This window comes from Alligator mississippiensis, chromosome 1 (genome assembly GCF_030867095.1).
Source record: "Alligator mississippiensis isolate rAllMis1 chromosome 1, rAllMis1, whole genome shotgun sequence".
NCBI lineage: Eukaryota > Metazoa > Chordata > Crocodylia > Alligatoridae > Alligator > Alligator mississippiensis.
This window is the reverse complement of record NC_081824.1, coordinates 408,963,434-409,035,522: the sequence shown is the minus strand read 5'-3', so window position 1 is coordinate 409,035,522 and position 72,089 is coordinate 408,963,434. Positions and strand designations below refer to the sequence as shown.

Below are 72,089 nucleotides of genomic sequence, written 5' to 3'. Positions count from 1 at the left end.
GAGAGATTGAAGATAGGTCCTAAAAAAACCTAGATGAACTGGGGGAAATGCTGATATCTTATACAAGAAGCAAAGCATTTTGGTGAGGGGGTTGGCTTTTTGGTTTTCATGGTGCCCTTTATTTGGATCAACGATAAAGTTGAGATAGATGTTGGACAAGTTTTCAGGCAGAAAGCAGTTGGCCATCATCTCTTCTAACTGTACAATTATTCCAGTAAAACTTATCCCCCAAATCACTTGCCACTCAGACATTTCATGAACCATCATGGCTACAACACACTAACCATACTATAACATTTTATGCTGCATTTTGGGCATAGAATTTGTTATTACATAAACTGATGTTATTTAACCCGCAGGTCTGTGTTTTCTGTGTCCTTCATAAAAGTGAGAAGTTTGAACTTTTGACATTTCCCTCCTCTCTGACCATGATACAAGTGCTTTAGCTCCCAAAGACATGCATACATGCATACATACACACACACACACTGAAGCTATCTTGCTCTGAGTTATACCAGTGGAAGTCTGGACAGCAAGCTGGAACACTTTGAAAAGAGCAAGACCCTAGACCCAGAAAAAAGCAGATATGAGGCAGAGAGGAAGCCCTGGAGGAAGACACTTTGCCAATCCCAGGCAGTCCCAGTACAAAACTGAAGTAATTTCTACTGCAGTCGCTGTAGCCCAGATTGTGAAAGATATTTGGGCACCTAACTCCCATTAAAGTCAGTGGGAGTCAGACACCTAAGCATCTCTAAGGATCTCAATCACAGCTACTGCAGAGCACTGGAGCCCTAAGGAACAAAAGATTCATGTCTGAGAAATAAAGGGGGAGGGGGTGCGTGTGCACATGTACGCACACATGCATTTTACAGATGTAGCCTCTTCTGGCTTGTCAGATCTCTCAGCACTCTGTCTGTCCCACCGTCTTTTCCACAACAAGGCTCTGAGCTGGCCAGTGAGACTAGGGAGTCACTGCACCCCTACCATCCCAGGCAGTCTCTCCCCACTGGGATTGCCAGGAGGCCCCCACTGCGAGTAAAGATGCCTTATTCTGGGTAAAATATAACTCTTTTCTGCAATGCATCCTCTCACTCGAGCAGATGTTTAGCACTCATGCCTGCGGTCTGACGCCACCTGAGGCAAACCACAAGCCATTGCCTGAGATGTAACCTGAGTAATTCTTCTCCATGCTACCAGTTCTTAGAATTTTTGCAGATTCTGATGGATCCCTAAGCTTCCCTGAGCAATACAAGCAAACCCCTTTTCTTCTTAACTGTCCCTAGTTTTTGAATCTTCTTTTTAAATTTCCTCCACAAGAATCCATAGAGCTTTGAAGCCCATGTGTGCAATCTTTATCCTTTCAAATTGATGCAGTCCTTTTATTTAAACAGAATAATTTGGCAGCAACAAATGAAGCCAAGCTGTGCATGGTACATGCAGCACAGAAATCAGCATGCCAGCATAGAGAAGTCTTTACAGCTCCTAGCAAGCACATCATTTGCTGCTCTGTAAACAATGGAATAAGTCTCACTTGGGTTCAGGTATGCTGTGTTTGCCAACCATGATTCGAGGTCGCTTCAGTCTGATTCAAAACTCCATTAGAATGAATGGTAAATTTGAAAACAGATCATTATCTTTTTCATCAGTAGGCTGCCTGAATACCACATATGCACTGATTCTGTTTGCTACGACTTGTATTTGAACATCTCCTTAATGGCAAACAGTTATGAAGAAAAGGCCTCAGGCTACTTTCCAGGGACAATGAAGTATTATTTAGCATTGTGCTTTTGAGACATGCTTTCACAGTGCTCTATAGAATACTATTTTATTCCTTAACCTGTTAACTATAAAATAGAAAGGATTAAATCAAGCAAGATAAAACAGGACCCAGATTATTGTGATGGACAGGTCTTTCCTGGACCTAAGTGCTTTGACTCCTGGGAATCAGTACAGTGTTTCTCTTCTCTTTCAAAGAGGCTCCTTGAAGGTGTTGTGATGTGCTCTGTGGCTCTTCGCCAGTAATGTATTGATGCCATCCAGATTCATATCTGCCTTGGAGCAGACATGATCAATAACATTACAATGATGTCTTAGCACCAAGGAGAGCAATTAAGACCTGGATGAAAAGGCAGCAGATTCAAACTGAACATGTGAAAAGCTGAAATGAAGCTGACCTGGAAGGATGGAAAAATTCTAGCTTGCACAGAACTCAACAGCCTGCCCCCATGCTGGGAAAACCAGTCAAAAACACACCATTCCTGTCTTCTCCACACCCTGAAGGGTTCTGACGTAACTTCAAAGCCCTGGGCTTGCTCCTCAAAGCCCACAATAGGAGGTGCCTCCTGAGAATCAAAACCCTCTGAGTTATATGCCACTGGGAGAAGGGGAAGAAAGCTTCCCCTGGCTGACTACTGAGCCTTGTATCAGCAATGTGCAGAGGTGATTTCCTGATGGGAAAAAAAAACCTTGAATGTTAAATCAAAACTGTCATGAGAAAATTTTAATTTGGTATGCTCAAAAAATCCCATTTTCCATCAGGAAATCTCAGATGACGGCTCTCTGGCTGCTGACTTGGAGTTGGAGGGCTCTTGTCAGATTCACTTCATGCATGCAAAAGCCAAAGCTGAGGTTGCTGCGGGTGAGTGCCTTGGCTTAGCCTGCTTGATTCTAAGCCTCCTTGTTTCCCTCACGGTGCTGAGCTGGAGATGCTGAGCACCCCAGATCTCTGCCTCCATCTCCCAGGGCTGGATGACCAACTAAGACGCACAGCATACCTGACCAGGCTTTGTGCCACTTCGGTAGAGACAGGTAAGTTTTGATGACATAGGAAGGGAGAGTGAGCATCCTGACTCTGTCCCTCTGTGACTGTAGAGGTGGGGCGGGAGTGGAGGGGAAGGGAAGGGAAAGGAAAGGAAGGAGGGAGAGCATTCAGGATCTCATTCTTTTCAACCCTTGAGGTAGGGAGGGATAAGATAAGGCTGGCTGCTTCTCTGACAAACTGGATCCATAGAAGTCAGTTGGCCTCAGGTTAAACTGATGAGAGACATGAGGCTTCCAGGTTACTAGCCAAGAAACTAAATGGAACTTTGTAGTTTTGACATTTCATAGTAATTCAGTTTGAATTAAGGTGGGGGAAGGGGGAAGGCATGGAAATTTTCATGGGAGGTTATTATTCTTTTCCAAACAGCTCTTGTAATCTGGTACAATTTAGCTATGATAATGGCACAATCTGAGGCCAATAACAGTATCAAAGTGGGCAGAAGAGGCTGCACAGGCAAGTGCACAAATGTAAAGGCTAGATGGTGACGTTTGCTCTGGCCCTACAGGTATAATTATCGCTCCGTGTGCTCCCCTGTTAGCCAGCAAATTCCAGGCACGTTGGCCAAGAAGGCATCTGTAATGCCCCATGAAGTTACTGCAGTGATATGGCAGAGATCATACAATCCATTCTCCTACTGATATATAAAATTAAGTAAAACTCACCTCCATGCAAAGAACCAACATAATACCTTTTATCCTGCTTAGGACTTTCTGAGGCCTGAAGTAGGATTTAAGTGTTGCATACAGATTGGGTTGATTCTCTGCACTTGAGTGACTTTCACATATCTTACATTTGGAAAGCCAAGAACCCTGTTGTCTCACGTGCATGTTATCTAGTCTGGTAGTTATAGGGCTTTATATAGAAGCTGTCACTGGAGTATCTAAGCACTAAGTGTGGAGGCTTCTGAGATTCTAGTATCTACATATGGATTCTTCTGAGCCAGCCTAAGACCTTGCCTATGCCAGCCAGTATTTAGATTGATGGTTATATCTACATTGTTGTGGGTCCAAGAAATGAAAATTCACATCAGAAGGGAGCATTTGATTTGCAAAAAAATAAAACTTAGCCTCATCCCTACTTTCACATTATCTTTTCTGAATGTTGGCTGCCAGCTAAGAGCTGATAATGGCATTTTGGGAAAAAAATGACTACAGACTTTAAGGTGCAATGCACTATGTAAGTCTACTGTACTTTGAGGGGAGTTTTTTTAGTTAATAAGAGATTGTTATAGTGATGTCGTTCCATTTTAGGCAATGGCAGCTGATGAATTTTAGTGTGTGCGCTGGTTCCATTAGATATTAGCATAATTTTAAATTTTGCAGGATAAACAGCTTCCAGTTTCTTTCATAACTGGATTATAGCAATGTTTTTAAAAGAAGAAGGACTTTTCAGGTGTTACCACTGCCCATACATTAAGTGCCATGCCATATGCCATATATGGCCCATTTGTAATGTCCAGTACCATTTAGTGTTGTTGAACTTGGCCTATTATGTTATAATTAGTTTGGGTCCTAAATCAGAAACTTTCCCTGCACCTATGATAGGAACTGGGGCCAAATGTGATATTCCAGATAGCAGTCGCTTCTGGCTGACATTGAAGAAAGGTGCTTCCAGGACATCAGCTGTGGAAGGCCTTCATTTAGGGTCCTATCCAACATGCCAGATTTGGTGGACTTTCTGTATTTTTGGATGGGGTTGGTGAATATAAGCTTGGGGTTGAAAAGGATTTAGGCTTTGGATATTGGGGATATTGGGATATTGAGACAAGGCATAGGAAGTTTATACTAGACATTTTATTAAAAAAGAATGTTTTGCCATAGATAAAGGCTCAGGCTAGGAGTTAAGCTTTCTCCTGTCTCTTCCACTGGTCATTTGTGTGACCTTGGGCAAGGCATTTCGTTTCTACATGCCTCACCTCTCCCATGTATTCACATCAGAAGGGACTTATAAATGACTTATAATCCTCAATCATATTTATGACAGTAGTGCCTAAGGATCAACAAGGAATGGGGCCCTTCTGGGCTAGGTGCTATACAATCAAGGGGTCACAGGCAGAAGCTTAAACTCTAAACAGATACAACAGACACAGGGTACGGGTAGGGTTAGATACATAGACAGAGTGACCAGTGTGATGGTAGTAATTGTTGTTAGGTTCTCAGGGGAGGGGATTTGCTTTTGACAGGACAAACTAAGTGGAAAGAATAAGGCAGGGGATAAGTGGGGATGCTGATGGGAAAGGAGCAAGGGGTCCAGGGCAGGGGATGAGACAGCAGGGAGATGTGGAATGAAGCAATGAATGGTGAGGGAGATGGTTAGGCCAGCCAGCCAGTTAGTACAGAGCAGAGAAATCCCAATCAGAAGCCCAGAAAGTCCTTTGGACTGTCCAGTGGTTCCAGCCCTAGATGCATTTCTAGCTGCTCTGACCAGTTGGTGCCTCCTTGCGGATTTTCCCCCAGTTCCTGTGACATTATAAAGAAAAAGCACATGTGTCATCATCACATAACTCAGAGCAAAATTAGTGTCTTCTGATCTGGGAGGGGAGTCTGCTTTGCCCTGTTCGGTTCTAGGGAGGCAGTCATCCCAGCTGGGCCACATCCTCTCCCTCACCAGTGTAGCTGTTCCTTGTCTGCTTCTGCAGCTGCTCCTCATGGCAGCCATTTGGACACTTACCTTACTGTGTAAAATGCTTTGAAATCAATGGAGAACAGCTGAGATTGGGCTTTTCAAAACCAGTTGGGAGATTTCACCATTGAATTTAATGGAAGTCACATGGCTGAATCCTCAAATTCAGCTTTCAATACCCCAATCTAATTATTTGTTATTATTTTCTATTCAGAACCTTTGGCAGGGCACATTATTCATGAATCTAAATCATTAATGCCCTGGTTATTGTCTGTTATAATAGCTAGGCAGAAAACACTTCAGGAAATTTAAAAGCAATCCTCAAGTATCAGCCATTTATTGCACAACATCAATACTCAACAGGTATCAGAGCAGAGATGTCAAAGTGTCAGAGCATTCGGTTTTGGTCAATTGACTCTGTGGATGCGGTATACATCTGAGGCAACCTTTTCCATTAGCAAGTCTAAAGAATCATTTGAGTATCCTAGTTTCTCTTGAATAATAGTTTGCAGCTGGCATCTGACCTACCTTAGAGGGTGCTGTGAGGATTATTAATATTTCTTAAGTTTATTATAGTTATTGACTTTAGAAGATGAAGGTCTGAATTCTTCTCTAACCCTTGCAAATCCAAGCAAGATTTTTTTCCCCCTACAAGCACTGTAATTTGTAGGAAGACACACAGAAAAGACTGCATTCAATTCCCTGTTCACATAGTGTTAAATGACTTGATAGTTTAAACCACAAGCAACACAGATGTTTGTGCCATCAATTATTTTGAAAGGGAAATACATTTCCATTTTCATGAGACAGAGGAAGATAAAGTGATGTTTTGTCAACTTCCTTTTCTGTGACTAGGTGGCTTTGCAGAGTTTTTGGGTAGCACTTTATCATTGTTGGAGCTTTTCCAGGAAATGAAAATTTATCAGATTTAGAAACATATACTCCCCCTCTTCACTAGTCAGTATGCATGACCTAGTTTAAAATACAGTTTGAAGATGTGACCTAGTTTAAAAAGAAACCTGGGTCCATTTTACTCAGAAATTAATAGTATTTTAAAAATTGGAAATCTCTTGTTCATAACTAGTAGACAGTATTGTTCCCTCAAAGCATCTCTCTCCAACTCAGGCCACCAGAGCTCCTAACCCTGGTTTTCTCTCTATTTCTGCCAACCTGAAAAGTTACTTACACACCACAATAAGAAAGTTCAGGGACATCTATGCCCAGGTATTTAGGTGTATAACTCTGCTTGATTTAAAAAAATTGCCCTCTTCTGTGACTAACAGAAGGAAAGCATTCTGGGGAACAGCCTCTAGGCTACTTCAGCCTTGCTGGTATGCATGTAAAACTGATGGTTCAGAAGCTCTGGTATAATGCCAGGTACTGAAACTAAGCAAGCAGTGTAAAAGAAATACAGGCAAGTGACAGAAAAGTCATGTATGCCATGTTCTAACACATCTAAGCATTGCAGTAGTAGTAGAAGATGGGTCTTGTTTGAACCCTTCCACCCTAGAAGCCCCATGTTGGTCTCACCATGCTTCTTTTAGAGGTATTTTGAGTTCTTGCTCCCCCAGCCCATCTCTGCCATGCTTGGATTACCTGTAGGTGTCACACTTCAGGAAACTAGATACATTTCCTCAGGAAGAATATGCAGTCTCTACAGTGCTAACTGAGCTTACAAGCCTAGAAAAAAAAAAGCAGGACTTAAAGCAAAACCATCTCAAGCAGCAGTCAATTGCTTGCTGAAAAGGTTCAATAGGAATGGTTTACGAGTGTCAGGGATCATGAGTTGATATGCAAGTTATTACTGATAGAACAAAGTGGTTAACATTCAAATGGTAAAGTTCTTCTTTGATTGTTGAAAGCAGAAAGTACATGCATTTTTTCTGCAGGTATCTTCTTTTAATGTGCTTTTAACTACAAATATTACTTACAGCAGGACAGATGTAAGTTGGTGACACTGTAGATACCAGAGGGTCCCACAGTTCATGGCTTCCGTAGGCTAAGGTGACCACCTTTTCCCAACTGGAAGGTGGGACACATGCCTGCCTTCCCCCAACCCACCCACCCTCCCTGCCCACCACCACCACCACCAGAGACATGGTCATACCAGACCAGAGCCAGGTGGGATGGGGCAGGTGCGGGCTGCAGGGTCGGGGCTCCCCGCCTTGTTGCCCTTCTCCTGGGAGACCCAAGCCAGCCCACATGCCCCCCGCGCACCCAGCAGCAGTGGGCAGCACACCTCCAAGCTGCTGCCACCACAGCTGCTGCAGGGCAGGCAGGGGGCACATCACTATGGCGCTACGGGGCTCCAGGTAGACAGGCAGCAGGGCAGGGAGCCCCAACCCTGCAATAGGCATCCCACATCTGCCCCTGCCCCACACACAATTCTGGGGGGCATGTACCCCTCCGGGGGGGTACATGCAGCAGCGGAGAGCCAGGCCCCCACATGCCCCATGCTCCCCAGATGAGCCACCTGTGACTGTCCTGCTCCCACCCCTGGCCCCTGGGCCCCATGCACTCCCCTGGCTGGGCAGCGCTCCCAGCCCCTGCCCCACTCCCTCTCTCACCATGATGGCCTTGATTTGCCCCCCTACCCTGCATAGACTTATCTGCAGCAAACGGCTCTCTAAGCTGCCGGGCTCTTTCCCAGCCATATGCATGTGTGTAGATGTGCACATGCATGCGGCACCCCCTAACATGTTTTGATCTTGCATCCCAAAAACCCCTTGCAGGTTGGATCATTGCCCGCCTGCAAGGGAAAACCCGGATCCCTGCATGATGCTGTGAATCCAGGACAACTGATGTCCCAGAGCCATGCAGCCCAGGGCTCAGAGACTCTTGCCTTTTTACTCCAGCTCACTTGCCAGGAACTCTGTGGCTCACCTGCACCATGGTAGTGGACACCCTAGCTTGTACAGCCATGAGCTGTACCTACCTGTTCCAAACCCAGGCCTACCCTGGTGAAGACACTGGGGTCATCCTGAGGCCAGTCTCATGCATGTGGTGGACTCAGGTCTCAAGAGCAGCTGCAAAGGGATGCCCCAAAGCATCTTCACTGGCATATTTCTTGGTTTGCAGTATGTATGCAGCAGCAGGGTGTGCTCAAGAATGGCTCAGCTTGGGCATATGGTGTAGATTTGTCTTGTACCCCCTTTCCTTGATCTCAAAGACAAAGTGTTTGTACTTGTCTGATCCCTGGACATTCCCTGTATGCCCCCGCCCCTATATGTATGAAATGTAAGCACAAAAGCTTGTACTAATTAAGATTTATTGAACTGCCTCTCTTCTGTCTCTTGGAGACAAGTTGCTTGAAAGGTCCAAGAGCTGATATAATAGGCAGTGCTATGCTGGAAAGTGTTAGCGGCCATTGTTCTTCCATCTGCAGACAATTACAGACTTTGTTAGAGTAGGGGTGTCAAAGATACAACCCGCAGGCTGGATCCAGCCCATGGAGTCCCCTCAGTTAGCCCCCAGTACTGGCCCTGTGTCTTGAGTTGCCAAACTGACCCCAGACTCTGGGCAAGGGACATATACCACACACACAGCACCTGTTCCAGGACTATGCTGCACACAGCACCTCCATGGGACCAGTCCAGGACTCCCCTCCCACATGCTGGATCCAGTACCCATGGCAGCCATTCTGGTCACTCTGGGACACAAGCTACATGCAGCATGGCTTCCAGAGTGGGTGTTGTGTACAGCACAGTCCTGGACTAGCCAGAGTAGACACTGGATTCACTATGTCAGGATTGGGGAGGCTCCATGAGTCCCCCACATGCCAGATCCAGCCCCTGCTCTGGCCAGCCTGTGACCCAGGCTGCACACCGCACCCATCCTGGACTGGCTGGAGTAAGCGCCATGGGATCTGGCATGCCAGGCAGAGGGGTGGGAAGTGGGATCCCTGGGCCAATTTGGCCCAAGGAACTGGTCCCCGCACCATTCATCCAGTCCGTGGACTGGTCCTGGATCCATGGGGAACCGCCTAGTTTAGAGTTAAGGGGAGGATTAACCAGATACCAGGGGCTCTGTTTCCCTTTCATTTTTCTCAATTTTAACTGAAATCAATAACTTGTCTCCCACTGATACCTAGTACATTCTCTGAAATTATGCCATAGATTAGAGGTGGTATTCAAAAGTCATCCTGATAGATCTGGACAGACAGAAGAATGAGCAGAGAAACACCAATGGGTCAAGTATAGGGCTTCCAGCAAAAGTACCATTGCCAAAAGTATAACAAATATGTAACTATTTATTTAAATGGAAGACTACCATACAATAATCAGACTTAGAGGAGTAGTGGCTTTGGAGTAAGGAGATATCCATTTGGATGAACAGAAAGGGCACTTCAGATACATTGTCCAGAGATTCAGGGAAAGGATGCATGTACTTTCCAAAGTAATACATAACCTGGAGGTGTATTAATAATGAAAACAGCCAGAATATACTTCTTAGCAACAGAAAACAGTTGATTAAGAATTGGAAGGATTGGGAAATCATGGGCTAATGGCACATCATCTTTTTTCCACGTACTAAGTGGCAATTCATGGGTTACCTGCACTATTAAAATCTGTGTCACATCAAGAAATTCAGAGAAAAAAAATATCAGAAAACTCAGAAGTTAACAAGTGCAACATTTCCAGGTACATCGTAGTCACATTAATACGAGAAATGGCAGTATTTAATTCAGCATAGTCTTTTTCACTCTAAAACTAGCAGTGTGGTGAACTTTCAAGTAAAGGTTATATAGTAGGAAGCAAGCAAATAGAAAGTGCTTTACTGTAGTCTAATACTGCTGTGAATTATCATGGATGAAACAGCCCTTTGCTTGAGATCACCTCATTTCCATCTTGCTGTCTGTGAGCATCTGGTTGGCATGTGCTAGTTCTGATCTTCATTCCAAGACATGAAAGGACAGACCTTAATACAAGATAGCTCATTTGCAGCAATTGGACAGTTTCAACTATAATTACCTCAAGACGAGAGGCTGGTATTAAACCCATGCTACATTCTTGGTGTTGGTTCTTATTTTAGTGGCTCTTGTACTGTGTTATTTTTTTCTTCCCTCTAATGGCCAAGAGGGATAGGGAAATCCTGAACTGGCATCAATGACTTCCTCCAGCAGACTCTTTGGTAACTGGCCCATTCCCATTGTTGATTCAGACTGTCTCGAGTTGGTAGTAAACCCACATTCATATACTTTTCTTTAAGGACTTAAATTGCTTTAATTTAATGTGTCTCTAAACAATAATGGTCATAAAGTCTATCTGGGCTCTCAGGCTTTTGTCTGAAAGGATGGAGGCAAGGGATGGTGTGTGGGGTCCCCATTGCCTTGCACCATTAACACCTGTGTAAAGTGAATGAAGCCAAAAAAAAAACCCAGGGCCAGTGTGAAGTATGAACTCTTGTTTGATCAATGCAGTCATGTTTTGCATTGACTTTGCAGAGGTGCACATAGGAGAATCACATTCCTCATTTTAATGTCTGCTTTTAATTGACAGTACTTAAATATTTTTGATTTTTCTTATAAAAATGACATAAGAAGACAATGATAGATTTGATGGGTGTCATTTAGAAATGTACCTCATGAGAGATCTTCTAAGAACAACATGTACATATTATCAATTAGCACATTTTGTAGAACATGTCTATTCCAATTTCTTATTATATTTTTACCCCGTATAAATTATATACGGGTAATTAATGCAGCTAGAGTAGAACAATGCCATCCCTTTTTAAGCTGGTTTTCAGAGAAAACAAGAAGCAGCACAAACAACACTATGGTAGATGAATAAAACCGAATGAATGTTTGAACTTGAATGTAGAAATATTCAGGGATTTTTTCTTGTTTTACATCTATCAAGTCTCACAACCAACTTTTAGAAGAGTTGTTTTTTCCTAGGCAAATCAGTTTCATGCTTTAATACATGCAAAAAATCTGCAATATGCAAGTGAAAAACAGAGCAGAGTGCCAGTACTAATGGCCCTTATAAGAATTTGGGTTCAAGTCCTTGCTCCAATAAATATTTAATTCATTACACTAACTGGAATAGCTTCAACCACAGAAACTGTTTCATCACAGAATATACAATACCTGGTCTTTGGAAGGCTCATCTGTGAGGTGTATGTTCATCTCTCTCATCCCAGCTGAATGCGCAGACCACTACGATTTTTTTAAGTGAGGGATACACAAATCTTGGCCAGTTGTCTTTTGTATAGCCTGCATCCAACTTAGGTATGCTCTGAATATACCTGTGAAATTGGGATTTCCAGATGAGATAGGTGAGGGAGTATTGAGTTTGACCATCCTGCTTTGGAGCCCCTGGTACTCAGTAGTTGTAATGTCACCTTAGCTCTGAGTTCATAGGTGACTACGTGCCTACCTACCAAAATAAATTCAAGTGCTATGGGAGTTAGATACAGGATTAGGCAGAAGCTGAATTAGGCAGTAGCTCCAAAGACATCAGTGGTGCCTGAATTGTAGCTTAGCTATTTAAGGAGTCAGACAGGTGTCCACTTGAAGATCTGGGTTTAAGAGAACAGAGCTGAAGAAGAACTTACACAAAGTTCTGGATGAAAGGCAAAAAGTTAAACAATAAGAACAATCCATTGTTCTCTGACTTCCAGCACATATGAGTGCAATGCAGTTGGAATTAGTTGAGTTTTCTTGTCCTGAATTTATGTAACTGATTCAAATTGTGTGATGCATTCCTTGTATGGAGTCCAGACTACAAGGCTAGGACTTACACAATATAAAAAATAAGATAGGAGGTGAATGATTACGGGATTGGCAGACAGTAGGGAAAGGTAGCACCCTAAAGATCAGTTAGTTCAGAGAGCCTTGAGTATTCACAGGCAACAATTTACTTTGTCAGATGTTAGCATCAGAGTTGTTGCCTACAGAAGCTTATGTCTCTCTGAACCAGTTGACCTCTAGGTGTGCCTATACACATTCAGCAAGGCTGTTCTGATGTGCTGTAATTACAGCGTGTCTGAGCATCCTCAATTAATCAAGTCTGCATAGTAATTACTGCACTCCAGCAGACTCCACTGTCACGTGTATCAGCACCCCCACACTGAAAAATGGACGCTGATACACATGATGTTCCAAGTGCTTTAATTAGAACAGCTCTCAGAGATACTTTAATTAAAGTGCCCCCCCATTCGCCCTCCCCTCCCGCCCCCCAGAGCACATGTGTAAATGCCCTAGGGTACCACCCAGCCCTACCTTCTGCCTAACTTCAGACTTATTTTAGGGTAAAACTCCCAATCTTTGCAATAACGGCCTAGGTGCTGAGGATATATTAGGAACCCAAAAAGTTCAAGTGTTAAAGGGGAAAAAATAATATTGACATCAAGTGACAAGCCTCCCATGTTCACCTTTTTCACAGAAAACTTAGACTTGCATATAAGTGTTTACAGAATCAGAGCCTTAATACTAAAATGTGGCATTTTAGATTAAGACTTTTTTCATGTTGTTTAAAACATTCACAGTCTTTGGTCTGGCTACAAGCAACCAGGAAGTATTGGGCAAGAACACAATTGGTAATGTGGGGAAGATGTGGAGGCCAACTGAGATTTGTTTAAAGTTTTTTTAAATCTCTGTAATAAAACCCTTCATACCATTTACTTTATAGCTGCAATGTCTCACTACAAGGAAAAAGGCTAAAAACTGATTTAGAAGGACAAGCATTTACAAATTATTTGGCAACTCTAAAAGTGTTATCTCCAGTCAAGAAGTCCTCTTAATTCATTACCAGGTTCCCAATTCACTGATAGCTAATGTCCGTTTTTACTCCAAACTGGGCATTAGATTTCTACAAGATCATTCCAGTAGATTTCCCTTAAACATATTGAAACATATTCATAGTTTCATGGTTGTTAGGAACCTTACAGATCATCAGGTCCAGCCCTCCTGCATGTGGGCAGGAAAGACCGCTGCATGGATGTAACTCTTCTGGCCCTATTCTCTGGCCTTAGCATGATAGTCACACTCTATTTTTTAAAAGTTTGCTTCCTTAAACTTTCCCCTTCACTGCTGTAATTCATTAAATGCAAATGAGTTATTTTTCTTCCTTTCCATCAAAAGCTGGGGTAGGCTCATCCATCCTAGTGTTCAGCAGTGTTCTTTATTTCAAAGACTGTCTATTAATCAAAGGAATAATAGAAATGTAGGGTTGGTTGGGACCTCAAGATGTCATTTAGTTCTACTATCTGCTCTGGGACCTGGTCTAGTATAACTACACCATCCCCAACAGATGTTAACCTAAGCATTTCTTAAAGAGTCCAGTAGTGGAAATTCCAGAATAGAGTTAAGTTACCTAATTTATTGCTTAATTGTTCTTCTAGTTTGAAAGTTGTTAATATCTACCTTAAATCTCTCTTGCTGCATATTAAACTGATCCCTTTGTGTCCTAACCTCATAAAGAACAATCAACCACAATTCTTTTTTAACAATCATTCATTTACTTTAAGCCTGTTATCATATCATTTCTTCTATCTTTTCTATTTTAGGAAAACACAGTTCTTTCAATAAGCATGTTTTCTAAATCTCTTGTAATCTTTGTTGCTCTGAGCTCTTTAATTTGTCTATATCTTTTGTGAAGAATGGTATCCAAAACTGGACACAGAACACCAGCTGAGTTCTCACTAGTGCCAAGAAGAAGGGAGTAATTACCTCCAGTATCTTACATTCGATGCTCCTGTTACTCCATTCCAGAATTTTTTTCTTTTTGCAGTAGTAGCATATTATTGTCTCTCAATCATTTTGTGATCTACTATAAACCACAGATATTTTTTTCTGTAGTATTGCTGCCTAACCAGTTATTCCCCTTTTTCTATTTATACATTTGATTTTTCCTTCCTAAGCCTGGTACTTTACGTTTGCCTTTATTGAGTTTTATCTTATCGATTTCAGTCCCCTTCTCCAATTTATCAAGATCACTTTGAATTCTAATCCTGTCTTCCAAAGTGCTTACAACTACTTCTAGTTTGATGGCATCCACAAATCTTATAAATGTACTCATCAGAGCCATTAACAAAGATATTGAGGAATACCAGACCCAGGACAAATCTCTGTGGGACCCCATGTGGTAATGTCCTTCCAGTTGGACAACAAACAATTGATAACTACTATTGGATCACTGATTTTTCAACCAGCTGTGCACCTATAGTAATTTCATCTAGACCATATGTCCTTACTTTGCTTAGAAGACAGAAGTTAAAAGCCATAAGAGTCAATTTAGTTGGTCAATAAATGCTATATAATTGGTCCAATAAAAATATCACATTTACCCAAAGAACCTTGTCATAATGAAGTCAAAATGTGTGTGTTTGCTCTTTTCCCCTCTCTAGTAGATCCTGTCAAAGGAAATTAAATTCATTCAATATTATTTATTTTTGACAAATCTGAGTTTGCTGTCTGTTATCAACTTATTATCCTCAAAAAAAAAAGAGTTGGCAACCTACTGCTTGCCAGCTGGATCTTGCCTGCAAAGCTATTTCACCTGGAGTCTTCTGTGACATTTGGCAGTAGGGTAGCTTTGCTCAAGCAGTAGCCATGCAGCAGGGAGAAGCTGTGGCACCAGCACTCCTGTGACTACAGGTGCAGTGGTGGCACAGGCCACATTGTAAATGGCCTGCACTTGTCCCATCCCCCTTGCTCTTGCAAACCTATGTAGTCATTTGTTCCAGTATTTAGTGGTTTGTTCTGCTATCTATTCGGGGATCACATTTAGGCTGATTGTTCCCTAATTCTCCTGGTTCTTCTTTTAGAGGCTATTCTTATTTTTGTCAGTCTTCTCAGATCACACCTCTCCATCAGAAGTGATTACAGGCAGTCCTCAGACTCATGACACAATTGGTTCCTGAAAATCACATCTTAAGTCGAAATGTAGCAACTCAGAACCAATTTTCCCATAGGAAACAATGTTATAAATGGGGGATTGGTTCCTAAACTAAGGTCTGATACCCTATTTTCACCCAAAATAACCCAGAATTTTGTACAGTACTCAATCAATTATATAAAATAAATAAATGTAGCTATATTACTTGTCCATATATATCTATTTATGTATTTATATTGTAAATATACCAGATCTGGGGGTCACACGTCCCTCCCCCACCCCCCTATGCCCTCCTGGACAAGTGGCAGGAGCCGCTGGACAGGCTGTGGCTTCTCCTGTGGCTGCCCAGTGCAGCCCTGGGACTGCCTGCCTTGCCCTGGCAGGGGCAGCCGGGGGAGCAGCCAGACAAGCTGCGGCTTCTCCTGCCACCAATAGCCCCCACTCCCAGAGCCCAGCACAGCCCCATCAAGGCAGTGTTTGCCCCAACCCCCTGTTCCAGCCCCAGCCCCACCCTCCCACACAGGCCCTGATCTGCCGTCCCACAGCCCTTTCCTTCCCCTTCCCCTTCCCCCAACAGACCTGTATCCAGCATTCAGCATGATAAAGTTGAAACCCATGTCGGAACTTCGAAACCCAGGTGTCAATTTACAAACATCATAACTGTAATACATCATCACTCGAACCATCATAAGTCAAGAACTGCCTGTACTTTTCAGCATTTGCTTTGGCTAGTTCCTTAAGCACTCTTGAATATTTCTCACTAGGCCGTGCAAAGTTATTTTAACACTCTGTAATGTGTTTGGCCTCTTTTGTCTTATTTGTTGCTCATTTTAACTGTGTTAAGCATCTGACTATAATTTACCTTTTTGTGAAGATTAGAGCAGATTCCAGTGGCGAGTCCTGGGTTCTTTTCCCTAGATTGCATATTCATTTTACATTAGCAGTTGGGTATGATAACAGAAAGATTCTTATGAACAGAGACTGGAACCCAGGACTCTGGGAAGCTTCTCATTAGCATGCCTTATAGGGCTGTGCAAAGCTTCAGTAGCCGATTCAATTAAAAGCGCCAAATCAATTTGAAGCAGACGAATTGATTCAGAACAAGATTCGTCAATTTGGCCATAGACTAAACAGGCATCTGACACAGCTGCCTCCAGCTGGTATGTCTGTTGGGGCTGGGGAATGGGGGAAGGGAGGAGCATGGATGAAGAACTGGGGCTGGGACAAGCTGCCCAGCTGGGGCAGGGGGTGCAGGACTCAGGGATGGGGGCAGCGGGGCGCAGGATGCAGGTGTGGCAGCACTCAGAGTGGGGGCTATGCACTGCTGCCACTTGCCCGTCTGGGTCAGGGGAGATGTGTGTGCAGCAGCGCTGGGAGCAGGGGCTCTACCCTGCTGCTGCTTGCCCAGCCAGCGTGGGGAGGGGCACGATGCAGGTATGGCTCACTCCAAGCAGGAGAGAAGTGGCACTAAGACATAGCTCCTGGTCCCAGTGCTGCCACGCCCACATCAGCACTAGGAGTGGAGACTGCCCTGCCGCCGGGCACTGTTACCACCAGGTAACAGTTGCTGCTTGCCAACCGGCAGGGGAGAGTGCGGGATGCGGGTGCAGCAGCACTAGAAGCGGGGGCTCTGCTGCCGCTTGCCCCCTTCCCCCAAGACCAAGCTGCGCCCACATCCGCCCCCCGCCCCCCACCCTGGCTGGTCAAGCAGCAGCAGGGCAGAGCCCCCACTCCCAGCAATGATGCATCCACTGCCCCCCCTCCCCAAATCCCTTACCCCCTGCCCCAGCTGGGCAGCTTGTCCCAGCCCTAGCCCCAATCCCTCTCTCCCCTAACCCCAATAGACTTACCAGCTGGAGGCAGCTCTCAGCTGCCTGTTTAGTTTATGGCCGAATCCCCAAAGTGGCGCCAAATCTTTCAGATCTGATTCGACCGAATCAAATTGGGACAGTGATTCAAATCTCCACATCAAATCACTGTCCTCCAAATTGACCAAATCTGAATCTGAAGCGAATACTTGCCGCTTTGCACAGGCCTAATGCCTTATGACAAATATGTTCTGTCCTAGAAGCTCCATAGAGTCAGGCTATTCTATGAAAGAATCTGCTCATGACATCTCTATTGGGATGTCGATGCTAAACCATATAGATTAATTTAGATCCATAGGCAGAACCTATAACCTGGATATGTTCCATAGTGTAAGTACACAGTCATAAGGGAGTCCAATCCTGCTTTGTACTGCTGGTAGTATTCAGCATAACTGAGGCATTTAGCTCTTATTCCACAAGTACTGATTGCTTAATTCTACCATTATTTAGTAAGGTCCCACTCTCTCCCTTTTAAATGGTGCATAGGAACAACGTCTCCATGGCAAACTTACCATATTAACGAGCAGCTCTGTCAATTACACACCACAGCTGAAAGCAACTTAATTGCGTCCAGTAGCACTTCAAGCTGGCTAATTAGCATTGCTGAATGGAAGTGCCAGTTAGCCTGCTCTACTAAGCAAAGCACCTGTGCTGCCATGTGAATACAGTTAGGTTTATGAGGCAGCGGTATGTTTGAGAGCGTTTAGGTTTACCATGTAGACATCACCAGTGAGGGCTTTCTCTTCCTTTGAGGTTAAAAGCCCTCTATTTTCTTCCTTTTCAACTGTTTTTCTGAGGACATCTCCCTCTCCTGGTCTTGAGAGGCTGTTTAACAAGTGAACCATGTGGAGCCTTACTCAGCTGGTTTTGCAGTTTGTTCAGTTTGATTATCCCAAGAGTCCAGGTGCACATCTTGTAGGGTCTTCACAGCTACATCTGTTGCCATTGCCAATTCTATACATTTGAGCCAGGTTCATTTTCTTTTTGCCAGCAATACACTTTGGAGTCTCTCTTTATTAATATCATAAAATAACCCATGTCACAACATGTCCTGTAGGACACTTCTGAATAAGCAATATCCAAGGAGTCCTTTTATCACTGTCCCCCCACACAGTTTCACAATGATAGCTTCACTTTCTCGTTGTACTATATTTTACTGTATGCAGCCTTAAGATCTTTGCAGGCCTTCTAAACCTTTATCCCCTGGTTTCTGAGACCATAATAAATTCCTTAGAGAAGAGAGAGAGAGACAGTGGAAATTGATTTATTTGTCTTTATCTACAATCTCATTTGCAAAGAAAGAATGGTCTGATCTGTCAATATACTGTTGACAATCCTAATTTTCTGCATTCAGCTTCTCAATTTCCCCATAAATTGTCATTCCTATGATTTTCCTCAATGTCAATTTTGTAAAAGGATTGATTAATTCAACAAAAACAAAACTAATCACAACATTGCAGGGAACTTCATTTTTAACTATAACAAAGGAGAGGGGGAAAACCCTCTTACCTGCAAACAGAAAGTGAAGGAGATATGGGGACTAGTTCTTAGCCGTTATATTCAGGACAATACAGTTGAACTCATTATTGCTACAAAGTAGAAGGAAACAATAATCAAAGCAATCAACTAATTCCTTCCTTCATGATTTTTGGGATTGTGACTTCAGGAATTGAGACTCAAAACCCTTCCTTTCTTTGTCATTAGTTCAAAATGAGCTAAGACTTTTAGTGACAAACAGGGATTACTCAGTTGAGAGTGGATGAATATAATGTATAAGCTGCATCTTGCCTGTTTTTAATGCACAAAGCACTACCAAAAACTGGAGCCATTGCACCACTAGAAAGAATCCTATAAAACAATACTGAGGCACAACTGCCTTGGTAGGATATGTGGTGGGGTTTAGAGAAAAATGAATACTGTCAGGGTCAAGAAAAGCCTGGTTTTGTTTTCTCTCTTGGAAAATCCCTCAGCCAACAGCTGTCTCTTCAAGAGTTATGGGTTTCCCCAAATTTTTCAAATTTGTACATCATTTTGAAATTAACTGGAAACCAAATAGGAACATCCAACTCGGACTGAAAATCCATAAATGAAAAGACTATTTAAAAAAAAAAAAGAAGCGAGAAATAGGAAAACATAGCAATGAAAGGCTGTAAGGCTTAATCTGGAACATCCATGTTTACATTTGCTCCAGGGTGAAGTGAGGTGCTTTAAATTAAAGGAACTCTTAGGAGCAGCTCTAATTAAAGCGCCCGCAGCTTCTTGTGTATTCAGCATTCCGCACTTCAAAATGGCTGCGGGGGCGCTTTACCTAAAGCTCATTCAACGAGCTGTAAAGAGCCCCCTCCCCCCCACCATTTTGAAGAGCAAGAATGCTGAAAACATGAGACACCAATGCTGCTGGAGCTTGCTAATTGGCTCAGTTGAGTCTGCTCTGATGCATGCTAATTTGTGTTCATCAGAGCAGATGTTTAGCACCTGTGTAGGTGCTCAATATGAGTAGTGGGTGCCAACCTTTTTGGCAGGTATGTCACAAATTAGTCCCCCACACTCATTTAGCATGGCTCTGATCCCTTTCCTCTGCCCAATCTGCTGCTCTGCTTTTGCTCTGTAGTCTGTGCTCCCTGCCCAACCTCCTGCTCAGTTTTCTGTTCCCTACCCAATCTGCTGCTTTGCCTTTTGCTTCCTGTTCAATCTACTGCTCTGCTGCCTGTCCCCTCCTTGATCTATCGTGTGTCACATGCGGAAGCTGCCAATGCCACTTGTGCCACAGGTTGGCCACCCCTAAGTTTGAGAACTATCTGAAAGTCAGCAGTACAGGCAGTGGTGGTATACCACGATGACCTAGGAAACATACAATAAACAAGAAGATTTGTTCAATGATTTATTTTATTGGACCAGCTGCACAGTTGGGAGAGATGTTAGACAAGCTTTCAGACTCAACGTGCCTAAGCTAAATGCTAGGTAAAACCTAAACACCAGGTATCTGGAATTTAGCTTTATATTGTACATTTGACTGTATCTGCTTCTTTCCTAGAACTGGGGAAGTACTTTGAGCCTGAAAGGTTGCTTAACATCACTCCCCACTATGCAGTTGGTCCAATAAAAGGAACTCTCAAATAAACCTTGCTTCTTGCTAAAAGCTAGTGACATTCATTTGAAGTCAGGAGAATGCAATCTATTTTTATCCAGCTACCATTGACTTCCTGAAGTTTGCAACAAGTACAAAGAAAGACACATCAATATACATCACTGTATATATGTAACTCCAGAAAGAGGCATTAAAGGCAACTGAGATTTCATGTGGATTTAACAGTGTTACAGGTTGACACCACTGTAGCCATCTAAGTAAAAAGTCTGGTTTGATCTAACAAAAGAAATAGAATTACAAAGGAAACAAAAAGATTATTCAAAGAATCCAAGCTATGGAAGCGTTCCACCACTTTGGAAATATGACTGATGATAAATATAAAAGTTTATAAGCTTAGACGAGAATGGAGGGGAAATGAGCATTAAGATGGCTGGTGACCTATAACTCTGAGCTTCCTCTTCTCTTACAACAGGAAATATCAGGCTAGAGGTCTTACTCCAATCTCATTTGCAAAGAAGGGTGGTCTGATCTGTCAATATATTGTTGACAATCTTAATTTTATGCATTCAGGTTTTCAATTTCCCCATAAATTGTCATTCTTATGATTTTCCTCAATGCCAATTTTGTAAAAGGATTGATTAATTCAACAAAAACAAAATAATCACAATATTGCAGGGAACTTCATTTTTAACTATAACAAAGGAGAGGGGGAAAACCCTCTTACCTGCAAACAGAAAGTAAAGGAGGCATGGTGACTAGTTCTTAGCTGTTGTATTCAGGACGATGTAAAAGAAGATATTATCAGTCACATCAAAACTTGTGGAAGGAAAATGATAGAAAGCAGAGGTGCTAAACAGTCTTGAGTTCAGGATATTGTCTTTAAAAACTGGCAGCTGCATACCTGTCCAACCAAATTAATATTAATTGAGTGTGCAATAAAGAAAGATGATAACTCCAATAGGCTGAGTACTGGAAGAAAGCAAATGAGTCAGCAAAAGCACGTGCAAACCTAAGGGCAAATCCAAAAGTGGGGTAGGCCTAGCTGGACAGAGAAATCAAAATGTTCTGCTCTTACACTGAAGAATATAAGCTGATCTTCATGTAATGCCCATATATTGTCTGTACTTCTCCATAAAACCATGGCAGGTTTTGGAATGTGAGGGTTTACTACCCATCCTCTCAAGAAGAGATGGTATTGTTTTTTTCAAGTTGGTAGAGATAATAACCCTACTACTGTCAATGTTTTTAGCATTAGCATTTCATTCTAACATTTCTAATATTCATCCACAGGGTGTCTTAGACTAACACAAAATGCGAGTTTCATCCCCTTTGCCCTAAAAACACTTAAGATTTGCTACTTTAGTTGGTATTTATCCTTACTTGATTTTGTTGCCGATATCCATTCTAAATAGATGAGAGGTTTTGCATTATTTCAGTGTAAGCAAAAGCAGATTTTAATCATTTAATCTCTTTTCCCTTTAAAGTTTATATTTTGATTATTTTTATAGGGGATTCCAGAATTTTCAAGCAAAATCAAAAGCCTATAATATAAACTCCAACAGATACAATCTGTCTCTAAATAATAATAAATTGATATATCTTCCAAAAAATGAGATATGCTATAAGTGGGCTACAAACTCTACTATGGTGAACAAAAGGGTTATACAAGCACAAAAGTGAAAGGAAGTGGGACAAGACAAAGCCACAGTTCTTTTTTGTTTTCTTGGAAATGTATTTTGTAAAAAAAGTTTATTATACAGTATAAAATAACTGCTAGTGAATTCAACTTGGTTTCTTAGTAAATAAGCCTCTGAGGATTTATTTTATAAAAAACAGTTATGATACAATAATTATTTTACAGAATTTACAGTTTGCAGCATCTATTGTAGGAAATAAATGCCCGTTCAATAATTACATACAGCCTACTCTGTTTAAGTGCACAGCTTTGGGACTTCCATATGTACTTACCTGGAATATGTATTTATCTAATCTCAACATAAACAAGGCTGGTTAAGTACACCCTGTTATGGTACCAACCACCCCAAAACTGATGATTTCCCCTCACTGTCAGTACCCAAGTGTCAGGGTTATATTAAAAGCCTTGAAGATAGGGTTGATTAATCAGTTTGGGAGGTTGACAAAGTGCCAACAAGCCTTGCTTACAGCAGTGTCAGCACTTGGCTATTAGCAGCCTTCAAACTCACTAGCTTCTTCAGGGCTTGGATTAGAAATCTTGGATGGGATGAGATCCAGTTGGTTTCTAAGCTGCTAATAGCAGTGCTTTAACAGCTGTTTCCCTGTGTCTGGTGCAGTTAAATGGAGTACAATTAAGTTGAAGAAAGTGGCTGAAAGATGCTATGCACTTAAGCAGATATGCACTTAACTGATATACAGATCATCAGTATTTGTTCAAATATAAGCAACAGGCGACACATTGGGACTGGCATTGTATTATGCAGTTAAGCAAATTATGCACTTGTCTGGCAAGCATATAAGTGGAGTACACTATAAATACTCTTGACAGATTCATGTGGCCCCGTAGGTATCCTTAAGTAATGCCAGCTTTGTAAAGTCATTTACCTTGTATGTTTGAAAGGAACCTGTTGACCAAATTCTGATCCAATTATTTATTATTTTGGTTTTAGCTTTCTTAATACTGACAAGTTTAACAGCAATCTATTAAGTTAAAAAGAACAAAAGAAATATATTACATTTGCTAATTGCAAACAATCTTTTTTAGCTGCAATTTTTCCCATTGGGATCAAAGTGCACCAGTTAAACATGTCTGTATATTAAAAACATTAAAATATACAAACAACAGGAGGTTTTTTAAATATTTTGTATCAAATACTATAGGACAAATATAATTTACATCTGAAATATAACTTTAGATATTACAGAATACAAAAATACATACTTTGCTTTAAAAAGAAGTATTTGCAGATTCTGGCATAATGTAACACTTCAAAGGGATTCAACATATCAGAATTCTGGTTTTGTACACACATGTGCAATGCTACTAAAATAGACTTGCAGTTAGCTCTCTATAACTGTAAACAGAGAACCCCTATACAGCCCTTCTAAAAAGTCCACACGTAGTATCTGTTTAGATCATCACACTGGCATTAACTTAAAATCTAAAGCTCATGCTGCCAAAGCACTGAACAGTCTAGCCTTCATCCAGCCCAGCAAGTCAACATATATTTAATTAACCATCTGAGTGATCCCATTGCCTTCAATAGGGCTAGTTACATACAGAGATAGATCAAGAAGAAAGTGTGTGTTTGTGGGGGGGGGGAGCTGCAATCACACCACCCTTTGACTTTCTACTACACAGACAGTGAACCATCCATTGCAGGCAGTCACACCTGGTGCCAGTGAGCTCTCCACCACATTCCCTTCTTCCCCACCTCCTTTTTTTCAAAATCCAAGATCTGCTTCTGGTCACATGCTTAACTGCTTTGCTGGATCAGGGCCAGAATGCTGAATCCCTTGCGGAACTGAGCCCCTTGCAAATTTGATGGGCCAATTCCTGTCCTCTCTTACATCTGCACTGACATCAACAGAGTAGCATGGGGTGTAAAAGCTGGGGCAGAATTTGCCAATAGCAGTTCAAAACCATAAAAATATCAGGCCTGATTCTGATTTTGCTGTAATATCATCCTAACTCCATTGAAGTCAACGATGTTACAGAGGTGTTAAACTGGTACACACCAGCCTCAGGCCTGCTGTGTAATTTGCTTGCACTGTAACTATTGAGCATGGAAGTTAGGGATACAGCTTCTAAATTTGAACATCCTAGATAGTAAATGCTGAGGGTGGCAAGTGAGAAAGGAACAGCAGGAAAAAACCACAGTCATACCTTTTCAGCATCCATTCTGCCACTGTGACACAGGATGCTGGGCAAGATGGACCTATGGTCCATCCTAGTCAATGGCAATTCTTATCTTATGTATCTGCAGTGACTAGAGTCACTGAAGGTCAAAACCTGATCAGATGAACAATACATTGCCAATGGTTACACAGGAGCAACTGGGCCCCAAAAGATTTTGTTACATCTCCCAGTAGTCTCTGACCAAATTGTGTGTTGTGTCAAGAACCGTTTTTTTTCTTTCTTTCTTTTTTTTTTTTAAGTAAAAAGCCATAGAAAACATACATTGAGACATGAAATCTTGCAACAACTCAATCTATCTCTGTGACTTTGAAGGCACCAAAATAAGTTGCTTCTTGAGATGAATCCAGTAATGATGGGTTTGATACCTGGATACCTATTACTTCGCCAAACTTAAATTTAAAAAATCCTCCTACATTTACAGAATAAAAATGAAATTCTGAATTTCCTGACCAATATTTGGTGCTTCCTCCCTTCATAAGAACATCAGCACGCTTTGTCTTAAAGTTTGCTTTAGTTACGTACACCATCAGTTGAAGCCCTTTTCTAGTTAGGTTTCCTGAAGTTTCATGGTGTCTGAAACAAATGTTGGCATAAACGTAGTAAAACCCGTCTTGATTGACTATTAGCCTTCCATCAATGAATGTCATATTCGATAAGTTTGCCTGGCCTTTGTTATGATGCCAGGATGTAAGGTTCACTTTCCTTGTGCCTAAAGAAAAGAAAAAAAAAGGTTTAGCAGAATAATTACTTTCTATTTACAAACACATCATACAAAGTTAAGCAGGGTCAAATACCTTTATTAGATTTTTAGTATTCATAGCAACTCTATTTATATAGACTAAGATAAGGCCAACCCAGTCTCAAGCTTCAGAGCAGAAGCTTAATTTATTCACTGACAGCATATTCCAAATCATATAGCAGGTGGAGAGCTTTCACTACTATTGGAAATGCTTGGAAATCCAAGGCTGGACATATGCAGAAAGTGGTGTAAGATGCATCCAGGGTTATCACATTCTGCAGCTCATTAGAATGCACACATAAGGAAGACAAAATTTGAGATGTTGAGCTGGAAAACGGGGCAGACAGGCCTGTGTACGTAAATGTTTTTACCAAGTAAAACCAGTAAGATTGTGATGCTAGGTACCATATGAATGATTGAAATAAACAGTATATGAAAAGAGTCCAGACAGTTGAACAGTAATATTTTTCCCCCCAATAAAAAGGCTATAAAGTTGTCATATTTAATTTGTTATGCTCTACAAATTTAACAACAGAAGGCAATAAAAAGGTAAACATGGTTTTAATTTGCAATAAAAAAACCCCTAAAAAATCAATGACTGCATATTTCTACTACAGCAAAATAATGTGCATGGTTCCTGTTGTATACTCTCCTAGTCATTCTGTACACCAAATATGTCATTAAAAAGTCTCTTCATGCAACATTTGTTTAGAGACTTAATCCAATGCTTGAATGAATACCACAAGCCTCAACTTTGACTGTGGTCGATAAGGCCAGGACAAGTTGCAAACCTAGGGTGGTGATAAGGTAACTTGGGTATTGGAAGCAATAAAGCTACATTGCCCCAAGCAGAATATAATGCTAATTAGCTCTAGATAGAGCCACACTAATATTACTACATTGCTTTCACTGCCCAAGTGAACTCAGGCATGTCTGGTGAGTTGGGATGGGATCAGATACCAGACACCGAAGTGGGTATTGTGGCCATGCACATGTAAAACACACAAACGTGGTGAGAAGATGGAAGAAGGTATTTCAGATCCTCACAGACCAATGAGCCTTTCTAGCACATCCAGAGTTTCAAAGTTCTCAAAAAGGATCATAAGAAATTAGGGCTGGAAGGAATCTCATGAGGTCATCTAATCCAGTCTCCTGCTCAAGGCAGGATAACCCCCAACTAATCTACCCCAGCCAAGTGTCTGTCCAACCTGATTTGGAAAGTTTCTAGGGATGGAGGTTCCATAACTTCTCTACATAACTTGTTACAATACAGGCAACCCCCGCTTAACGCAGTTTTACTTAGCACTATTTCGCTATAGCACTCATTCAAAATTCATACCCTATTCCACTGAGCACTCAGCCAGTTTCATTATAACACTCAGTGGAATCAGCTAGTGGGCGGGCACGGGGGTGGCAGCAGCAGCAGCAGCACCAGCACCAGCAGCAGCAACGAGAAGCAGTGAGCAGCGAGTGGGTGGGCAGGCGTGCCCCAGGGCAGGGCAACAGGAGTGCGGGGCCTGCGCTGGCACATGGTGCCAGAGCAGCCAGTCATCAAACGGGGGTGGGGAGAAGTGGCAGCGGCAGCAAGAAGCGGTGAGTGGCAGCGAGTGGGCGGGCGGAGCAGACTTGAGCATGGGGCCCGTGCCAGTGCCCCGGGGCCAGAGCCAGTGGGGGCCCAGGGTGGGGCAGGACAAATTTTATTTATTTACATTAATTTCTATGGGAAATTGGGTTTTGCTTAGTGCGGTCTGCTTAACGCTTGTTTTTTCCAGAACCAATTAAGAGAGTGCTAAGCAGGGGTTGCACGTATTTACTTGAATACAAGACAAGGTTTCTCACTTCAGTCGGCATGGGGGAAAAAACCCCCTTGTCTTGTATTCACACACAGCAAAACCTCACTAAATATACTGTCTATCATTAAACTGCTGCCAAAAGCAGCATATGCTCAGTAATAGAAACTAAGTGTGAAGATGATTAAATGCAGCCAACACTGTGCATGATTATAAAATACCTGGCACAGATTGGGCAAACATATTGATGGGAGTGTGTGTACGTATGCACATAAGTAAACGGGCGGTTGTTCCCCAAGGAGGGAATGGGTGTGGCCTGCAGGTACTGAACTACCAGACGTGTGCATGCTCATGTGTCCCTTACAAAAACAGGTGGTTCCAGTCATGAGTGGGGGCCTAATTAGCACATGGATCCTTTTTTGGCAGGGAGGGAGGGCGGGTGATGGTATTTGGAATACACATGCATACGGAGACGAGCTGAGCTGTGGAGTCACCAGGGTCTGATGCTGTTAACTCTACTGGGGCACAGCCCAATGAACTATATGGTAAATCATGAGCCTTTTGTCTTTGGACTAATATTATACATAGTTTTTACTACATATAAGTAGGTGCTAAAGTGCTGCTTAAAAGTGTGTTTATGGAGTACCTGTGCTAAAATTTGCAACAGTTTCAAAAAAGGTAAAATGCATCAATTCTAGGTAAACTAAGCGTATGGGTACTATATGCCAATTACTACAGCTATGTTTATTTCAAGGTCTTTGTTTCCAGATTTGGTCCTCACTTCCATGTGCTCAGGGAGAGTAGGGTCTGACAGTAAGGAGGAAGGAAATGTACTGCAGGGGGAAGAAGCTGGGGGAGACAGAGGGTACAGAGGCTACGTGACCCCCCCCCCCCCCCAGACTTATTTTCCCTGCTATAGCATTAGGAGGGGGACAAATTCAAGGCAAACCTCCAATAATTAGATTCTATGCCTGGAAAATTGAACAAATTCATAATTTTTCCCATATATAGAATCTAATAGTGGGGGGGTCATCTTATAATCAGGGATATCTTATATTTGAGTAAAATATGGTATTTGACCACCCTCATTGTCAGAAAGTTCCTCCTAATCTCCAACCTAAATTTCCCCTGCTGAAGCTTGAGGCCACTGCTCCTAGTCCTGTTCCCTATGGCCTTCTCCACTCTCTCTATAATCAACCTGCAGGTATTTAAAGACTTTTATCAAATGTTTCCCTCAGTCTTCTTTTCTCAAGGCTAAATAACCTAAGTTCTTTCAACCTTTGATGACAAATCTTACCTCCCAGGCCTCTAATCATTTTTGTTCCTCTCCAATGAACTCTTTCCAAACTGTCTACATCCCTTCTTGAAATGTGGGGCCCAAAACTGGACACACTGCTCCAAACATAGCCTGACCAGTACTGAATAGAGTGCAAGAATCACTTTCTTTGATTTGCAAGTGACACTCCCATTGATATAACCCAATATGCTGTGGGGTGTTTTGCAACAAGAGTACACTCTTGGCTCATATTCAGCTTATGGTCTATTGTAATCCCCAGGTCCCTCTGCAGCATTGCAGCCTTGCCAGTCATTCAGCAGCTTGTATCTGGGCATGCAGTTGTTCTGTCCCAAGTGCATTGTCCATGCTGGATTTAATTTGGTTGACTGTGAACAATTTTTCCATTCCAGTCTATCCAGGTCATTCTGAATCCTAGCCCAACCCTTCAGAGTGTCTGCAATGCCACCCAACTTGGTGCTGTCTGCAAATTTGCTAAACCTGCACTGAATCCCATTGTCTAAATCATTAACGAAGTTCTAAACAATACTGGACATAAACAGACCCCTGGAGAACCTTACTTGATACCTCCACCCAGCTAAACATTGAGCCACTGATGAGTAGCCACTGAATACAATGATACAACCTTACATTACTTTCATCTTGTCTGTATTTCCATAGCTAATTAATGAGGATGTTCTGGAAGATGGTATTATAAGCCATGCTAAAGATAAGGTATATCACATCCACTGTTCTCCCCCAATCCACCCTATAGAAGGAAATCAGGTTGATCAGGAATGACTTGCTCTTGGTCAATCCACACAGACTGATCCTGATCACCTGTAGATACCTCACAATAGGACCTGCTCCTTGATCTTTCCAGGTATCAAGGTCAGGCTGACTGGTCTGTGATTCCCCATATCTTCCTTCTTCTCTTTCTTAAAAGATGAATACTATATTTGCCTTTTCCAGTCATCTAGGATCTCACTCAACCTCCATGAGTTCTCAAAGATAGTCAATGGCTCTTAAATGACCGCAGCCAATTCCTTCTGTTCCTTATAGTTAGGGAATCAATTTTGATTCTGCGGGTTTCACGGAAATTGAAAAATCTGGGATTGTCCACAAAATCAACTTTAAAAAAAAATCATAAAGTTAAAATGCTGGCTCCCCAGTGGGAGCCAGTGGTCCTTGCTGCCACTGAGGCCCAGCCTTACAGCTTGCTGGGACGGAAGACACCAGCTGAAAGGGTGATACAGCTTGTCCCTCCTCCCCCATTAGGACCTCTGCACCAATCAGTGCCAAGGAAGAGGGCTAGCAAAACAGTTCTGAGAAATATCCGCAGAATTTGCTCTTTATGCTGCAACCAACCCACAAAAACTGTTCAGTCTCACTGTGATTTAAGTAGGTCTCTGCTTATGGTGCATCCCATCTGGCCCTGCTGACTTGAATGTATCTATGTTCTCTAAGTAATCCCTTACCTATTCCATCAGTCTATGTTGTTTGCCTCCTTCCCCAGAATGACTCCTTTTGCTGCCAACCCCCAATTTGTGAAGAGTGAAAAAAGAAAGGCATTCAATACTTTAGCCTTCCTTGCATCATCTATAGCTAGATTGCCATCTTCATTCCATAAGGCTGGTTTCTCTGGTATTCCTCTTACTTCTGACATACTTGTAGAATTCCTTTTTATTGCCTTTTATGTCCCTTGCCAGCTGCATCTCCAATCGTGCCTTGGCCTTCCTAATTTTCTCCCTGCATGCTCTTTCCTGGTACTATGACCAAGTCTCCACTCATTGGCAATGTGTAGGGGGTGCATGCAGGTGCATGTGCACCCCCTGAGCATGACATTGCACCCCCTAATCACCCCTGCCTGCAGGCAGTCACCCCTTGCCACCACTGCCCCCTTGCTGCTGACACTGCCAGAGGCATCTGTGGGCAGTCAGCAATTGTTGCTGGCCACCACTGACGCTGTCTGTGGGTGGTCCCAACCCCTGGTCAGCACTTGCCACTGCCTTCCCCCCACTCCCCCCCTGCCGACAGCACCGGCAGCACCTGTGGGAGTTCCATGCTTACCGCTACCGTGCCTCCCCAGCCACTGGGGGCATATGATATTCATGCCTCCACTTCTTGTAGGATTCCTTTTTGAGTTTCAACCGACTGAAAAAACGGTTGTCAAGCCAGGCTGAACTCCTGTTGCACTTCCCGTGCTACTGTCACATTGGGATAGCTTGCTCCTACATCCTTAAAAGGGCCTCCTTAAAGTACAGTCATCTCTCCTGGATTCATTTTCCCCTCAGACTTTCCACCCAAGGGATCCTGCCCACAAGTTCCCTGAGGTTGTCAAAGTCTGCTTTTCAGAAGTCCAATATCCTTATTCTGGTGCTCTCCCTCCTCCCTTCCCTTGATCTTGAACTCTATCATTTCATTGTCACTGTTACCCAAGTTACCTTCCACCTTCACATTCTAAACCAATTCCTCCCTGTTAGTAGTCAAGTCAAGAAGGGCTTCCCCTCCCCTCACCTCCAAGTTGACCTCTCTGCTGCCTGTACCAAAAAGTTATCCCCAACACATTTCAGGAATTGGCTGGACTGCTTGTACACTGCAGAGGTGCCAGTTAATAAAGTCCCCCTAAGCACCACATCCTGCGATTTGGAAGCATCTGTCAGAATTCTAAGATGGGCCAAGTCCCAATGTTTGTACTGAACACACCAAACTGCAAATGTTGTTTATCTGTCTATTCAGCATTCAATGCCTGGCTTTTGTCTTGGCCTCAATGCTTTATGTATTACTTAATATTTTAGACATGTCAGTATTTAATACAGACATAATATTCTTAGATGTATTTGATTAGAAGTGGACTCACCAGTTGGAATGTTCTTATCATCAATAATAAGATGGGCAAAGGGCTGTTTCTCAGGTTTGTTTTTCTTTGAAGGGTCTGACCACGGTGCTTCCATTATAGCTAGAGATAAAAGAAATTGCATTGTTTCAAAGAACACATTAGCAGAATTTCAAATGATTCTTATCATAAGCTAGTGCTTACCCTTTTCTGATACTGGTGACTCTCTTCCAGCAATGATCCTTTGTACCTCCTATAATGAAAAAGAACTATTACTTTATTATACTGTCATGTTTTTTCAATATAGTGTACTGCAGATAACACAACATAAACAACCTATTTTGAAATAACTTTTTTCAGCACTGTGTATCCAAGAGTCAAGAATGCTTATTTTCAAGATTGCAGGATGGGCAATTATTGGGGCAATATTTGAAAATTAAAGATCAGACTAATAGGATAATGTCTGAAACCTTTTATAATTATTACACTTAGAGTTATTTCTGTAAAACTTACTCAACTATTATAATAACAAGATATCAGCTGCAAAATATTTGTTTCACTGAATGATAGAGTTTATGGAACAATTTGGATCTACAGGGGCCAAATAGTCCCATAAAGAGGCAGCTCTGTGTAGGGACCAGCATGTGGTTTCAGTCTAAAAATGTGGAGAGGCTGAGCATGTTGACTGAACTATTCTGTCTGGGCAATCAGGCAGGGACAGGAATCTTTCTCCTTCACGGCCAGCCAATTATGTGGTCTCTTGCAGGAGAACAATAATCCTGCCTCCTTTGAGGTAGTTTGCGTTCCTGTTTGCAGGGAAGGCTGCTTCCTCTCAAATTAATTCAGGACTGCAAATGTGCCTGGCCCCTGATACAGTACACAAGAATAAGATGGGAAAGGCATCTTGCACATCCATACACGAGGCAAGCAGTCTGGACATCTGTGAAAGCAAGTGTTAATTAGAATGTAGGTAAATCTTAATGAAAATAAACTATTACTATTGGCCAAAACTATGCATAGCATGACCTAGAAATATATAAGTTGTGACTATGTACCCACACTCCATTCCTACTCTTCTTTTGAATCAATACAGACTAACTTTATAAGCAAAGTCTTGGAGGTGAGGAAATGACTGACCCAGGAAGTAGAGGTTCCATTCCCATTTCTACCCTAGAATCGTGTACCATATAGCAAGTCCCTTTAATTCATTTTGCCTAAATTCCTCTCTGGAAAAATGGGGATAAGACTCCCTTCTTTTTTTTTTTTAATCAGATTATGCATTGTTTGGGAGAGGCTTGCTAGGCTTGCATAGTGCCTAGCATAACATGAATCCAATTCTGTTGGCCTCCAGGCACCATCAAAAAGCAGTATCATGAGACTTTACAACCTGGACATCATAAATCATTTGCTCATCTTTGAGATTTCTCAATGCCTTCTATGTCTTTACACTTCAGATTAAAATCTTTGTCATAGAGACTGACAAAATAAATTAAAATAACACTTTTTGTTATGCACTATTTCTTTTACCATTTGTTCTCTTGCCAGTTCTCAATATTTGGTGTCTGCAATCAATCCCAGACATTCATCCCAATTAGAAATGTTCCACTGTATTCTGAGTCACTGATTTCTTGCGGTGTTATAAAGATGTTAATTCAGCTTTTAAATATCAATTGAAGTGTGGCTTTTATGTAACTTTGCAACCACAGTGTAAGGTGCAAGAACTTACTTGGTGCATATAGATATGCTCACTTTCTCCTTTCAATTCATTAGTCAGTAGGCGTTTAAATGTTAAACCAAATGGAAAGCCACAGTCACATGAAAGTTGTAGTATGACTACCAAAGTACAGTATTTTAGCCGTGAAACACATGATTTTATAGATAAGATAATTAAGACAATTTCTATCATACAACAAAGCAAATAAGCAGGCAAACTGCAACTTCAACAAAAATGCAAACGTGTTCCCTACTCAGTGTCAGTGGGAAGATGTAATACATTCCCCTCTCTGGTTCTTTTGTTTTCATATCAGTGAAATCATTTCATATTAGAATGTGTAGGTGAAATGCAAGTTATGCATTAGTCACACAAACCCGGACAGAAAACTCTACCTGTGCTAATCTGAATGATGAATACGAGCCTCCACCCACCCACATACGCCACTTAACCTCATTTAAAATGATAGGAGCAGTAACTGTGGGGGTACTGGATACTGCATTGTGTTAATAGGTATAAAGCTTCTAGAAAGAATAGAGTTGTGTGAGGGTGGGCAGTTTTGGAAAGTGCGCTGACGGCCAGACCCTCTGAGAGGATGCCCCCACGATGCTCAGACCACCAGTGAGCAGCAGAGGTCCTTAACCCCTTCCCTAGAAAGATCCCTTCTGAGCTTGTTGTTTTCATACGTCTTTTTTTCCTTATGAGTAATCTGGGGATTTGATGATTTAGTCCAAAATTTGAAGGGATTAAAACCTGTATTTGGTTAGGAAGTACAGTTACTGCAAATCTTGACTGACACACATTAAGACAGAAGATGACTAATTACTTATCTTGTACCAAGAGCTCTAATCAGCCACCCATGAAGTCACACTTGCCTCCAAACCAAGGGTGCCTATGCACGAGCAAGGAGGCTGCTCTGACACTCTGTAATTCCAATTAATTGAGTCTGCTGGAGCGTGACAATTACTGTGCTCCAGCAGCCTCCAGTGTCTCATGTATCACCATCCCTGCACTTCAAAATGGCAGTGGAGGCACTTTATGTAAACCTCATACATGAGATGCTCTGGGTTTTTAATTAGAGTGACTCTCAGAGCCATTCTAATTAACCTGCCCCTCCACCCCAACTCCTGGACCATGTGTATAAATGCCCCAATTGTCTAGATGGAAGATATCTGACACAAAATCCCTTCTTGCTTGCCAACCCGAGATCATCTGCCCTGTCGCAGCTATACTCATATCATTAATAAATAATGATAACCTCACAAATATTTGCAGCACACTAGATACAGCATGTATGAAACAGGCATTGGAACGAGTTAAAACCCAGTGCATGTTAATTTTCAGATCAGATACATATTCAGTCTTTTAGTATGTATACTTAACACCAAGTAAAAAAACCCCACTGATCTTAAGAGATTATTGCAGTTTTCTACCTATTAAAATACAGTACTATAATTTTTTATTATTTTACAGATTCTACACACACACACATGCACTTATTTCAAAATTAAGAGTGCAAGAATTAAATTACCCCCAAGGTTTCAGTTCTAATCAGTATTAAAAGATGTAAGATGCTGTAGTTAGTGCATATTTTTAACATGTGCATTTCACAGAAACAAGGAAAATAGGGCTAGAAAGGACCTCAGAAAATCATCTAGTCCAACCCACAAAACAAAATGGAGGCCCCAGCCAGGTCCATATTTATAAAGCAGAATAATGCCTTTGAGAGTAACCTATCTATGCAGTGAATTTTTTTTTTTTTATAACATTCATATCACTGCTGGGTTATCAGATAGTGTGGCAGTAAATCGCCATTACAGCAGCCTAACAATTTATATATTTTATATAAATGGCCTATTTTATGGAGTTGCATCCCTATTTCATAAACAGCTTCATTTCTTAACTACAAGATAACATTGTACACCAGCTAAGCAATCAAATAGCCACAGAATGTTTATATTTGCTCTTGAAAGAGCTGTCTGACAGTAATGGTATGTCCTGCCGAAAACTCAGGTCCTTATTTACCTTTCACTTGAACATGGTTTTACTTTGAAAATCTGTTAGGAGTTTCCATTGATCATAATGCTTAACAGCTCCATGATAACTGGGGAGGCTGTCTGGTCATGCCCTACATTTAGCCCTTCAATTTGAGATCATAATTTTACAGCAAACAGAGGTTGTCTTGTGGGTTTCATAGAGATTCATGGAACACAAAACTGAGAAAGTAAAGACAGAACAGCGATATTGTTAATAAAGAAAACGTGTTGTCTTGCCCCAGCATTTCTGTTGATGAGAATCTAAAGCTGTTAGCTCCCAAGTTCCATAAATCTGAAGGTATTGATTCAGGCCTCAGCTCTGAAAAGCACTTAAACACACACTAATTGCCATGGACTTCAAAACAGCCGTGGACTTCAAAACAGCTTAAGACTAGATTTTTAAAGGTATTTAGGTACTTCCACAAAATCTGGCCAATGAAACCTCTTCAAATTTACTCTTGTCAGCAGAAGGCTCACTGCCAAGCTGTTAAGCAATTTTTAGAAAACTGTACACAAATACACTCTGCAGCGGTGACCACGTGATAAATTGTATTTGTTCACCTATGGCTGCGTCACTCATTCTCTGCCCACTAATTCATTTCTACTGGTCTGCTTCCAAAATACCACACGTCAGAGCACCTTTGGGCAGCCACTGTTTGAATGACAAGCAAGCAGCTGCTCATAAAAAAAAAATGTTTTTCTTTAGTTCTGCAATGGCCCAGGGGCAGATTTTAAATGTAGAAACTCAAAAAACATTAGGGAATAAATAACTTCATTCTGCTTGTTAGATAGATGATAGCTAGCTAACTAGCTATCAGCCCTAAAAATTACAAATAAATTTTCAAAATACATCTACCCGTTTAAGTAGGCCAGGTCTCATCATAATTTTGAAAAATGTATTGCTATGCCTAGAAAAACAATTTTAGATTAAAGCTATACCAAGTATGAGAACCTACAAATTATTATGTTTGATAGACTTTGTGGGATTTCCTACCCCATAATCTAGATGAAAGGGATTTGAATACATCTGAATAAGCATCCAAGCTTGAGGCCTAGCAAAATGGACCCTTTTAACATTCTCATGTATTATTCTAAAGGTAACCTCAAGCTACCCTTTAAACTACTAGATTTTGTGCTACCATATCTCTGCTTTCAAAACTAACTGGTACCCAGAAAAGCCACATCTGATTATGTTGCAGGAAATTCAGTGCCTTGAAGAATTTTTTAATCAGGAAGGAAATGAAATAGAAAGTACATGAAGCAGTATTTTTCAGAAGCTAGTATAAGGACCTTTAACTCAGATTTACATTCATCTCCCAACTACCTACACCTAAAACACTTGGATACTAAAAGTTCAAGATCAGAATTAAAAATGTTGGACAACTTGTAGTAATTGCCAGGGATCCTGGTTTTGTCTGATAAAAAAAAAATCCCCAATATTTGTAATAATAAAGTAACCCAAAATCCACATTTTTTTATGATTAGAATGAAACCCAACTATATATGCGTCTATATATTAGAGGTGTTTCATTTTAATCATGTGGATTAAAATTGGGGGTTTTTTGATGTTTTTTTTTACCAGAAAAAAACAGGATCCCTGGTAACCATTATTTAAATCTTCAGTCCAGATTAGTTTGTGCATAACTCTATGCACTTAGAATGTTTGTTAAGTATATACAGTCTCTTCATAAGGGCTATCTTGGAGGTCTAGCAATAAAGTGTTTTGTTGCCAAGTGAAAAACTAGTTCAGGCCTGAACTCCCCAAGCTGCCAGGGGCTGGGAGCACTGCCAAAACTGTTACTTCACGAACTGCCCCCAGATATGTTTGTAGTTCTCACTTTACTGCCAAGTTTATTATGAGAGACTTCAGAAAGTGCGGTCAGTGCATCTGGATTGCCAAAGGGCTTTTAGGGTTACATACAAAAATAAAATAAAATAAAGATTAGCCAGACAAGCAAAGCATATAATGTGTCTACAATAGTTTAAATGTGCTGCCACTGAAGTTGCTCTCACCTAGAATATGAGAATTAGTTTAGGCCTAAATACTATATTGTGCAAAATATTAATTGAAGTGTCTTTTATAAAAATAAAGTCTTGGTTCCCACCATTAAACTATTCTCTACAAAGTTCCCACAGCCTACAGGATGAGAACACTTAGATACTTCCAGCATCAGCCCCCATTTTGGATTTAAGCCTGTATCAGCTAGAAAGCACAACCTGATCATAAAGACTAGTTAAACTCACTTGCCCAAACTGCATTGCAAGGAGGAAACAATCATGAATGGCAAAAAGTAAATTTGATTTTAAAATGTTCCATTTCCATAACGTAGGGTGTAAGCAACATAAATTAAGAAATGTTAAGAGTACTTGGGACTATGTTCCCACTTGGAAAACTAAGCACAAAGAATTCAGGAAAATGCCCCCTCCTTATATAAGGGGCTACTTTCACCTGACAGAAGATTCCATCAGTTTTCAGCTGACTGGTGTATGAGAGTACTGTAAAAGAAGGTAGCGCAGGCCAAAGAAATCTGAACCATGATTTTAACTTGCCAATGGCCCTTTAGCATTTACATTATCAGCTGATTCAGCTGGAGTGATGTTCATTTATGGTTACCATATTTCCAGGTCCAAAAAAGAGGACACCTGTGGCGGGGGGACGAGGGGGGGGGGGCAGGAGGAATGTGATGGGGGGGGGCAGGACACACAGGTGCCCTGCCCCTGCCCATTCGGCTGTCCCTCACTGACAAGCCACAGCCCCACCCCCCCAGCCCTGCCAGTGCATCTCACTCCCAAAAGGCAGTACCCTGCCCCATCCTCCCTGCTGATGCCCCTCACTCCCAACCCGCAGCCCCCTGGCACTACCAGTGCACCACGCATCCAACCCATGGCCACCTGCCCCACCCCACCTCCCCCATGCCCCTCAGTCTTGATCTGCAGCCCCCTGCCCCCTTTCCCCAGCCCTGCCAGTGCCCCTCACTCCTGAACCTCTGTCCTCCCTGTTGCCTCGGATCTCCGTCCCCCTGCTCCCACCAGCGGACAAAGCAAAATCGCAACCTCAGCTCCCAGTCGCGCACGTGTGTCGCTAGGTATTCTGGGAACTGTAGTTCTACCTAGCAGCAATCGTGTTGAAAACAGACTGGGGGAGGAAATCCAGGACATTTTGCTTGCATTTAAAAAACCCGCCCAGACGCAGCACATGGGGCCATAAAAGAGGGCATGTCCAGGAAAACCCAGACATATGGTAACCCTAGTTAATTTAGCCTAGGGATGTATTCTTTTCTACTCTGCCTTGCCTCCCTCAAAATCAACATATGGTGCCAAAGGAACCAGGATGCAGACTTATTTACCCATTGTTTAACATACACATGTTTTCTTTAGCATATTCAAAGTAAATACAAACACGATTATTTTGGCAAGAGAAACTGCATTGTTCTTTTAAACAAGTAGCCATCAACCAAAATAATTATCCCTAGTCATTACTTAGCTTCACCATAGGCATTGCAGCATTCATCCTCTATCCAGAATGGCAGCACATGCAGCCTCCATGAAAGCCAACCTCTTTGTTGATTAACCAGCAGTCAGCAAGCAGGAGTACTTCCTGGATTAGTGTAACTATAGCGTAAAAGTGATATTGTAGCTGTAGTAATCCAGAAATTATATAAGAGGCAAGGATTTCCTAGGGTGATACCTTTTATTGGACCAGCTCTGTAGTTGGGATAAAGTTAAACAAGCTTTCAAATGCAAGACCTGCAGAGTTGGTTCAAAAAAAGATATCATCCTAAGAAATCCTTGCCTCTTGCATGAGTGTAACTAAGCATTCTAGCTAAGGAACTTCATGAAAAGCAAGATATCCTATGTACATACACACGCACATGCACACATGCACCCACCATAAATAATAATCTGTGCTTTCAGTGCTCACGCTTTAGTAAGTGTGTGAATAATTTTTTAAAATACTGAAAGAAAAATAACCTATTACACCTGAGCTCAACTTTTCCTGGGAGTCTTTGAAAGAAAGGAGGGAACAAGACATCTGAAATCTGAAGAATATCTAATGGTTTTATGTAATTGGGGAAGTATATAATTATCTTCATAAGCAGAAACAATCTGTACCATTTGTGGTGCAGTATTTAAAGTATACATTAGTGCAATTATAGGTCTGTATAATTAATCCAAATCCAATTCATTCTTTAAATTGCATATTGGTGCATTTCAAATGTAGTGCAGTATATTTTATGAATAAAACCTTACAGGATTTCCCAGAGGTACTGAGACAGTAAAGAAGTAATGAACCAAGGGATTGTGATGCACAGCTGGTGTAAACTGAAAGAGGCAGAGTCAGCACTCTTTCAGCATGTAAATAGTCTTTGATTAGCCAGTAATTAGGTTGAAATAGCACTAAGTGCTTGTACAAATGTGCTAGAAGATCAAAGATCAAAAGCATCAATTGTCTTCAGGAACCTTGGTGACTGTGTCAAGTATGTCAAACTTGTCCAGTCTTCTTCATTAGGGATGATGTCTGTGTCAGACTAATTTCACTGTTTGCGTTGGAAGGATGTTGTCACTCTGCTGCTAGGCAGGACCTGCCTAGTTATCATGTTAATCAAGCTTTCCTTGTTACAGTGTTGATTGCATTGGTCTTGTTAACACAAAGGAGCTGCTAATGAGCATCTCTGAAACTCCATTTGTACAGTGCAATTGTTCTAAAATGATTTTGAAGAAAATGCTCTCTAATGTTAGCTTCCTTCCAGCTACATATTCTCAGTGACAGTAAGGTACTCTCCTATTATTTTGCGCCTCACACCAGTTGGGACAATTTCTTGTATTTGTCCTCATTATCCCAGTAGACCACTGATCTCTGATTACAATGCTGAGCAAAGCTCAGGATATCAACTCACCCTGCTGGCCCTTTCTTCCTCTTGGGTAGAAGTGGTCCCCACAGAGAGCAGAAAAAAGTGGCACTGTGGAAGACTGTTTACTTTGTGGAAAGAAATGAGAAAGAGCTACTGCCTCCTGCATAAGAAAGTCACATGAATCCCAGAATCCCACTCCATGCAAGGAGGACAGAAAAAAGAAGATAAACACTATCGCCTCTTAGAAAAACTAAATTAAGGGCAGACAAAGGCATTATATTTCACCCCTCTCTGCCTAGCAATTGCCTTTTAGGAAGAAATGAAGTTGCATCACCAAAGATGCAATCAGAAAGACAAAGTAAAATAGATATGCCCACATTTTTAAAACCAAGTGCTGGAATAAATTACTATCATTTGGACAAGACTGAGTAACAAATGGGACAATCAACTAACCACAAACATAGTGCTTTAAGTTCGAATCCAAATCTTTTTTCTTTTTTTTTAAAGAACGATAGTCAAAGCACAAATAGTCTGGGTACAGACGTGGTTAACCGTTACCAAGGAGCACATGAATAAATGCAATGGAGTATCCAATGTCAAAGTTTAAAGGTAGCTGCTGTTACTATGTGAAATAGTGAGCAACACTGATTTCTTCTAACTCTCTCTACAGGGCTTGCTAAAGTTGAACAAGCTTATGGAACTAGTGATCACTAAATTGTTAGGCTGGCTCAGCTTGCACGCACCTTTTGCATCACTCCTTGAATAGCCTGTTCCATGTTCTTGCATGATTCAGACATTAATTTTGTTTCTTGAAGATCTGTGCTTCCATGGGTTCTTAGATATGTCCTGAAACAGTGTATGTATTCCTCTGATATTCTGTTAGGGTCCATCTGAAATAAATTTTAAAACATCCAGAGTCTAAGAGTTGTCCAAACAATAATCAATATAAGCAATAACCCAAAATTACACTTGTATCCCAGATCATGCAATTTCATTCTACTCCTACCACTCTGAAATAGATTTTCAATACATAGTTGTTTTATCCATGTTAAACCAATGAGTGTTAAGGTAACACACAAAAGACAATTTGGGGATTCTGTCTATAATGTGTGAATTCCATTCATGTTTATTGGCAACTTGTGCCTCCTGGGTTTGAGGGGGGGCACCCAAGGTCCCCCCATGGCCGATTGCTGAGCTGTGAGGGATGCAGGGGGAGCCCCTCGCCCTGCACTTGGCAGTGGACCTGGAAGTGGACTGGAAGTGCTTCTGGCCCACTTCCGGGTCTGCTGCCAAGCGTGCTGGGGAGCCCCCCACACTCCTGTGGGACGCTTCATCCACCCTACCATCTCAGCATTTCCGAGCCACCTGATAGCTTCAGGTAGGTAGAAAAAACATTTAAAGCTGTATCTATGTCTGAATCGTCAAATCCTTCTGAATCTCTCCAAATCGATTCGGAGGGTTCTGATTCGATTCAGAGAGATTAAAGGGTCTCCTGCTTTGATTTGGATTTGGAGATTCGGCTGCCAAATCTCTGCTGAATCGAATCAGTGACCAAAGCTTTGCACAGCCCTAATAAATGCCACTAGAGGTGAGAGTACATCTAGCATAGAGTTAATATAGCATGTTGTTAAACTTTAATAATCACTCATTTAAATGGAGCACTTGAATAAAGAGATGACTACAGCCAGGATGAACCAGTTTCCATGAGCCATTTCAAAATGGGGGTGGAGGAGGACAACAACTTCTGGATCAGCTGGTATGACTGTGCCAGCAGTAATCAAACTGAGCAGGGATTGGCGGTCTATGGCCCATGGGCTGGATCCAGCCCATGAACAGACTGGATCCAAACTATGGCAGTATGCTCCAGCCACAGTAACAAAGGACACAAGCCCCATGATCCTAGCACCTGCCTTTTTCTATCTATTCCTCTCACCGCATTGGCTAATCTCTAGCAGGTGTGAGGCCACCGCCCATGGCAGGGGCTAGGATGTAAGTAGTGGCCCACAGTGGCATAAACGTTGCCAACTCAAGAGATAAAGGAACTTTTTAGAGTGGGGGAAAGGAGGAAATGATATCTGGAGTAAAAGTTTTAAAATGGCTTGTGGATTCTCAAGATCTGGAGGAAAGAAAGCTTGGCTTTAGGGTATCCCTAACAATATAGAGTGGTGAGGAATTTATGCTAGCTAAAGTAAAGAGTAACTGTTTTTGGAAATGTTATAAAGACTGTTCCCTTCAACAGGCACATGTGCCTGAAGAGGTGAACTATAAACATAGCAACTCCACGAGATTGGCATTTTGGGACAGGGTGGCCTTAAGCTACTGGTTCAGCATTTGTTTCAGTTATAGACTATAACAGGCCTTAATATGCTTAATTTTGAAATGGTATAGCATTTGCTTCAATTTACTTGAACAAAGTTTGGGTACAAGAAGACACAAAGGAAATGATCAGCCCAGAAGACATCACAAAGTGTGAGCCATTTTAAAAAATTCAAGAGGGCTGGAAGGGCAAATAACTTTTTTTTAGAGGTCACTGTTGGTTAGACAAGGATAATTTTAGACAAGATATAGCTTATAAAGAGGATAATAGGCACATTAATATTAATTGAAGTAAAAAACAATCAGGAATGCTTTTATGTTTTGGGGGGTTGGGTTTTTTTTTTACTTTATTCAGTAAGCTTTTTGATATTTTAGCTAAGCCATAGATTATAAAAATCAGGGTTCATCTTGGAATCTTAGCTCTTCAGCCTTGATCTACAGTTCTTTCTGAAGAGCCCATCTGCAGATGAACTAAAATAAGCTCTTTTATAACTTATTTTAAAACTTAGATGAAAAGCCCTTTTCTTTAATAGGCTAGCTAGCTGTTAAAGCAGGGGTGGGAGGAATACGGTATGCAGGCCGGATCCAGCCCACCAACTGATTAAATATGGCCTGCAGGCAGGCACCCACCACTTGAGTAGATTTGGATCCAGCCCACAGCTGGCCCTGTGGAGCTCCACATGGAGCCGAGCCCTGCCCAGGACAGCCCATACCACGCTCCCAACCACACCCGCCCAAAATGCTAGGCAGCACTGCCTTAGTCCTGGCCAGCACACACAGCTTCCCAGTGGGGCTACTGTGCAGCTGCCCAGGTACTGCTTGGCTTCCCCCACCTCCAGCAGCTCCTCATCCTCCTTCTGTTGCCCCTGCTGCATTGCTTAATGCAGGGAGAGGAGGGAGAAGCCAAACAGTAACCAGTCAGCTGCAGAAGTAGCCCCACCAGGAAGCTGTGCACATTGCCCAGGGTCAGGGCCAGGGCAATGCTGTCTGATAGGCACAGACAGAAGTACAGCATGGACTGCCCCAGGTGGGAATGGGTGGGGCTCACCCCCATGTGAAACGCCATAGGGGCAGCTGCAGGCCAGATGCAGGGGTGAGACAGACTGCACATGCTCCACACCACCCAGGTGAGCTCTGCTGTACATCCCCCCTGCCCTTTCCTCCCTCCCTCCCCCCACCCCCAGCCAGCTCCCAGGACCTAGCATGGGGGCAACACCCAACCCCCACACACACCCCAACCACACCCTTCATCCACAATACACAAGAGTAATACTACTTTGAGCTATAATGCTGTATGTACACTACCGGAAAAAAAACTTAATCAGGACAAAAATTATTTTTTGAAATACAATTAAAATATACTATAGTAAATGGTTGATTTTTAGTATACAACTTGTTGTTTTCTGTATTTGTTAAAAATGATAGCTTCTGAAAGATTTTTGGTGTGCAGCCCTTGACAGCTCACCAAAACACATTAAGTGGCCCTCCAGCCAAAATAATTGCCCACCCGTGTTAAAGGCTTTTTAAGACTTTAGGACTTAAGAGAAATTAATTTTAAATTCTCTCATGTTAACAAGATTGTTTTGTTAGATGCATGTGCATTTTATAAATGTTTAATCAGTTCCTTGCTATGCCTCATCTGTACTGTTTAGTCATTTATATCTAAATGACTATTAGATTTTTTGTTAAAATTTACCTATCTTTATGAGTCTGACTGGCTGTTTGAAACTTTCTTGGTTCTCAGAATATATCTAGGAGTCATTACAAAGACCTAGGACAGCTAAGTGATACGGTCTGATTTCTAAGAAAAGGCTTGCACCCAGAAATGTAATAGATTCCAAAGAAAGAGGTAGTGCTGCAGTTTACTGACAATAATGAAAGCCTAAAAAGCATGTGAACTGAGTGATCAAATCCAAACATAGCAGTTGGGTGAAGATTCAGCTAAGAGAACTTCACCAGGGCTTTGACAATATATGTTAGAAAAGTATTACATCTTATACCTTTGTAGAGACTTCTAATATGGGGGGGAGGGGGACATATAAAATATGCATTTAACATGCACAGTACCTTGTTGGCAAACTTACAAGTTGTTTTAACTTATTCATCCATTTTTTTCCAAGTGTCCTAAGAAAATTTTATTCTAAGATGTAAAATAATGGGAAAGAGCAATCCCAGGAAATCATGGTAGGGAATATATTCTTGTACTTCATGTGTGTCCATCTGTTATTTAATAAGACTCTCCTGCACACGAATACAAACATGCTCCCCAAAAGAATACCAGGCTTGAAGAATAATGTGAAATTTACAAGCAATAGATGTGTGCACAAGGACCGAGTGAAAGGTACACATATCATCATGAAAATTAAGTCAATTTGAAACTTGTTCACTTAGAGAATGCTATTGAACTAAGTACACTGAGAATAGTATAAAATAAATGAAATTATTAAGATTGGAAGATATCAGTATGTGGATCAATATCTGAGTTAGAAAGCTTGAAAAAAATAACAGCTTTTTGTAAGGAACAAGTCTTTTTCTAATTGTGATTGGTGTGTAACAAGGGAAAACCCTGCATTCAGCTCCACACAAAATATTCTAGGAGTTACTAACTGAAGCAGTACAGAAAAGCACTATAAAAAAAGATCAGTACATCAAGACTAGGTATAGACAGCCCAAGGCTGAATCGATTCAATCTTTGCAGGTGAGTCTAAGCTGTGTAGATTGAACTAATAAGCAAGTGAACAGACATTCACTTTTAATTCTGGAAATGCAGCCACATGCCTGCAGTAGCCCAGGCCAGAAGCCAGAGGGTGCTAAATCATGCCTCCCTACTCAGTTGGAGCAGACAGCTTGGGCCAAGGCTAGCCTGCCCACCCTGTGATTTGGGGGGGGGGGGGGGGTGCTTGCAGGGGAGGTGCAAATCACCCTGGAATGCTGGGGGACTATAAGTTAACTTGACTGTGTAGGGGGATCTGGGACAGAGGTTTAGTAAACCGATTTGACCTAAATCAGTCAAGTCTGATATTACACCCATCCAGGTTTATCTTAAACCTGTTTCGACTATTTTGAAAGCAATTTCTGTGCACTGAACTTCTGTTTTGTTACAGATTTGAACCAGTTTCCGATCACTTATGCTGGTTTATGTGTAATTTCTGTCCCTAGCCCAAAGGGGCTGAATTTATATGGAAAGCTTAAGAATAGTTAAATGTGCCTGTACAGCTTAGTTTTGTAATACATCTGTGTATGGAGAAAAGGTGATTGTCTAGAAATATTTGCAGGGTGCAAAAATCAAGGGAGAAGAATAATGACTTAATGCAGTATAACTTTATTTAATGCAGTCAAGATAAAGAATAGGAAAGTATCTTATAGACAAGACAGAACAGTCTAAAACAGTCACCTGAGAAAACTGACAGAGGCCCAGCACTTCAGACCTGCAAACTGACCAGGACAGAACATATCACTAAAATGTGCCCATAGAGACTTCTACACTATCAGAGAGGGATTGGAAGAGCTAAAAAAATATATTTTCAGCCTAATATCTGTGACTGAATTAAGTAAAATATTACCACTTTAAACCAGGGGTTTAGAAACTATTTCCATCCAAGTTGACATAATTCTTCAAAGTTCTTGAAAATAATTATTGCAACTTTAAATGCTGTAAGAATTGTAACTGTATCATGGAATAGTTTAACTGCAAAATCATTATTTCACATCCTGAAGAAGTAACATAGGCCCCTCAGAGGATCACAAACAGAAATGAATAAATGCATCAATCAGAAGAGGGAAACCAGTTATGACAGTGTAACATGTAATCAAAAGGAACCAGGTTAAATAAAACAGACCTCGGTATTTAATTTACCAGTTTTAAGGTTAGTGGGACAGAAGAGCTATTAAGACACAAAACAATTACATGCACATTAAAGCATAAAGACCTCTGTAAAATCAGAAAAGAGTCTAGCTAGTCTAAACTAAGTGTAATGTTGAAAAAAAAGACTGGACCCTAAAGCTAAATTAGGCAGGCTTCATTAGGTTTACAATGACCACTCTAGTGCTAAGACAATAACATAAGGCAACAAACTGTAATAGACAACTCAGCTAGCCAGATGGCCTGCCACAGTGCATTCCATGTGGTACTACAGAGCAGAATGAGAGAGAGTAATTCAAACTTTTTGGAATACAGTGGTCATCATTTAAAACATTTGCCAACAGTTGCTGAACTACAGCAAACAAAGCAGACTGGGATTTACAGAGGGTCTCAGGAGAATTTGGATTACTCACTAGGATGTGGGCATCTAATTCACTTGAGTCCCTTTGGGGTGGGGTGGGGGGGGGAAGGGGGGCACACAGCCAAAAGTAATAACTACTAGTAGATGTTCACTTTTCAAGGGTAACTCCTAAATTTACAATTTAATCAAAATACAGACATCTGAAAGTAGCTGACAAAAGTTAATGCATCTGTAATGCAGGTGCAAAAGACCAGGAACTTCGTAAGGGCTAGAAATGCCCAGCAAATCAAAGTAAATCTGCAGCACAGTTCTATACGTATCATTCATTGCCCAGGACGGGGGTGGGCAGGGTGGAGGAAGGGGTGAGGGGAATCAAATACATTCCCATCCAACGACATTTTGGTTGAACAAAGAGATATTATCGTACTGAAGAAGAACATCTTTGGATTAGTCCTAATCTAATAAACCCTGACAAACATCATTGCAAACATAGGTGATGGGGATGCAGAAAGATTGCTTATGTTACCAGACCCATCAATTGCAAGATCAATTAAACCCATTCTAATAAAACAAGGAACACTACAGGGTATGTTTGATAGGGAAAATATGTGATTTATGGTGATCAGCTAGCCCAGCCAATTGCCATATAGTTTGCTCCCCTTCCTCTTTCCCCCCACCCCCCTCCATGACCCAAGAGATACTTACCAAGCACCATCCCCATAATGTTTTTAGTGGTTTTGAAAATTATCTTGCCACAGTAAAGTCTGAACACAGCCTTTACAGGAATCTATTTATATTATCTATAAAAATTAGTAGGTTACCTTAGTTGTGAATTAACATTATGCAGCACTGAAAACAGAACACTGTGCAAGAAGTGATTGATAGGAATTTTAAAGGATGCTTTGGAAATAGATCACAGTTTCTAGTTTACTACTTCTGTGCCACTATTTTGTGAGCTTGTTTTGTCTCTCCTCTTGAAATTGCAAAATGTTCCTGGCTTCCTGATAAGGAAAACTTTTCAGGCCTCTCTTTATTTTTCTTGCCCGTCTCTGGACCCCTTTTAACAACCCACAACTAAACACAGCATTCTGAGTGAGGCCATACCCATTAATAGAAAACCACTATACCATGTTCAGTGTTTTCTAGCCCACCTATTGCATTTTCACTGTCAGCTTACTTTTCTGACCACTGTGCATTGAACAACAGTGTTTCCCTTTAGCTCCCCTCTGTCATCAAGGTCCTTTTCCCCTCTGAAGTTGCAATCAATTTAGCACCTACAATGCAGTTCAATTTTCCTTCTACTACCCTTTGCCTTACATTTGTCAAGCTAAGATTTCATTTGTTATTTTGCTGTTCATCAACCTAGGAGATTAAGCCCATCTGAAATTAGTCTTTTTCAGCTTCAACTCATTCAAGTAACTTCTCATCTATAACATTTCTCACCTCACTGTTGACCCCTTTCCAAGTCATCACATCTCCTTATAAATTGGTATATATGACTTGGAAAGGGGTCAACAGTGAGGTGAGAAATGTTGTAAATAAGAGAAGTTAGTTGGATGATATATAGATATAGGTACATACATATATATCCATATGTATATCTATTTATCTATCTATGTGTGTGTTGCCCATCTCCCCCCACAGAAAGATGAATGATAAAAACAGAAAAACAGATTAAATACTAAAATAAAATAGTATGTAATAAACAACAGATAAAACAGTGCTCCAAAAGTTAACCTCTTCTACTAATAGCTTGCCCAAATAAAAAGGTCTTACATCATGTCCTGAAGATGCCTCAAGATATTTATTTACTAAACACGGCATAAAACCTTGCGAAGGTTTATTTACAAAAATAAATAAATGAAAACTCTTGTTTTTACCTTTTTCCTTTCTCTCACATAAGCAAAAAAACAGAGAAGTAGTAAGAGAGGAAAATGGAAAGAAGGAAGAGGAGAAGAAAACCCCGTATTATTTTCCATGAACACAGGAAAGCTTTTTGATTTTCAGTTGTCATTGGAAAAAAAAAATCAGATAAACTATATTAAAAGATGTCAGTACTCTTTGAAAAAAGTTTAGCACACTTCAGTCAGCTTAAGTATAAAATATTGATCCAATCATGCTTTGACTATTACTCCTTAAGACACTACACTTTTTTTTTTTCCACCATGCAATTTGACCATTTATATCCTTTAGCCAGCATCTATTTTATGAAGGAATATCAATTTCACCCCAAGACTTTCCTTAACACCTTCTTACAAGGGACTTTGACAAAGACCTTTTGAAGTCATAACTCATACAAGCTGGCTTTCCTTTATCTACTATTTTGTGGCATGCTTGCAGAATGCTAGTAGAAGTCTGAGAGGACACAGTTTGGAAATAGATTCATAGATTCAGATTCATAGAAGTAGGGTCGGAAGGGACCTCGCAGATCTTCAAGTCCGACCCCCTGCCCTGGCCAGGAGAGAAAACTGGGCTCAAATGACCCGAGCTAGGTAATTGTCAAGCCTCCTCTTAAAGACCCCCAAGGTAGGAGCCAGCACCACTTCCCTTGGAAGTTGGTTCCAGATCCTAGCCGCCCTGTGAAGTAGTGCCTTTTAATGTCTAGTCTGAACCTACTCTCTAACAACTTATGGCCGTTATTCCTTGTTACTCCGGGAGGCGCTCGAGGGAACAAGGTCTCTCCCATTCCCCGCTGGTCCCCCCCTAGTAAGTTTATAGACGGCCACCAGGTCCCCTCTCAGCCTTCTTTTGTGAAGGATGAACAGGTTAAGGTCCCATAGCCTCTCCTCGTAGGGTCTGCCCTGCTGTCCCCGGATCATGTGAGTGGCCCTCCTTTGGATCCTCTCAGTGCTGTCCACATCCCTCCTGAAGTGCGGTACCCAGAACTGGATGCAGTACTCCAACTACGGCCTGACCAGTGTCGCATAGAGGGATCACCTCCTTGGCCCTGCTTGTGATGCATCTGTGGGTGCACGACAAGGTGCGAGTAGCCCTACTAACCATGCCCTCACATTGACGGCCCATGTTCATCTTGGAATCAATAATGACTCCAAGATCTCTTTCCACCACTGTGCTTTCATGAAGAGAATTTCCCAGCCTATAGATATGCTACTGGTTCTTACTGCCCAAGTGCAGCACCCTGCAATTGTCAGTACTGAATCCCATCCTATTCTCATTTGCCCACCCCTGTAACCTGTCCAGGTCCAGCTGTATCCTGTCCCTCCCTTCTGGCGTGCCCACCTCACCCCAAATCTTGGGGTCATCCGCGAATTTGAACAGGTTGCTTTTCACCCCCTCATCCAAGTCGCTAATGAAGAAATTGAACAGTGCAGGCCCAAAGACTGAGCCCTGGGGGATTCCACTGCTCACATCCCTCCAAGTCAAATATGACCTGTCCAGCACCACTCTTTTAGTGCGGCCTCTCAGCCAATTTGCAATCCATCTAACTGTGTAGGCATCAATGCCACAGTAGCCTAGCTTTTTAATGAGAATGGGGTGGGAGACAGTGTCAAAGGCCTTTCTGAAGTCCAGAAAGACTACATCCACTGCAACACCTGCGTCCAGTGATTTTGTGACCTGATCATAGAAGGCAATCAGGTTGGTCTGACAGGACCTGCCCTTAATGAAACCAGGCTGGTTGCCCCTAAGCATCATCCCCGCTGCTGGCCCTTCACAGATGTGCTCCTTGATAATCTTCTCAAAGAGCTTCCCCAGGATCTAAGTAAGACTAATGGGCCCATAGTTGCCCAGGTCCTCCCTCCCTTTTTTGAAGATGGGGACCAAATTGGCCCTCTTCCAGCCGTCCAGTACCTGGCCAGAGCACCACGAGTGCTCGTAAAGCTGTGCCAGGGGCCCCACGATAACCCCTGCCAATTCCCTCAACACCCTGGCATCTGGACCTGCTGATTTGAACAAGTCCAGCCCCCTCCAGAAGTTCTCTAACTCGGTCCTCCCTGACCCTAGGCCTAGCAGAGTCTCTCCTGAGTCCGTCCCAAATCTTGGTGCGGGAGTCCCAGTCTCTGCCCAAAAAAATGGAGGCAAAGAATTTGTTACAAAGGTCTGCTTTTTCCTCAGGTGCAACCACCAGATTGCCTAGTGTACCCTGCAGGGGCCCCACATTACCCGGTGCCTTCTTCATACTCCCTATGAATTTGAAAAAGGACTTTTTGATGTCCTGTATACACTGTAGCAGAAGTCTGAGTTACATCATTCAGATGAATACAATAAACTCCAAGTCTATTTATTTACTTTAATCTATTTTTTTTTTTTTTAGTAAGACAGAATACATGACATACGTGCTAGTTTGGGGGAAGTCAAAAGAAATAAAATATAAATCAAGGCCTGAATTTTCAGAAATACCTAACAAATCCATTTAAAATGAGCTTGAGTTTCAGTAGGACTGGGCTATAGTGCCTGATCTACTGCCCTTAGAGCATGTTCCTATCTCTTAAGATCTTCTCAAGATCCTGTTGTTGGTGTCTATATCAAGCCATGACCATACATATTTTAAACTGAGTTTAAGCTAATGAAAGGCATCTGAAACAAAAGCTAAAAGTATCAGTTTTCTGGAAATGTACTTTAGCATTTACATGTGCCAATATGACAAATTACTGAAAAATCAGTTCTCACTTTAGGAGGATTTCTTTGTGCTTCCTGATAAAACACACCTGAAGCCACAGTAAATAGTTACCACCTACTGCTCCACTGTAAACTGCAAATCTTTCATTACTTTCTCATTGGTCTTGTACAAGCATGACCAAGTGATAAATTCAGTTAAGGCCATCCATCTAATATTGCTAGTGTCCAAGGTTTTTGGGGAAGGTGCGAGTAACATGAATTTTACTCAAGATGGCTCACGAAAAGAATATAAAATACTGTATTCTTTAAAAACACAGGTCATTGCCATTGACATATCATTGCAATTCATAAAATAGCTGTTTCTTTAGTAACTGCATACACACGTTGCTTTTTTCATTTGCATTACACTGCAATACTTGCCCACAAACATGTGTTTACCCATGAATGCCTAGTGTCACTCTTAGTTATATGTCTTGTGAAATTCCAAATGCTTAAGCCACAAAGTAAACAAAGCAAAGGAAAACCAAACCTCGGTTACTGTCTCATCCTCTATTGTATGTCATGATCCAGCCCAAATTATTTTATGCAAATAAAAATACAAAATATCTGGAACTGAGTCAGAATGTATTCTTTTTTTTTTTTTCCTCTGGAGCTTTAAAATGGTCATAAAACATCCCTGCATAGTTTCTCATTATTAATTTATCCAGTTTATTAATTCACACTTGGTTAATCCATGACCCAGTAATTCACCTACGAAAAGGTTTCCCCCCTCCTGTTTGAGGAATAGCTCAGAATCTTTGAGAATGGTGCTCTTCTATTATTAAAAAAAAATCATTATTTGCCAAGATATACTACAACACTTAAGTACACACTGAAAAAAATCAGTAAAGTACTCCACTAGCATCATCATCATAAGGAACCAGAGCTGTATTCATCAAAGCTCATGCACAAGTCAATAGGAGATTTTCCATTGATTTAACGAGAATTAAATCATGTTGCACATGAATAAAGATATTTTGTCAGACAGTAAAATAATAGTTTACCATTCCTGTCTGTTTGCCTTTTTTCAAAGAAGTTGGTAATCTGGAATAGGTCAACACTCTGTAGTGTGAATGAACAAGGTTGTCTGTTCTATTCCATTTCTCTACGGAGGAAGGGATGACATTTTAGAATATTTTAGAATATTTTCAATACAATTGGGCTGCTTATATCAAGTCAGTTTAGTTATAATGACTTTGAAGCATACTAATTACTCTTCTATAATGCATCCTCTCAAATTATGATGTTCTGGTAGAGATGTCTCAGTAGATTTACAAGATGTAGCAGAAGAGTTTTTCACTCTACAAACTGAATTACAGCATACCTTAAAATACATCACTGTCGGGGAAACAAGTAGCTGTAACTGCTTTACACTACATTCTGGGAATGAAATGTCACTCCACTAAAACATACAGAGAATAATTGACTAAGCACTGTATTACTTGCTCCAATCTTCTACAAATCTTGTAAAAAAGTAAGCAACAAACACAAAGCATTTGCTGATAATGGTGAATAGGAAAGAATAAAGTAAGTGCAAGTAACAGGCATAGGCAATATTACAAAAAGTTTGATACTTTTACTTGTTTTGCTACTTATTTGCTTAAATCTGTTTGCATTTGTATTCTAGCCAAAGTACGCATGGTCAGGTCTTGGAGTCTATTTTGATGTTTCTGGTCCAGCTATGGCCCCACTGCTAGTTTGTCTATCTAAAAAGTGAACTGTACGAACCTGTAAAAAACAGATTCCTATTTACTTCAAATCAACAGAAAATAACAGAAGCACTAGTTCTATGAAGGCAGAATAATACAGATATTAAACTCTACTACTCAGCAGCCTGCTTAAAGACCAAAAAGCTAACACCTAACCCTTTTTCATGTTGCCCCTGAAAAAAGCAAACGTCAGCCCCTCCACTTCCTTTGAGAAAGTTTGTGGTACCAGACAGAAGTAATGCAAATGAGTCTAACCAATGCACAGTATTGTTTCCAAGAAGAGAGAGCTCTTTTCTGGCTAAAAGCATAACCGCTAGAAAGCAGATATACTGTAGCTCAATTCCTCCTATCCTAACATACATACTACTGCCTAATCTAAAATATTAGATAAGAGCCAGTTTTGCAGCCTGCTGAGGAATTGCAGTTGTTTTCTACTGGAAATGAACTAATAAATTACAGAGGTACTTCTGCCCCATGCAGCCACTGCAAAAGTCCCATTATGAACAGCATCAGCATCAAATTCACAAACAGTCTCTCTTTAGGAGAAAATTTCCTTTTATATATACAAAAATGTTTTACAAACAAGTAAAAGACACCTGCCATTGGCAATTATTCTCCAAAGGGACCAACACAATCCCTAACCAAAATGCAGATTTCAACTTTTTGCTCTGCATAACATAAAAATTACTGTTTCTAAGATGATAATACATAGCACAAAAGCTCTCGTATCTAAGATTTAACAATGCCATTCACTATGAACTGTATTGCTAAAATGCAGATAAAAACCTGTTAGACTGGTTCACATTGCTTTAAATTTTTCTGAATTCTGCTTACCAGAATGTTTGTGGATGTGTGGGAAACAATACTAGCCTTACTGTGCGTATTCCTAAACTGGCCCATCCCTGGAGTATCGAGGCATTCAGATGTGCCACAAGTGATGCATGCCACCTTCTCAAATTCTGGAGGCACATGTGCCCCTTTTAAAGTGCATTACCCCACTGTGTACCCCTGTTCAGTTACAGATAACAAAAAACATGTGCCCTGTGTCACAGCTGCATTGTAACTGCTCTGACAGCCCAAGAGATACTGTAGCATGTTTTTCCCCTCATTCTTCCTTCATTCAGATTTCCCCTTTCCCTTCCTTTGCTTTCCCATCCCCTCCTCTCACGTACCCTCTAAAACAGCAGTTCTCAACCTGTTCAGACTCAAGTCACCTCTCAAAAAATGACAGCGCTTTGTTTTTATTCATTTTATGCAAGAGGGAAAAAAAATCACCAAGCTGTTTCTATGATGCAAAGGGCCCAGAAAGACCCAACAGGGTGGGCTGTTTAAATGCACTGGTTTCCTAGCTGAAATACACAAGATATCAAGAACAGTCATTTACTGAGTCCAGATCATAGGTCCCCTTTTCCCAGCATCCTGTGTCGTATAGGGGCAGAGAGTGGATGCTGAAAGGGGACTGAATTAGGGTTTCCCACCTCCCACTGCTCCTCTCCTACTATCAGCCTCCAGCATTTAAGGTCTAGGAAGTTCTGATTCAGAGGCTCTATCCCTAACTCCCCTGCTCAACAGCTACTGACTACAAGTCACCCAGGGAGGTTGTGGGCTCTCCCTCCTTGGAGGTTCTGGAGACCCAAGTAGACAAAGCCTTGGCTGGGATGATCTAGTTGGGGACGGTCCTGCTTTGAGCAGGGGCTTGGACTAGATGACCTCCTGAGGTCCCTACCAACCCTCATTTTCCATCATCTATGATGCCTCTTTCCTCTAAGGATCTATCCCATCCCCTTTTGACTCTGGCTACACTTCCAGCTGCCACAACATCTGGCGGCAATGAGTCCCACCGGGCAGGAAAATTTCCTAGTGACTTTAAATTTCCTACTGACTGGCTTCATTGTGGGGGGACTTGGGTCTCTGGGTTTAACTTGGGAATCAAGTCTGCACCCTTGCGACCTTGCGTGGTGCTGTCCTGAGCATCTCAGCCTGCCCCAGGGAGCATCTTGCAGCCTCCCACTGCAGCATCTCGAGACCCCTCTTAGCAGCACGTTGTGGGCCCCCAGGGGCACCTCGAGCCCCCTCCCCACAGACCACCTCGAGGGCCCCTAGGCAGCACCTCAGCCCCTCCCGCCACGCACCACCTCGAGGCCCGTCCGGGGAGCCCCTGGCTCCCTGGCGAGGGCACCCGCCAGCCCCGACGCAGCCCCGGCCCGTGCCCGGATACATACGACGCCCGCCGGGGAGAGCCGCGGCGCCGCTACCTGCGCCCTGCAGTAGAGGAACAAGGCGACGCTGCAGACCGCCTGGCCCAGCCCCAGCAGCACCAGCGCGGCGAGCAGGGCGCGCGAGGCCGGCGGCGCGGGCGGGTGCGGGTGCGCGGGCTGCGGCGGCGGCGGCGGCGGCGGCAGGGGCGAGGGCTCGTGGGGGGCGCCGCCGCCCAGCTCCTCCGAGCCGCGCAGGTACTTGGTGTAGTCTCGGCTGGCGCGGCGCATGGCGCTCGGCGGTGCCCCTGGTCGTGCCCGTGCCCGTGCCCACAGCCCCGTCCTGCAGCACGGCGGGGGCAGCCTGCCCTTATCAGCTCGGCCTCGGCGCCGCAGCCAATGTGCGCCGCCTCTTCCCGCCTCCACCCTGGCAGAGCCTCGCTCCCCGCGGGACCGCACCGGGGGAGGACTTGCAAGACGTTGGCAGCTCCCCCCGCCCCTCGCACGGCCGCCCTTTCTGCCCTCCGCAGCCGCGTTCAAAGGCTGCCCCTCCACCCCACCTCGCGTTTCCCTGCCACGTGGTCGGGGAGCCGTAGACAAGGGGGGCTGGAAGGGACCTCGGGGTCACCTCGTGTCCGGGACCATCGCCAACTACACCGTCCCAGCCAAGGCTTGGTCTACCTCCGTCTTAAAATCCTCCTCAGACAGACATGCCACCACCTCCTTCCCTAACTTGTTCCAGTGTTTTCCTACGCTCCTCGTGAGAAAGTTTTTCCTAACATCTAACTATAAATAAGGAGGGTTGGAAGGGACCTCAGGAGGGCATCAAGTCCAACCCCCTGCCCAAAGCAGCACCATCCCCAACTAGATCATCCCAGCCACAGCTTTATCTAGCCGGGTCTTAAAAACATCCAAGGATGGACTGTCCACACCCTCTCTGGGTAATCTGTTCCAGTGCTTCACTACCCTCATAATGAGGGTAGTAGTCTTCCTAATATCCAACCGAAATTTCCCTTGCTGCAACTTGAGACCGTTGCTCCTTGTTCTGTCATCTGCCACCACTGAGAACAGCCCAGCTCCATCCTCTTTGGAACGACTCTTCAGGTAGTTGAAGGCTGCTATTATTAAACATCCCCCTCCCCCTATGTTTTACTGCCTCCAGGGAAGTGTCAAGAGCATCCCTTCTCCAGCTTGACTAGGAGAAGCCAGCCCAGTGCTTCTCAACCGAAGTGCCACAGCACCCAGGGGGCAGGCCTCAAGAGCCACTGTGGAGTGCCACACCGCACAGGTACTTGGTGAGGCAGCATGGTTCATTGTGCAAATGTGATTCATCATATAAAGCCCGGGAGGATTTCCAATAGGAATCTGTAGCTGCGGGCTTTCGGAGTCCTTTGCAACAGGAAAACAGCTGTATTATTTTTTCTGCGTTCAGAGGAAAGAGTCAGAACAAAAAACTGGCATTTTCTGAGGGGGGTTTTGAGTCTGTGCAGGGGCCTGTGAGCCTAAAAAAGTTGAGAATCACAGAGCTAGCCAAAAAGAGGTCCTAGTCTCCTAGATCAATGGTTTTCAACCTGTGGTCTGTGGACACCTGGGGTCCACAAAAAATGATTAATCAAAAGTATGTGGATACCAACACCTACAAGTTAAGGGGTCTGCACCTCCATTCAAAAATGTTTCGGGGGTCCGCAAATGATAAAAGGTTGCAAACCGCTGTCCTAGTCAGAAGGGTATTTGCACGAGGCTACAAGTGACTCCTTATTTTCAGTTTTCAATGCAAGCTAAATCATCGCCCATCCCTTCCCGTCCTCTCTCCTCCCCCTCCAATTTGTAGTAAGTAATGTAGGTTCCAGTAAAATATCCTACTGGGAATCATAAAATATGGAAATGAAATAAATAATAAGGAATTCAATAGAGAATGAATACATCACTGGTCACCCCCATGTGCCACATCCTAAGGACATGAAGTCTATCCTAAGGGAGCTGGGAAAGGGTGCTGCCAGACCCAAAGCTCAGTAACAAGCATCATACCTGAATAAAGACCAGTGGTTTCATCGACTGTCAACTGACCAAATTTCTCTTGGGTCACCCCAAGAGACAAGGCCACTGTGATAAATAGACAGAAAGCCACACCCAAAGCTCAGCTTTTCAGTGATCTGGTACCACATGACACCCATGTCATTCTCCAATATTCAGTGACTCAGGACCCGGAGTTCAATGAACATTAGTGACCAAATCAGTCTGATCTCACTCTAAATCAGTGTTTCTCAATATGTGGGTGGTGACCCAAAAGTGGGTCACAAGAATATTTCAAAGGGTCACAAGCTGCAGCAGGGCAGAGAGGTGGCAGGAAGGCGCCTGCCCTTTCCAGCATGGTGGGAGAGAGCTGCATGGCCAGGCTGGTGGCAGTGGGGCCTGTGCCTGTGTTCACAGGGGTGGGGCAGCAAGGAGACGCTGGGGGATAGAAGGGGACATGACCAGGCTGACTGGCATGGCACGGCAGCCCCAGCCCAGGGCAGTGGGGGTGCCACAGGCCTCTCCTTCTCTTCCCTCCAGCCTGTGCCAGGGCTGGACTCGCTCCGCTGCTGCCCGCATGAGCTGGACCCACTGCAGACACCATGCTCTCGCCCAAATGGGACGGGGGCAACTGGGGGCCACCTCCGGCAGGTTTTGGGGGGGGCAGGAGGCTGTGGGTTAGGAGTGAGGGACACTAGCCTTAATACCTACATTAATACTTACACCCCCTCAAGGTGCTGCCTGGGGCAGGCAGAGGACTGTGGGTTGGGCACCAGCAGAGTCAGGGGAGTGTGGGTTGGGACAAGCAATGGATCTTTGCAAGTGAGTCCTGGCAGAAAAAAGGTTGAGAACCACTGCTCTAAATGATACATTCGCCAGAGACTTCCTTGAAGAAGGTCAAAAAAGGAGGATGCTGTGAAGCTTCGTTTTTAAGCCACGTGCTGCCACAGTTCCCTTCCCAAGGTAACCTCGGTACACTTATAATTGTCAGTGACACAATCAGTCTCAGACCACCGAAGTAAGAAATCACCATGATCAGACTTTCTTGAAGAAGCTGGGGTAGTGCATTGCCTGAAATAGTTTTGATTTGTAATGGTATATAGCCAAATGTTAACCCTTGATGTGTGTATACATCCAGGGTTAACAAGTATGTATGTGTTAGTACAGATTTTGTACAATTACTCTCCAAAGAAACCAATATAATCCCAAACCAAAATGCAGATGTCAGTTATTTGCTCTGTATAACATAAAATTACTATTTCTAAGATGATAATAAATAGCACAAGGGGACTGGGTTTTGTCTACTGGTTACCCCTTGTGACAGGTCTCTGGGACCAGCACACATTTAATGTGGTTGGAACTAAAACCTATGTTTCTCTCTTTTACATTCCCATGTTCACTGCAACTTAGCTTATGTCTTACCTATCTCCGCCCAGAGCTTTGTCTCCTCAGGACATTTCTGGAATCATTCTCTAGAGTTAAATCTTAGGAATACTGCATGGAAAACAATAAATGGAGGTGTTGTTTAGACATCTCAAGCTACAAAGAGAAAGTAAATTTAATTTTCTTATTACACATTAGTTCACTGTCTTTCTCTCTTTCTTTACACATACAGATATATGTTTGTATATGATTTTGTTTACATTTTGTGTAGTATTTTTACATCTGGAATACCTTTCAACAGCTTTTAAATAAAAAGTATATATAAATAAATGCCATAACCCTCAAGAAAAGGTTAAATTCGCTTGCTCTGAAATGAAAAAAATATATTAAATAAATAAATCAAATCAGTCACTATACCAGCTCTCTTCTGCTTCCAACACACATATTCAAGGCAAAGGTTTTCTACATGTGTCACTGTGGGCTTGGAACTTCTTTGAAGAACTTGGAACATGGTGTTCAGTGACCTGACCATTTGTTTCATCCTTAAATTCTAAAGATATTGTACCTGCTTTTCTATTTGGCTTTGATTTTGGATATTCTTCTTCTTGTTATTCAAAATAAATCATGCAAAAAGTATGTAGAACTTGAACACAGACTGTATTTGGGAATGTGTTAAATAGCTATCTATCAAATCTTCACAAATTGTATCTACAAGTCTTTTTAGAACCCTAGTTTGCTCTTGGACACATTAATAATAGTAAAATCATAGGTATTGTTTTTCATTTACAAATATATCATTCTTTTTGGTACTGTTTTTTGTTTCCTTCCACCAAAACTAATAGCTAGGACTTCCATTAACACAACTTCCTCCAAAATAACATTTGTATTTGTAAATATACAATGCCATGCCTCCTCAGACAGACTTCTCATGGTTTCTGGAAAAGATAGCATCATTAAAATATTCAAACTACCCAAAAAGAAAGTCTCCTTTTTATATTCATTATCTATACCTGCGCTGGCTAGTGTCCTTAGTGTTATAATATTTGTACAGTTACCAAATCACTCAGTATTCTCAATTGGAAAAACTTTAGAGAAGTCATCTTCTGTTGTTGGGTTATTTCTACATCTTTTTTGTTTAATTTCATCCTAGAAAAACCAGCTCTCAGTTTCACAGTGTTTGTGGATTTAATTTTAAATGGTTGTTTTAGTATCACACCATATTCTTAAACTTTTATTTTTCTAACTGAAACTTGGAATTCTTGTTTCCATGAAAGAGCCACTACTATATTTTGTTTTCAGTTTGACCTCCATGAAACAGTTTATAAATCTGCCTCATTTTCAGGGTACAATCTAATTTATATTTTCAGTGATGTATCATTCATTTCAAAGCAGTAAAACAGCCTTGGAATGAAAATAAATCTTAAGAATTCAAAAGTAGTCATGAAATGGAATAGTCATTGCTAGTCATCCCTAAATATTACATGTAGAGTAAGGGTGTACTTACACATTACAATTAGCACCTGGAAATTATAAGGAAAGTTAAAGTTAGTGCGTACACACAGCTCCTGCCCCCTAATGCACACACACACACACTCAGCCACAACCTCCAGCACATGCACATGCATACACACCCCCTCGTTTCCAGATTTATCTTTGGCTGCCATCTGGGGATTGAGCTGGCAGCAAGGGTGCTGTCCATGACTGCATGGGGCTTCACATAATAAGAATGTAGAGAGTCCCCCTCAACTCTGCTGCCAGTGGTGGTGGCAGCCAGTTGCTACTAATGTGGCAAAAAGGGGGGTTTCTGTATATTCCCAGGCTCCATGCAGCCTGTGCACTCATGGATGGCACCCGCCGTTGCCACCCCCATTTCCAGACTGAGCTACACAGCAGTAACAACAGCCAAAGGCAAGTCTGGGAGAATTTGTGTGTGTGTGTGTGTGTGTGTGAGAGAGAGACCAGGCTCCCCTGCAGCCCAGCAGCCCCCCACCCTCCTTCCCCACTTTACCCATATGTCCCTTCTGGGTCCTCCTCTGGTCTGGCAGCTCCCTGCCCTCTTCCCCTGCTTCCCCATTTTCTAACTCACCAGGCACTGCTCCACTGTCCAGCCTGTCACTGTGGGAGCATCAGAGTCCAGGAGAGCTGCTAGTCTACCTGGGAGCAGTGCCTTCTGGGACATAGAGGACTACAAATTGGTCATTTTATCTCCATGAAACAGTGATAAATCAAGCTAAATCAAGATGAGTAATGCAGCTCATAGATAATCCTCACCTGAAGTGGCATAACTGTAAGATGCCCAGAGGGCACTTAGCATTTGTTAAGAAGTTTAAACGTGAGATCTTCTAGTTTTAAGTGCCCTTAACAAGATCTAATTGTAATGTGTAATCTCACCCTAAGGTTCTAGTTCAAAGAAGTAGACTTTGGTCCAAGGAAGCTTTTGCTTCAATTTAAGGAAGGAAGGTGTTCTAAAAAGGCCTGAGAAACAGCAATTTCAATCAACAGTACAGACAGTCCTCGACTTACAACTTTTTGAGTTACAACTTTTGCGCTTACAACATTTATAAATTGACACCCTGTTTCAACTTTCTGATGTCAGTTTCAACTTTAGTTTGTTGTGTCACCCATCTCCCTGGAGAACATTTGTCCAGAAAAACCTGCAGCCAAAACTTCTGAGAAGACTTCAGCCAAGAATCCTTCAAAATGTCCAACCAAGAGCCCTTCAAAAAGTCCAGCAAAGTCACCTCAAAGAAGTCCTTCCAAATCAATATGATTGCTATTTACAATATAAATGCATTAATATAGCTATATTACTCATGTATAATTGATTGAGTACAAAATTCTGGGTTATTTTTGGTGAAAAATAGGGTATCGGACCTTGGTTCAGGAACCAATCCCCCATTTATAGCAGTTTCCTATGGGAAAATCAGTTCCGGGTTAAAACGTTTTGACTTAAGAAGCTGTTTTCAGGAACCAATTGTGTTGTAAGCCTGAGGACTGCCTGTCTATATATGGGTGCTTGTGCAACTGACTATCTCTGTCTTGGGGCAGTAGATTGTCTGTATTGATTATGTCCTCTCCTTAGCCTGTGGTTTTGTAGGTGTTAATCCTTGCTAATTAACTCGTTATCTAGTAGCTAATAGTAGCTAGGTACTGTGTATTGAGCTGGTTCCTAAGTGAATCATGATTGATTGGTAACTGTTAACACAGTAGCTTAGCAGCCAGGCCTGCAGTAGTTCCCCGCCCCCAACCCTGTGTCCCTAACAGACACAGTTGCACAAGCACCCATGTCATGAGTTTTGCCTGTCAGCAGCTAGAGGTGCAGGGCCCCAGAACCCAGAAGCACTGCACCTTTCTCTGTGACAACTGGCAGGCTTTGTGGCTGCAGCAGGGTCTAGCAGGCCTGCAGCTTTCACCCTGCTACACCTTAACACACACAGTGTCACCCATGTCACAAGTTTTGCTTGTCCGCAGCTTGAGGTGCAGTTTCCCCCAAACCACTGCACTTATCTCCTTGAAACTTGATAGGCTTTGTGGCCTCAGCAGGGGCCACCATCCCTGCAGTTTTCACCCCCCTGTGGTGTAACACATACACGTGACATGAGTTTTGCTTTCATGAATTTGGGGTGCAGTTACCCCCAAACCCATGCACCTATCATCTTGAAACTTGGCAGACTTCATGCTCTTAGCAGAGGGTACCAGCCCTGCATGTTTCATCCAAATCAGACAAAAAACAACAAAGTGATAGATATTTCATTGATTCCCCATTATATCCTATGGCTGGATCTCGGAAGTGGCTCCGAAGCTTTTCCAAAGTGGCACAGAAGCTCCACAATCCTAAAGAAGCCAGCGTTTCGATCTGAACATGCTGCTTCAGCGTCCAAAGCGTCTGAATCTTCTCTGGGTCCAAAGCACAGTCTGAAGCCTCACACAGCCCTAATGTATAGGTGCCCCTTATGTTGATTCACCTTTTTATTTTTCCAGCGCTCCACAGAAGACCACATCACCCCAACACAAATAGCTACCCTACCCCACAGTACTGGTGCAATCTATGCTGATGACCTGCCTGATGTGTGGGAACTGGCCCTCCCACCCTTTTCCCACATGGCTCAGCCATCATACAACTTAATCTGAGACTCCCCCCCACATTGATTTCCATTATTGGAATTTCCATCCCATGTCAAAATATGACGTTTCAACATTTGTTTTCAATTGAAGACAAAAAAAAAAACAAACGTCAGTCTTTCACAGAAAAAAGCTCTGATTTTTTTAACCAGAAATGTCAAAACAATTCTGTTTCACTGAATAGAATCAAAATGATACATTTTGAGTCATTTCATCATTAAATTGTATCCATGTATGGATGCATCCTGAGAGGCATAGTTCAGATACTTCTTGTCCTACTGCCCCTGTTAACCTGGTTCTCTGGCTAAACTATGTATGATGTCCACCAGTATTGTCCAACTTCTGAGTAACTGATGGCCACCAAACTCCCCCTTCCCCCCCCCCACAACATGCTGCGTGGGTCATATCCCCCATCCTCTGTCCACCACTCCTATGCTGCATTGCATGGGCTCCCACCACAATGTTAACAACCTATATCATGCACCATCCTCAGATCCACCCAGCCATAGGTTTCCTCAGCCCTGCAAGGTTTGTCACCCCACATCCAGGGTTGGGGACAGGAAACAGAAGCTGGAACCTAAAGATCCCAGCAGAAGCAGTAGAAGGCTGATGAGGGAAGTGGCACCCAGACTGGAAATTCTGGGGGCCACAGGTTATGGCATGTGAGTGGTTGGAATAGATGATTTTTAAGACTCTTTGGATAAGTGTTTGTCTGTGAAGTCAGAGAACTGGGCTGAATGTCCCAGTAGGCCCCTTCCACTCTTATATTTCTAGATTCTTAATTTTCCTTTTCTTTCATTTACTCTTGAATTAAAAACAAACAACAACAACAAACCATTGCTCCCCAAATTGTTAAGTCCTAGATCTGGGCCTGTTGGTTTTTATTTATTTTATATTATATAGCCCTATTTTATTTATATCAGGCAAAAACCACAATCAAACCACAGTGAGCACAGTGCTATGGGATTTGGGCCAGCTGCTATTTCTATTTTTCCCCTTCCATCCTCCTGCCTGGTACTCAGTAAATTCTAAGACCAAATGAGGCATCTCAGTTTTCACAAGTAGCATTCCCCATGAGCCTGAAGTTGTCCTCCTAGTCATGCACATGCACAGAAGTTCCTTGGTCTTGACAGTGGCAAGCAACTTGGTCTTACCTCATGCCTAAGTGTGGCAGGGCACTAGTAGTGCCTGCCACTTAAAGGGTTGAGTCAAGCAGACAGCAGGGCTTGATTGTGGCAGCCATTTTAAAATGCTGGCTGCCTATATAAACAGAGCAGTTCACTACTGGCAGGCAAGTAGGAACATTGCTTGGCTGAACTGCTGCATGGAACATCTTGCAGGTAGGAGCTGGAGGCTCTTGGTCCTGGGCATGACCTAAAACTGCACCCTGCTGGGGATGGGTGGCCTTGTGGGGCTCCTGGTGGTGCAAGAGTTCCCAGCAAGTGCCAGGCCATTTACCTCCCTGGTGAAAGGTGAGGCAGGGTGCCTTAACCTTAGCCCCCATTTTCAGGTGGGAGTAGGGCTGAAGTCAGAGCAGGCCTGAAGGACAACCAAAGGGGTGCGCTGAGTAGGGTTGAATGGGAGTAAACTTGAAGGACAATGAAGGGCCAGCCCCATGAGAAGTTGTGCCCAGTGAGGGGCTTGGGGCAGAATTAGCCCAGGGTTTGGCATAAGGCCAGACCATACAGAGTAGGGGAACTCACGGGAACCAAAGGTCCTGCATGGTGAGGCCAGTATGGGAGTAGCAAAGCCTGATGGCCCAAGAGGGACTGCTCAAGGAGGAACAAAGGCAGTGAAGCGTGGCCCAGTAATGGGCGGTATGCCAGAGGCCCCAGTGAGAGAGGGATGGAGTGGAAGAGGCCTCCTGTAAGAGGGGAGGTGGTATGAATGTGTGTGTATGTAGAGCCCAACTTTGGATGCAGTTTGCTCTGGTCTCAGACCAGAAGTAACATTAATCTGGATGCCATCTGTGAGGCGTGGGTTGCAGTGTAGGGAAGGTTGGATGGGGCAGATAGTGTCCCCTGGCATTGGAGCAGTAATGGGCAGTCTCCCACACGTACCATCTGTATATGGGAACAGTAAATTAGTGGCAGGCGAGACTGGACTGATTGCCCCATAGAGACAGGTGAGACCCGGCCCTGAGAGATGCCCCCTGTCACATTAAGCCTCATTAAGATTCATAAACCAGGTGTAACCTCCCATGTCATTCTCTAGCATGCTGCACTCTTTCTGGCCTTTCAGGCACCACCATCTCTTTTTGGGTTGACAGCTTGTTGCCCTGCCAGATACCTCAAAAAGTCCCCAGGGATTTTCACCTGCCACATCTTGTTGGTATTGGTTATTTTTGGGAGGATGTTTTTAAGGTCTGCCCTCTCTGGTTCCCTCCTTCAGCACTCTCACCCGGCCTCCCTTATCAGGGCTCTACCTCCCCTACACCCCATCTTGTGCCCACCAAAGATGTTGCATCTTGGTTGTGGCTGAGACAAAGTCCACTTGCCACGGTAAGGGATTTATCCCTTATAGGTTCACAGTCCAGTTCGGATGGTATACCACCCAGCTTCAGGCCTCACGTCAGCCTGATGTATTTCTATTCGCCCCTGGTTGCTCCCAGGTGCACTCCCTTTTCTCCCAGTTTTGACTCTCAATATCTGATGGTTTCTCCTGTCTTTCTCTCCTCAGGCTTACCGCTGTTCCACTCCACACCAGCTGTGTCCAGGATCCACAGTCCTGTCCCAGGTAAGAGTCCAGGCTCTGCCGAGCCAGCGTTGTATGGGCATGCCCCCTCCTGGGGCAGCCACCACTCGCCCCTGAAGGGGATGCTGATCAATCCCGGCCACTCTGGGTATTCTGAAGGACCCACTTCCAGTCTTCCCCAACTGTCATCTGGTGGGGTTCTTATTCCCCGCTCCAAGGGCCAGCCAGCAAACAAGCATTGGCACGCCGCCATAAAGCAGGCCTACGCTGGTATGAGTGCACATGCCGGTTCTCCCATGGCCCACTGCAGCTGCTTCAGCTTTTCTTCCAGTTTCATTGCAGCCCATAATCCTGCAGTGGTCTCTCTCCCGCCATACTTCCGGCCCTCATTGATGTCCCACCGGCTCCACACCTCTCTCTGCTCCTGCCCACAAGGTCAGTTTTGATTTGTGGCAGCGTTCCTGTCACACTGCGCTTTCTTTAACTTGACTCTGCTGCACTATCCCTATCTAATCGTGCTTTCAAAACAGGCCTAAAAGATTATTTTTATACAGAAATCAACTTGAGGAGAAGATGGGGTTACAACCTCTTTATCTACTGGTTCAGTTTTTAGAGCATTATCTATGATTTAAAAGGTCTGGCTCTCAGTACTTTCCTGTATTTGAGGGGTCCAAACCCACATTCTCCTATCTCATACGAGAACACCCTAACAAACAGGTTAGAAGCTATTCTGGGAACCAGAGTGGCTCTTAATCTTTCTTTTTGCATCTGCACCACTTTACATGGCATAAGTAAAGATTTATTTGGCCATAGAAAGGCAAGCCACAAGTGAGAACATAGCCTAATGGAAAGGGCATTCATTCTTGCAGGAAAATCCTGGTGCTCCAGGGAATGTTTGTATATTTTATTTTAAACAGCCATCAGATAAAATACTTAAGCAATTAATGGAGCAGGGCCTGGAACCCAGGTCTTCTCCCTTCTGGGAGTATGCCCTAACCACTAAACTAGAAACCAAGCTTTCTCTGGATTTTTCGTTGTTCCATAAGAAGTGGAATAGCTTTGACATGGCTCCTTTTCTCCCACTTCAGAATAAGGAATAACCTGATATAGTTAGGGCCCTCCCCAGGGATAAGGGAAACACTGGTTTGAATGTCCTCTACGAGAGGCAGGAACTGAGCCCAGGTCTCCCATGTCCTGGAGAAGTGCTCAGACTACTGAGCAAAGATGACTCTACTGCTTCAGGCAGATATGTTATGAAAAAAAGAACTGTATCAACCTTTCTTTCAAAAACCAAGAGCTTACCCCTTTAATTCCCAAGCAGGATTCAAGACTGAATTTTGAGTGGAGACTCCTCTCTTCAGGCATAAAGCAAGTTACCTAAGTCCTGGAAAAGGATAGGATTTCAGACATTCCTCCATGCAGCATTTCCTATTAGCTGTCTTAGGCACTTGACACACTGCCTTGCTCAGTGTGCCGGTTTTGTGGACTTCATTCGTAGCTACTTATAACTCTGGACTGTGGATTCCAGTACAATGTCAAGACACCTAAATTTAGGTGCCATAGTGAGAGCATTGAAGTTCTTTAGCTGGCTTGAGCCCTCAGCTTGTACAATCAGGGTAGCCTACCGTAACATGCCTCCAAAGTCCCCCATCAATTGCTGACAATTTTAAAAAGCCGACATTAAAATTTGCCGTGTGTCACAGGGCAACTCGGTACCCCTGCTCCTAGAAAGGAGGAACTGCCAGGGAGCGAGTGAGCGCGCCCTGGCTTGACATAACGAGCCCAGCTGAGGCTTGCTCAGGTAATGAGCGCAGCTGCGGGTTGCCAGAGCAACCAAGCAGAGCCAGCTGCCTGTAGGGGGCAGGGCCTGGCCCTTATAAAGCTCAGGGCTGAGGCCAGGCTGGCGGTTCTCTGCCAGCAGCCGGAGAGGCAGGAGCTCCCTCAGCCGACATATGGGGAGGAGCATGACTCGCAAGTACAGCTCGTGATAGCCCTGAGAGGATGGGCACTATGGTTTAGCCAGGGGGCTTTAGGTTTGTGTTATAGCCAGGAGGCTCTAGTTTACGTTTGGCTCTGTATATTACACCCGGAGGCTTGGGTGAGGCTGTAGGGGTTGGAGGAGGCCTCAATCACAGGGACCCCAGAGAGTGTGGGGTGCCCTAGCGCCAAGAGGTCGCATTATCTTCATAGCGCCAGGGAAGGCGCAGCTCGCACACCAGTGCGTGAGCAACTGGCGGCGAGGAGCGCGGCCAGTGGGTCGCGGGCGCAACCCGTAGGTTGCGGACAGGGACCTAGACCCCGGATTGCGTGTGGGGGAACATAGACCCCGGCCCCAGGAAAGGGGCGGTATTATTGAGTAGCCCAGAGTGGGCACGGCGAGCCCCAGAGAAGGGGGGGGAGCACCATTGTACGTTATTGAGTAGCCCAGTGCGGGCACGGCGAGCCCCAGAGAAGGGGGGGAGCGCCATACTGAGCAGCCCTAGAGAGCGGGGCCATACTGAGAAGCCCGAGACGGGCATAGCGAGTCCGGCCGCAGGCTAGTGCGGCAACACCCCTCAGACTGAGGCAGGGCGCTGCGGTTGCCCCGAGAAGACAGGGAGTAGCAGCGCGGAGAGCCAGGGTCAGAGAGGGTGCCCGTGCGGTTGGCCCATAGGACCGGGGCCCGCTAAGGAGTCCCTGAGCGGGACCGTACCATCGGGGAGGCCCAGCGGATGGCTGGGCACGAGAGAGACAGACCGGACAACATCTATTACATCTGCGAGGCTTGGGGCGTGGTATCAGGGGAGGTAGGAGCCACGCATAGCCCCTAAGGCTAGGGCGCTTGGGTAGCGCCCATTGTACGGGGAGACCCACGAGGGGTCCAGGAGCTGACAGGCCCGAGGAAACACAAGGCAGCCTCCCTATTACATATTCGATCAAGACGTGGCGGGCGAGAATTAGAGGGTGTCTTGGGCCGGCCTGACACGGAGCGAGGGACCTTAAGGAGATCACAGCCCTCCGTGAGGACGCCGCCGTGACACCGTGTAATTGCTTTAGTGTCCCTACACGTGCCCCATGAGCATTATAGTCTGCATGATAAAGTCCCAAAAACAGTGGCTTGCCATGGCACACACTAGAGCCAAGACCACAGAGAGACACATGTGATTAGAGAGATTATGTAAACCATTGCTAATTCATAATTCTTCCAGATCTAATTAGATTAAATTAGACATTTAAGTGCCATTCAGCACAAACTAAATGCAGAAATATCATAGCCTTGAAAAGCAACAAGACTATGATGTGCAGCAAAATATAGAATTACAATAGAATTTAACTGAGATAAGGAACAGAAATTAAATTAGATACATTTTAAAATGTAGTGTTAATTTACACATCCTAAACGCATTTAATAAAATAATTTGCTTTGCTTAAATGAAGTTATGCAAAGAGAGTATTACTTTAGCTGGATGAGCTTTTTAATTGTGTATTTTAGAGTGTCTGAGTTGACTTCATTAGTCAAGAAGGAATCATCACAAATCCAATAAGATAAAATAAAAATCATGACAACTCATTATGCATTCAGTAGAGATAGAAAAATATTAATGCCATTTAACTGGGCATTGGCGAGACCTCATCTACAATGCTGTGTGCCAGTCTAGTAACCCTCATTCAAGAACTAATTCAGACTTGAAGAGGTGCAGAGAATATTGAAGGAAACCAACAACCCTTCCCCCTTTTGAAGAGAACAGAAGAAATTAAAATAGCTTGGTTTAGCAAACAATAAGAAGAGAACAAATAGGGTTTCTTTATATAATTATATGGGGTAAGTGACAGTGAGGAAGAGCTATTAAGTTAAATTTAAGGATAACACTAGCACAAGAATGAATGGATAGAAACTAGTTTCTAACCATTAGCGAGAGGAGACTCTGAAACTGCCTGCCAGTGGAATTAGAGGGGGCAAAAAACCTAGCTATTTTTATGATTGACAAGGGCTAATAGAAAACCTTGCCTATGACCACAGGGGACTTAATGATCCATAAGATCCCTTTTAGTCCTGACTGCCTATATAATCCCTCTGTCTGGGGATCTTGAAGGGCTTTACATATGTTAATGGGAAATACTGCCCCTCCTGACTTGTCAGGCTGGATAGAGCACAAAAGTAGAATGAACCTGGTTTCCTTGCCAATGAAGAGGAAAACACAGGGATTTGTGCAATAAGGCTGTGTTCCATGCTACCACTCCATAGAAGCTCAAAAGAGCATCTTTGGGGGAAGCTGAGGAGGTACATTAGTGTGGACAGATATTTAGCAGCTATGCAGAGCTTCACGTTAAATCCTCATATTCAGAAGGCATTGTCACAGAAGCCAAAGGACTAATTAAGGAATGAAACTTTTTGAGAAATTTCTCACCCTCTTTTGCACCATGGAGAAAACTTCAGCCAAAATTAATTAGGTCACATATATACACCAAGTTAGGTGAACACCGAGAAAAACAACACACACACACACACACACACACACACACACACACACAATTTTAAGGAGATAAAGGAGAAGTCAACACGTTTTAAAATACTACTGGAAAAAATTGCTAGGAAGAGTGCTGGTTGTAGCTGTGTTGGTCTGAGGACACAGGCAGACATTTACTCAAAGAACCTTGTTTGCCTAGGAAGAGTGTGAAATTGTCATTAGTACACGTCAGATGCATTAATAATGCTACCAAGCCAAAGGACACAAATGGTCTTAACATAAAGGAGGTCAAATGCACTTGCATATTGGAACAAATCTGACTGGTGCAAATGAAAGCCAGGGTGGAGTCATGAAGACACGTTTTTAGCTTCTCCTGAGTCCGTATTAAGCATGCTAAATATGAGCACTACATGGGCAAATTTATTTTCTTTTGAAGAGGTTTATGGAGGGACAAAGAAGGAAGAGCTGGGAACAATTGCTTTGAGTAACTTGCTTCCCTTAATGCCCACTTTCCACCAATGAATGCTTCATACTGCTAAGAAAAGGGGAGGTTGCAAAGCACAGGCATGGAACACAGGTCATTGACAGCAAGAAAACTAAGCTGCCCATGCTGCAAATCAGGAGACGAGGGCAGAGAGTAGCACAGAGGGACTTCTACACTACACCGAAAATCTACCGTTCATGAAATTGGAGCCAGTATACAGCACAACTCCTTGGATTGTGTGCAGGTGGGAAGTTATACCTCTTTTTTTCCTTTTATTCAGGCACTAAGCCCTTAGAAAAAATAATGAGTTAGAAGCTCAGAAGGCCTGGGATTTTTTCCCCTTTCAGACATCTTTGAGTGGCAATCATAATTTGGCTCTAGGTTAATTTCTAGTTATAAGACTCTTCATGTATTAAATGGTAGTTTTACAATCCCATTATTGCAGACCTGGACAGTAAAGTTCAAGAAGTTCGTGAACCGGTTCACCACATTTATCTTGAACATGAACTCAGTGATTAGTCAATAGCTTAAAAAAACAAGGTTGGACAGCTGGTCTCTGCGCTAACTCACCACAGTCTCAGGGCAGAGACCAAGGAAACTTTGGATTTGAAAATACTTCCTATCTGCCAGATCACTCAACTCTACAGCATACCCCAATAGAAAGCTAGTGTTATTTTCTCTGGAATCTAACCTACATTGTAATATACTCTCTATTTTATGATGCATTAGTGTTGACATGTTAAATGAATGCCATTTCTTAGCTTCATATACCACCACTGCATTTCACTGTTTCCTGTAGTCTGGGGAAGAGCCCTACCACAAGGGCTTGAGCCACATAGGATGGTGAGACAGATGAAGCTAGACGGTCTTTTTTATGTCCATGAGGGCCAGTCTTTCAACACCAAGAAGAACTAAGACAAATAAACAGAAAAGGGACACTGTAATTAATGGCTCCAGAACACAGTAAATCTGAACATCTTCATATTTTCAAATTGTGGCTCGTTTCAGACTAACATAAAAGTAGAGAATAAAACCTATCCTGGTCATTTCTTCCCTCTTAACTACTCTGAACTGGAACTTTTGGACAGAGGTTCATACAAACTAAATGTGTCGTCCCCACACCTAAAAGTTGTGTGTGCGCCAGTGTGTCATTTGACAGTCTTCTTTCCCTCCCACTGTTGACTTATCCTAAGAAAACATGATCTCCCCAAATCATGACAGTGTAATATTTCAAAAATGATGCCACGTGGACTGTACATCCAATACAGCTATATCCTGCCTAGCCCTCATGTTCATGGAACACTAACTTGATTGTAATTTTAAAGTCTCCCTACAAAAAAAGGGATAGAATAAGAACTATCAGCAATCCAGATAATAAGTTCATACATACATCAACTCTATGGTTATAATGGAACGCTAACAAGGATTCTTACTGGCTTGATAGCTCAATAGACTCCACAAATGTACATGTTAGCTTATCCCCTGCCACATGGGCTAAGTGGGGGCCCTGCTGCTCTTCTTAGTCAATCAGAATGTATAGAAACATGGTCAGCCTGATGCAGTCCCAGGTGTAGCTGCCTGTTACTGCTCCTCTCCATGCTGGTCATTTTAAATATGAGCAAGGCCTGTGGGCCTAACCCAAAGTCTGCTGAAGCCAATAGAAAATTCCTATTCCAGAAGCAGGAATGTATACAATCCTACCATTTTCACTCCCAACAGTTTGAGCCAGGCTTCACCTCCTTGGCATTAGTCTCAGAGACAGAGCTAGAAAATATGTGGTGCATTCAATGAAATTAATTGAATCTCAGAGCCACTCTAACTAAAGCACCCCCCACCCACCATGTAAAACGCCCTGTGCTTTTAAATTATCTCAGTGCAAGCTGGGTTTGGACAGTGCAACTGTGATTCTTTGACACTTGTTACTGAATGCATGCTACACATTTGTGGCAAAGCTTCCAACTAAACCTCACTTATTTGGGGCAGACTCTTTGGTATTGAATTATAAGGCAGATTTTTACAGGACTATATCTCTTTCTTAGAATGACATTTTTTACAATACACTCTATTGAGACACTTTAACATCACACATCTTTTTTCTTAAAGATTTCCGCTCAGTCAGATTGCTACAGTCTGACAGGCCTGTTATTGATAGCATACTGTCCTTCTGTGCCCTGGGCCCCCTAGCTGGCCTGGGAAATGTAGTGTGCTGGGATTTTCTGGCCTCCTTTGGGGTTAGGTATGATGGTCTCAGTTGTGCGTAAGCAAGTGGTTTTAGACTTTAATTGCAATGGGGAAGTGGTCAGACAACACACTCTATCCTAAATGGTAAGATGTCTTAAAAGAAAACCAGGAAATAACAAAAATGTTGCATGTGAAATAACTATATATTTTTAACATATTCTGAAATATTTCTGGCATATTCTTGAAAAACAAAATGAGAAGTTTTCAACTGAGCTTATCTGAAGCTAGAAATGTGATTCCCACCCTTTATAAAAATAAGAAAAAAGTTTT

General features: G+C 42.8%; 1 protein-coding gene across 2 annotated transcripts; it reads right to left on the bottom strand.

Moving 5' to 3' along the window:
• Positions 1–22,853: 22,853 nt before the first annotated feature.
• TNFSF11 (TNF superfamily member 11) lies at positions 22,854–54,896 on the bottom strand. Of its 2 annotated transcripts, none has more exons than XM_059725073.1 (5): positions 54,462–54,896; positions 40,118–40,264; positions 30,979–31,027; positions 30,799–30,897; positions 22,854–24,845 (listed from the first exon to the last, which is right to left on the bottom strand). In XM_059725073.1, exons 1-5 carry the CDS (start codon positions 54,723–54,725, stop codon positions 24,424–24,426), a joined length of 981 nt encoding a protein of 326 aa, XP_059581056.1. In that variant the 5' UTR covers positions 54,726–54,896; the 3' UTR covers positions 22,854–24,423. The 2 variants fall into 2 exon arrangements, with proteins under 2 accessions (XP_059581056.1, XP_006266955.3); XM_006266893.4 differs by having other exon boundaries at positions 54,495–54,895.
• Between the last annotated feature and the right edge of the window lie 17,193 nt (positions 54,897–72,089).

Excerpts from the sequence above, each read along its gene's own strand:
- TNFSF11 (XM_059725073.1), bottom strand. The coding sequence starts at position 54,725 with ATGCGCCGCGCCAGCCGAGACTACACCAAGTACCTGCGCGGCTCGGAG. Across the intron at positions 40,265-54,461 it reads GGCTCTCCCCGGCGGGCGTC|ATGGACCCTAACAGAATATC; the intron begins GTATGTATCCGG and ends AATTTATTTCAG. Across the intron at positions 31,028-40,117 it reads TTCAAGGAGTGATGCAAAAG|GAGGTACAAAGGATCATTGC; the intron begins GTGCGTGCAAGC and ends TTTTCATTATAG.